General features: G+C 42.9%; 2 protein-coding genes across 4 annotated transcripts in view; one reads left to right on the top strand and one right to left on the bottom strand.

The window, feature by feature from the left end:
* PRPF18 (pre-mRNA processing factor 18) overlaps nucleotides 1-6,975 on the bottom strand; it is a 17,308-nt gene extending 10,333 nt beyond the window's left edge. The window contains exons 1-5 of one of the 2 annotated variants that reach the window (XM_042872494.1): nucleotides 6,876-6,975; nucleotides 5,451-5,528; nucleotides 5,299-5,325; nucleotides 2,615-2,719; nucleotides 1,010-1,123 (exon numbers count right to left, since the gene is read on the bottom strand). In XM_042872494.1, the coding sequence (XP_042728428.1) occupies nucleotides 1,010-1,123; nucleotides 2,615-2,719; nucleotides 5,299-5,325; nucleotides 5,451-5,528; nucleotides 6,876-6,941 (390 nt within the window). In that variant the 5' untranslated portion in view covers nucleotides 6,942-6,975. The remainder of the gene's footprint in view (nucleotides 1-1,009; nucleotides 1,124-2,614; nucleotides 2,720-5,298; nucleotides 5,326-5,450; nucleotides 5,529-6,875) is intronic. The other variant, XM_042872495.1, reaches the window with a different exon arrangement.
* Nucleotides 6,976-18,157: 11,182 nt separating this feature from the next.
* Nucleotides 18,158-64,433, top strand: BEND7 (BEN domain containing 7). 2 transcript variants are annotated; one of them, XM_042872338.1, is made up of 9 exons: nucleotides 18,158-18,442; nucleotides 22,145-22,228; nucleotides 32,830-33,129; nucleotides 38,672-38,794; nucleotides 41,256-41,521; nucleotides 46,259-46,484; nucleotides 51,090-51,209; nucleotides 59,341-59,388; nucleotides 64,146-64,433. In XM_042872338.1, the coding sequence occupies exons 1-9, from the start codon at nucleotides 18,382-18,384 to the stop codon at nucleotides 64,205-64,207; spliced, it is 1,290 nt and encodes a 429-aa protein (XP_042728272.1). In that variant the 5' UTR covers nucleotides 18,158-18,381; the 3' UTR covers nucleotides 64,208-64,433. The 2 variants fall into 2 exon arrangements, with proteins under 2 accessions (XP_042728272.1, XP_042728271.1); XM_042872337.1 differs by having other exon boundaries at nucleotides 59,338-59,388.
* The last annotated feature ends 6,966 nt before the right edge of the window (nucleotides 64,434-71,399 follow it).

Here is a 71,399-nt window from a genome sequence, read left to right as displayed (position 1 = left end):
TAAAGGAGAATGACATTTCTCACCCTAAGACCAATTCAGGCTCTCCTCCTGGAATACACACGCAGTTATTTCCACTCTTCCATTATCATCCATGACTTTCTGGCACATTTTTATCAATCACTTACTAGTTTAAAAATATCTGACCCACAAATTGGTTGTAACAATTACCCACGCTCTCAACTAACAGACAACAATGGCAGTGACTGCAGCACATCATGCAGAAATCCATCACAATCCTATTTATGACCTTGCTACTTCCTGAAACTTCTACAACTGCCATCAATAATTTTACCACACATAACAATGGGAGGGAGGAAACTTTTGTCAGCAAAATTATTTTTAGAAACTCCTATCTGTTTATCCTTCCTTAAAGGACTTGAAGAGGAAAAAGTGCTCTTTTTCTGGGCAGCCCCAGCAGCAATTTGTCAAATTATTCAGTTTGTTACAAACAATGGAAGAAAACTCACAGCTTTGTACTCTTAGCTGGGTTGCAAATTTGATCAATAGTAAATACAAAACAAATCCCCATTGCAAATCCCAACACATCCCAACAAATTCCCAATCTCCTCACTTAATCAACGTGAAGCCAGAAGGATTAGATCAGTAAACTGGAACATACATATTTTAGTCATTTCTGAAGTCAGTGACTACTTTAAAAGGAAGCAGTGGGAGTGAAGTTTCTGTAAGAAGTTACAGCTCTAGAATTGAGGGATTTGAAAATTCATTTCTGTACCAGAAATACAGGATGCATTCCCCCTCTTCCTTACCTATCCAAACAGGCTAGTTCTAACAGCAAATTACTGTCTTCTCTGCTGGTTACAAAGCAGACAACTGCATGTCTGGGGTTTCACTGCCACCTGGAGGCCCTCTTTTTCAATCAAATAGGCTTTAAGGGTTTCTGTGGTGGAACTGGCTGATTTACTGGGCTGTAATCATGCACAGAACATTAAAAGCACTCCTCCCAGGTTCCCCCACCATAAATTAGTAACCAGGAGCCAGCTGGTCTTACCTTGTTCACTTCAGGTGCCAAAATTTCTATCTTCCTCAGACGTTGAAATGCATCATAATCTGTTTCTCCAAACAGTCTGACCGGCTCGCCTCTCTCCCGTAACCTCCTGATAACCTGAAGAGAATCCAAATATTCCCTTACACAAACTCATAAAGGAAGGAAAATAAAATCCTGAAGGCTGGATTTATTTACTTAGCTTAAAATAACAAGCTGTGCTGGACTGGAGAGGAAATGGCAATATTTTAAGCAGCAGAAAAACGTTCTAGACGCTTTACAATCCAAATATAAAATTCCCACGGCGTTTCAATGAAAGGTCATCCCAAATATCACCAACCTAAATCTTGCACAAACCCCAAACTGTTTCGCATATCCCAACTTCTTCCTGCTCTCACTTGTTTAAACAAATACATCAAAATGATCCCCTTGGCAGAACTTAAATACCATTTCCAAAGTGACAGAAGAACTTGACAATCATCTCACTCGCTCTCATTTGTCGCGGGCAATAAAGTGCTCTGCTGACTGGGCTGCGTGTTGTCCCAGCACATCTGGGAGACTGGGTGAAATTCTCATCCTTACCATTTGGTAAACATTAAGTCCCATCATCTAATGTGATAATTACTTTAAGGCTAGCTACAACTGAGGTGTAACAGCCTCCCTTGGCTGATTTGCAAGGTTATGGGCAAAGCAGAAAAGCAAACTTTATTTTCCCAGTTTCTTCTTGCATGCATTGCCTGTTAAATCTGTTTACACTTACCACTGTTTTTTTGGTGTATCAAGCAATAAGCTTACTGATACAATCACCAGGAAACACTCTGGTGACAAAGAGAAGAGCTTGCACTTCATCTCACACCATCACATAACTAACTGTACTGACAGGACAAACCAATCAAATCTCAAACCAAACAAGGAACAAATCACCCACATTAAAACTTCTGTGCCCAAAGTGTTTTGTAAAAGCAAAGGGACAACAATAACATCATCCTGAATGATCTCAGCTGAGCACTGCAGTATTTCCAGGAGTAGATTTTATTCTGCACGTAAACTTTACTTCTGAACTTCCTACTTCTCTGCTGCTTCGTTGTCCAGATCTGTTTTATGAACTCACATTTACACCACTGTTCTTATCCTCAGAAAGAACAAAGAATGCACCAGTTGCTTCAGCTTCAGGACTTTCTTTCCCCTCACAGAAATCAAGACAAGTTTCCTAAACTCAGTTCTGAAAATTGGGTTCATATCAAAAAGCTATAAAGAAAAGAAGCTGAGAGAAATAAAGATTTGAGAAGCTCCCCGTGCCACTGTTAGCATTATCCAAGTAACAGGACGCTGTTCTAGGGGTCATCTGAAAAAGCTGTAACACATCACATCACCTATGTGCAAACCCACATGACAAAAAGGCTGCATCCATCTGCACCTCCAGATGCACTCACATGGACAGGAGATCCCTGATGGGTAAATACTGCCCCTAACTGCTGACTGCACAATGGAAATTTTTATTTGATACCACCAGACACAAAAAGCACAGATCACCAGAAAAAAGCCCTACCAGGAAATTCCAGATGCATGTTCTGCACAGTGAAGTAGTTTGCTCCTAGCTGTTGATTTTACCTCTTGTCTGGAAAGAGTCATTGGTAATTTTTCTTCTGCCAGTTCAAGTTCCAGCACTGGATTTGTTGAAGTCAAAGGCTTCTCCTCCTCTTCTTGCTGCTGCACCTACGTATAACAGACAGAGTTACTCATGAGCAAAATAAACCTACACATCCATGGCAGTGTAAATGTACAGGAACTGTGGAATACAGATTGTAATATGACTATAAATCTCTTTGTTTCAGAGTTTTTGTTGTCCATTTCACAGAGCAATGAAAGCTTTCAAAAGCATCAGTGTTTACCAGAAACTGACTTCTGTAGGTTGCAGGAAGCAACCTGCAACAGGAAAGGGCAATTGCTAAGGTTTGTCAATCACGTGTCAGCACTGGTGCCAAAAACAGCAAACTCACCCTCTCTGCCTGTTGGCTCCTGCCCCTGCCTTACCCTTTTTACCTATGCAAAAGTATTTGCATCACTATGTGATGAATTAGATGGGAGAAATGATTCAAATGGGAAATAACCCAGCAAACAAAACTAAAAACTCCTCTCAGCCCACTTACTCTCCTCATCCAGCTCACCAGGCAGTAACACACACACGGCTACAAGGGCAGAAATGAAAAGCTAAGAGCAGAGAGAGAAGGGAGCTGCTGCTACTTGCAGCCAGCCTGAGATCTTCTGTCACTGAGAACTTCAGTGAGCTCAGCACCATCAGCGAGGACGCAGCCTTTCTGCTGGGTTTTGAGAGATGCTGTCTAAAGTAACACACCTTCCTACCAAGATTGTGTACAGTTTCTTGCAGGTTAAAATAAATTAAAAAAAGAAAAAGAGAACTACACTTCCCCAAAAAGACAGCATCTCTTTAACAGCTTCTTTTAACCTAAAAGAAGGTGCTGGGATCAAGCAGGGCCCTGTTTGATTAAACTAACTTCAAGACAGCAGTCACATAACTATGGCTCCCTCACTTCTAATAGCAGGAGCAGATGCTGGCTAACATTCCCACAACAGGAAACATTCCCAGTGCCCAAACACATCACATTTTGTCCTAGACTCCAGACTAGAACTTATTTCCTTTCTGGTCTCACTAAAAGGGAATAATCCTATTTAATCCTACACAGATCTGCAGCATTCTCCCCACACGGGACAGGATGTTGTCATTTCCAGTGTGCATTCAGGTTGAAGAGTTTGGTGACTGTGCTAACCAGGTTTTTAAAACTAGTTTCTGCTCTTCCAAGCCAGCATGGTTCCATGTGCACACAGGGATCCCCCCGATGGCTGCAGATACAAGATTCAGCCACAGATCTCTATGCAACATCATGCTATCAAACACAGAACTCAATCCCACAGTCGCAGGTGTTTGGAGCAAGCAAGGAAAGGACAATCAATCAATGCTTTACACATAAAGGGAGGGCAAAAATAAACTTCCATCAGTGCAGGAGAGGGAACAGAAAATACAGAACACGGGATAGAAAATATGGAACTGTGCAAATATAAATACACTGATGGCAGAAGGATGTAATCAAATTTGAACTTACAAACTGCAGCATTAGGGAAAAAGATTTGGTCCGTTCTCTCAGTAGGATTCCAAGTTACAAGTGATATTTTTACCACAGTTATTTTGCTTTCAGTGCTTTCTTTTTCAAGCAAGTGAAATAATTATTAAATCTAACAAAGCAAAAGAGTACCTCAATTGAAAAAGAAATGAGTCTGTATTTTACATCTCATTAATGCAGTAAAGACCAAATGCAGAAATCTGGGAGGCTCTAAGACATACCAAACAAAGCAACTTACTTTAAAACCATTTTCAGGGTTACATTTTCAGTCAAAACCCATTTTGTAGCAGCACAGATATCCCATTTTAACAGCTGTGTATGGTTCTGAAGAATTCAGGCTAAAAAAGCACCAGGCAGTCACTTCCACTCAGAAGAGTGACCACATCCACAGACCACATTCCCATGACTCAATGACAGCATTCCAAAAATTGCTGTGGCATTGATGTTCAAATATTTCACACACAGATCAAGGTTTCAGAATAAGTCACTGAATGTGTGAAGTTCAATTGAAAACAAAGTTCCATTTTGTGCCCAGGGACAGTAAACAGGAATGTGAATCTCTGTCTTTCTCAAAAGAATGCATATCCCCCCACATACAATATACACATACAATAACCAGGCAGGCAGGCATACACACAAGTGGCAAAGAAAACTGCATTCTTTCCATTTCAGGAAACAATTTCCCTGATATGTTACAAGGCAGGCAAAGCCTTCCAGATCACTCATTTGTTTCCAAATGCACCTTCAGTTACCAATCGTTTTCAATTGTTCTGCCAGCAAGATAACAAACGCTGTGTTGCACCCTTTCAGTGCAAGGTTACTGATGGCCAAAAGAAGAAAGGCACACAGCATGACAGCTGGCAGAGCTTTATAATATCCACCACATTACACTGATTTCTTCTGGACATTTTGGCAAAATTTTGAATGGACAGTGCATCCATTCTTGGGAGGTGGCCATATTAGATCCAGTGTTCATGCCTAAAAGCACAATCTGAAAAGAAAGGAGACAAGCTTTGATCCCAAGCCACTTCATGCTTTCCACAAAATAAGTAAACAAACAAAGAAAAAGGAAAAGCCAAAGCATAACACAAACATAAGTAGCTGTATATCATGCATATCTTTTCCTGCATTGAAAATGGTTTGGGAAACTCATACCTCTCCAGGTGGCTTCTCATTTACAGGCTTATGTACAACATCAACAGATTGAACAAAGAACAACAATTATCATTAACAACATTTGTACTGTTGATAATAAAATGTAGACTTCAAAGCAAACATACAAGTTCCTGAAAGAAGAGTAACAATACCTTGTAGCCACATCTCTGGAAGTAGGCCTCCTCTTCTTTTTTAGCTAACTCACTGCGTTTGAAGTATTTCTTATTTCCCTAAGAGACAGGAAAACTGTTAACATTTTAAAGTTTTAAATACTTCTGCAGAAAAGGCTCACATCTCCTTACTTGACTTGTTGAATTCAGCTACATCTCTTCACAGACATGGCTACGGTGCCACATTCACAGCTGGGAGCACCTCTGAAAATCAGCAACACCAAGTGACTTTGCAACATGTAAGCCTGAAAGTACAGTGTGTTCAGCAGGCCTTTAAAATCAACATTCTCTTTGCCACATAAGATCATGGCACCAGTGAGTTAACAGAAAGCTTCCTTCAGATGTGAACAATGAGGCCCGGGCTGTTTAAACATATCGGACAAAACAAGCTTTTTCAAACTAAATAAAAGGTGCTTAACGAGACCCTTCAGGCACACAGCAGCTGGTAACTGTGCCATCCAAGCCTTTGCAAGCACGTTCTCACTGCCTATGATCTGTGCTGTCATACTGTGATGAGAAGCTACATCTTCAAACATATTGTTCTCAAACTGACAATAGAAGCAAAGTGAAGTAAATGTAGTCTCCCGCTCTGTGTCAATCAATACATTTTCGTTGCAGATCCCAAAACACCACCCTAAACCTTGCTCTAACACCACCCTTCCCTTGCTCTAACATCAAGGCCAAGTGGTAATAGTTTTAAACTTAAAAAAGGGTCGATTTAGACTACATATTAGGAAAAAGATCTTTCACTCTAAGGATGTTGAGGCCCTGGCACAGCTGCCCAGGGAAGCTGTGGATGCCTCATCTCTAGAGGTGCTCAAGGCCAGGTTGGATGGGGCCCTGTGCAGCCTGAGCTGGAATTTGGCAATCAGCTCATGGCAGGGGTTAGATCTGGATAATCCTTTCCCTTCCAACTCAAACAGTCATATAATTCTGTGAATTTATGAACATGGATTCCTGGTTCTCTCCCTATTTTTCACCTGTCTAACCCAAAACAACCATCAACGCTGAAATCCATGCTCAGACATCCTCAAAAGCACACACACACTCCTCTGCAGTCCCAGCAGTGCTCCCTGTAAGTAGCGAGGGAAGAGAATTGCAGACGGGCAAAGCGGGCACAGTCACAGAACCACAGAGTATCTCCAGATGGGAGCAGGATCACCGAGCCCAACTCCTGGCTCCACACAGCAGCGGCCTCAAGTCAAAGCTCACGTCTGAGAGCGTTCTCCAAACGCTTCCTGCACTCCAGCACCTTGGATCCAGTGCCCTGCAAAGCCCGTGTCAGGGCCCGACACCCTCTGGTGAGGATCGCTTTCCTACTGTCCACCTTCAGCCTTACTTCCGACCCTGAAATAACCCTAAGGACGCTGCAAGGCCTCGACGCGGTGTCCCCACAGCCCGCCTCACCCCCACCAGCTCCTTGTCCTCCAGCTGCTGCCGCTTGCGGCTGATCTCCCGCTTCAGGATATCCATGGCGCTGAGGCCTCCTCCGCCACCTCCGCGCCGGAAGTGGTGTAGGAAAACAAACCGTCACTTCCGCTGGCCGCCCAGGCCAAGCGCGCTCACAGCGCCCCCTAGTGGCTCGGAGTGGCAGCAGCGAGGGGGTGTATCGGGTGGCTGTGACCACGTGACGGGGGTGTGACAGCATGACGTTGTCAGCGGTGGCAGGGCCTGCGAGAGCAGCGCAGGGATGCTTCGAGCATTTCTTCCTTAGGTGCTCAAACTCACGCGAGGGGTGGGTGCGGTGTGGACTCCCTGCATGCGTACTAGAAGTAAATCCTGCTGCCCTCATTAGCCGGGGCCTTTATCACTGTGACATAGGCTGGGAAATAGCATAAAAAGATGCTGGTCTCTGAAGTTCCTCTCTTGTTTTCCTTATTGAGTGCTTTTCACAGAATCACAGAATGGCCAGGGTTGGAAGGAACCTCAAGGATCAGGAATCTCCAACCCCCCTGCCTCAGGCAGGGCCACCAACCTCCCCATTTAATACCAGACCAGGCTGCTCAGGGCCCCATCCAACCTGGCCTTGAACACCTCCAGGGATGGGGCATCCACAACCTCTCTGAGCAGCCTGTTCCAGCACCTCACCACTCTCTCTGTGAAGAACTTTTCCCTGACATCCAACCTAAATCTTCCCTCCTTCAACTTAAAACCATTTCCCCTTGTCCTGCTTTTATCCACCCTTTCAAAGAGTTGCCCTCCTATGCTTTTTCATAGTTCTCTTAATGGAAATTATCTCACAACTGATGGTGAAAGGATCCGAACAGATCTAAGCAGAACGGCCTGGGGAAGTGTGCCCACACTTGTGTCAGGACAGAACAGAGAGGCTGTGGAAATGCTCTGTGGTGGGTTCTATGGCAAACTAATCTGGATCAGCTGCAACGTGCACAAAGCCTCATGTCTTTCTTTATTTCCTGCCTCAATCTCTTGTTCGGGTTTGACATTGTATCTCCATTAGAGTCAGTACAAAAGGAAGGAAGAAAGATAAGTGACAGACAGTGTTGCCAATAATGCAATTAGTCTGAGATGGTACCTCATCCAGAGGCTTCTCTGGTTTGTAAAATTCAACGCAAACCAACAAAGTAATAGTCAAAGAAAACAAATGAACAGTTTAGATAGATCAACAGCTCTGGCTAGCTGTTTTAACACTCTACTTCTAAAAAATGTCTAAAAGTTTTCTAAAAGTGACACAAGCATCCACTTGATGCCCTTCTTCCACTACTCCTGACTCTATGCTCACTTGCCTTCAAGCCAAAGTGTCATTTAATGTATATCCTCTCTGTATCAGAACTGGCATCTTGTCCCATGGAAGATAAATGACTATCTGCAAAACACAGCATCTTCAAAAAGAACTGCTTTCTCTATATAAATGTGTACGTATGTTGGCCTCATGGAAAAGTTCTGTGAGGGCATTCACTAGTACTTCCCTGAAGGATGAAAGGAAAAATATGTACTAGTTGTCATCCATTTTCTCAAGACTTCTCTTCCTGAAGAGATAAGGAACTCTTCTGATGTCTAATAAGAAGTATTTCCTTCCTTTTCTTTCTTTAGCAACACAAGGAGATCCAGCCCAGCTTGCTCTCTGATTTCCAGAAGGGCAAATCTCTTTGACTCCTCTTTGCCTCAGGCTCAGGGCAGCATTTTCTGTGGGACACGAATCACTGAAACAGTTGGATCGAGCCTTGGCTGGAGTTGGCCCAAAGCTTCTGTTCCACAGAACATATTCCTGAGGGTGTATCTGTGCTCATAGTTTGTTACCGTCTCCGTCTGCTTCATTACCTATCTCTCGTTCTTTGCCTATCTCCATTCAGATGTGCTACCTTGTTGTGTACCTGAAAACTCCATCTTCAAAGTCATGGCACTAAGGCCAGTTCACTCCATGGGCTCTGCTCCTTAGACAAGGTGGCACGGACACGCTGTTCTTTCACTCCACGGGACCAAGACGCCAGGAGCACCTTTGCTCTGAAGAGCCCTGACCAAAGAAACTGCCTAGCAGCGTGCTATGAAAGCTCACGATTCCTTCACTGTGCTGGCCCCTCACCCCTGCAGTGATGCTTTAGATGACATCAGTGCATCAGGTATTTTTAGCATGTAAAATGGGTGCTTTTCCAAGATGTATTGCAAACCGTGTCTTTCTCATTTATCATACATGGCATTATTCTACTCATTAAATTCAATTAGATCACTGCTATAACATTTAGCTTGACTATTTTCTACCGCTCATGTTTTGCTTTTCAGGGCAGTGCTGCTGGTTTAGTACCACGATGCCTGTGTATTTCTATCTCACATGTGATTAATAAATGTTATATTTGCTGTCAGGCTGTAGCCAGGCCCTTAAGCTCTCCCAAAACCACTTGCAGAGTCTTGAGAGCTCACTGCAGCTGAGCTCAGTCTGGAAGCAATAGTATTACTAATGTTTTCTCTATATCCAGGTTTCCACAGACCTCTGGAACAACCCCACAGAGTTAACCACAAACCTACTTTGAAGTAATTCCCTTCACAACATTCCATATTAAGTCAAGACTGAAAAGGTAAATCTAGAAGCTACTCAAAATCTTGGAACATTCACAAGAGCCTTGTAAGTATTAGAAATACAAGCTTAAAACATACACGAGGTGTTTCATTCCAATTTCTTGATGGTTAACTGATTGCTCAGCTTTATCTGCTGCAAGCCAACTGTCAGCTTGCAGAGAGATTATTTGAAGGCAGCTCAGAAATACATCATTTCACTCAAACAACCCAGATGTCATCTGTTTGCCAAAGTGGTGAAGCCGATCAGAATGATTTTGGTTGTACTTAGTTGTTACATCCAGCTTATATTCAGCTTTATATTTGGTTTACATTCAGCTGCTTTCAGGTTGTATTCAGTATTTTATGGGTGTCCACTTTCCCTTTCCTATTTGATATTAATACAGGGAAAAAGCACAGCTCAGCCACACACAGGAGGCAGAATTAATGCCTTTTAGCTGACCAACTCTGCAAAAGAGTTCAGGTAACACTGGGAACCTCTTTCTGATAGGTATGTGGTTCCTTTTATTCATCTTCAAAATACAAAATACAAAGAAGACATTTTATCAAGTTGGTTTTATGCCATGACCAAGTATGTTTACCTTTGGCAATAGGACTCTGTGTCCAGTCTCACTCTTTTATTACTTATTAAAGTAGCCCTTAACATTTTGGAAGGGATGAACCCATCTAGTTCCCCGTGTTCAACTGGTTTGTTCACAGGTCACCTGCAGATATGTGACAGCTGGCAGCACCTTTGCAAGTGGCATATTCCTAAAATTCTTGCACTGAGGATGCAGCCTTTCCCTTCACAAAGGGAATTTAAGACACTCATAGGCTTGCTTTTCTTACCTTTCAGAAACCCCTACCCAGTAGCACATGATACCCCGGAGGTCATAGACTGAGAAACACCCAGCCGGGGGGATGAGGAAAAAGGATAGCACTCCACGGGTGTCCAAACACCACTTACAAAGGCAAGAAATGCTCAGAGAAGCAATGGCAAAAAAAAATCCCCAGCATTTCTAACAGAGGTCTTCAGAAGGATATGACAGCTGTGCATCATTAGGGCTAAAAGAAGCATTTTGATTTGCTTAGGTTTGCTTTTTAAAACTTCAGTTGGTTAGCTCTCATGGTAAATGAACCTCACCATTCCTCTCTGCCAGGACAGACTTCTGTCATGCCCCAGAAAATGCTTGGGAATGTGGGGACTCCACAATGTTACTAATTAGTTAGGCTAGCATGGCTTTTAGAGACGTGCTTGAAATAACTGTTTAAATGATAACTATCCTCTGGTTTTGATTAAGGAATATTTCTTGCTCAGGTTATCCAAAGGACACGTGTCAATTCCCATCCCAGCAATTTTATTTTCTGTGAAACTGAGGTCATGTAAAAACTCATTATTGTTTCTCAAAAGCATCACATTTAAGAACAGCTAATTATCACCAAACTGGCAGGTATGGGAGATATCTCAGGATAATTTTGTTGTTTTAAGAAACTGTGCCCATCGCTCAGTTTACAGCACAGTGCCATCAGAGCCCCTAGTGAATCTGTGTATCAGGATCACAGACTCATAGAGTCATAGAATGGAGTGGATTGGACCTCGCGGATCATCAAGTTTCAACCCCTCTGCCACAGGCAGGATATCACCAGGGAGACTGTGCTCATTTGACAGCAGTTGAACACAGACACTGACCATTTGTCAGTGAAATCAAAACATCGCAGGATAATGGTCATGCAATTTATTTATATATATATATATGTCTGTAAATCATCCTCATTGATGTCACTTCAGCAGTACAGGGCAAACCACATCAAGTGGGGAACAGTTACTCTCAGCATAAGTCTGCACGACAGATAACCTTGAGATTTTCCAGGAAAGCTGCAGTAACAGGACTAATCCCTGCTACTGCAGACTGGTTGAATTCCATGCCTTGAGCTCTAGATCCACGCCTCTGTCTCTCTCTTGCAACTTCCCCGAAGGAGGGTCTATGCACCGCAATTCCTGTTCATGAGACATTTTATCTGTATTCAAATTATAGGTGAACACACACAATGGAAAGCTTTAACTGCCAAACAGCTTTTGGTGGATGGTAGAAAATCTCATAAAACATCTGGTTTTCTTCTATTTTTGTGTGAATAGAAGATAGATCTTTGAGTGTATTATATTTTAAAGTTTGAGTCCTTTAGTTTCTATCCAAACCAGGTAAGACATCTCTGTGTTGTTACTAAATGATCAAACCTCAGTGCTGTCAGTTTGATCCCTGCAGGATTTGTCCATCTCTGACAAAATACCCAATCCAGTACACCAGCTGCCTCAGTAGAGAGGTCAAGGACTGAAAGGTGACGGAGTCTTCAATATTTACACATCTTTGAAGGTAAATCCAGGGGGAGCCATTCTAATGAAAATGCTGCTGCATACATCTCACTGATGAATAAAAGCATCATTCTCTGATGTTGTCAGTCTTCAGTCTGACACAGATATTAAATTCACATTAAAAAGTGCATGTGTGAGTAGATTTTGAACCACACTGTGCCTTGCAATAAAACTTGATTTTTTTGGACTGCTTTTCAGCAGGCAGGTAGTTATAAACACGTCTTCAACTATTTTCCCCACCTGAAAAGCAAGTACTATTTGAAAACATTTAGGGAAATTGAACACCTTAGTAGGAGCTGCAGCAAATTTTCTTGAATTTATTTTAGCTTACATCAGTATTCTGAGCTACAAGGATTAGAATGTAGCAGAGAGACTCTCGTTGGGAGCGGGGATTGAAGGAGCCGAGGCAGAAGCCTTGCAAGTTGACAGGGATGCTAATATAGCTGCTGCGGAAGTGTGGAGAGCAGATCAGAGCAGCTGGGTGGGCTGATAGAGGGGATCAGGGCAGCCCAGAGGAGCAGTAAGAGGATCCAAATAAGTGGATTAGTAGCATACCAAAGCCCACATTACTTTTAGTTTGCAAACTCCCATTGATTTCAGTGCATGTGCATTTAGTAATGTGTGTGTGGCAGGAGAAATGGAGGAGGATCAAGGCAAAATCAAGACACTGAGAGCATCTCTCCGTGGCAAGCTGAAAACAGTAAGAAGGCTGAGCTAGGGAGGCACAGCATGATGTCCCCACATCAGTCTCAGTCAGGACCTAGAGGAGGACAACTGTAGTCGGGGCTCCTGCAGCCTGCAGCCTCAAGGAGCTGACTAACATTTCTAAATGCTAGTGTTCCTTCAGCTGATTCTGCATTTGTTTTCTCTCTGTACCTCCAGTGTCTGTCTCTTTCCAGAGCTGCAGTCTTGCATCTGTCTTCAGCTGCAATGAGAGAAGCAAACAGGCGCATAAATGTAGGTATGATCAGCAGCACAGCTCTCTCTGAACTCTTTCTAGAAGATGACTTGTTGGGCTGCAGGACTCAGTTCTGAGCTTGCCACAGCTTGTGCCTGCAGTACTCTTCAGTGATGGGACCCTCAGCCTAGCTATGCTCAGCCTCTCACCATTAACACTGACTCTGAACTACCCAAGCTTAAATGTGCCCTTTCCTACAGTGCCAGCCGGAATCTATACTTCATAGACGGAGTCTCTTCATCTCTTCAGACAGAGTTGGTAGTGATGCAGAGAGACATCCAGACTTTGCCAAGATTTCTAAGCGCTTTTATTCTTTATATAGCACCAAAATTTCACAAAGTTCCTGGCAAAATAATGAGCCTTGCTCACACTGCCCTCAGTTATCTTGAAGCATCCTAGGATTTAAGTGACAAGTAGAGCAAAATTTGCACAGCTTATGATTTCTGCACGTTGTGGAGAAGCACAGAATTGCTATGGGCACATTTTTCCATTCTTCCACATTAGCTTTCATGAAAAGTTATTGAGACATTTTCCTCTTTGTTATCCATTCAAACATGGCTTGGATACCTTGGTCCCACTAATCCCAGAATTCCAATTTGAAAACAGACCTAGTCTACAGAAGAGTTAGTAGAGAATCATAGGATTACAGAATCATAGAGTGGCCGAGGTTGGAAGGGATCTTAAAGATCATCTGGTTCCAAACTCCTGCCATTGGCAGAGTTGCAATCTTAATATTAATTATTTTACAAGTATTCAGTCAAAATGGATGGCTGTCAGACTTTGACTTTTAGACTACAATGCCCTTCTTTGCAATTTTACACCAAGGTCCATGTAGAATGATGGAAGGAAAAGTCTAGCTTTACAGTAGAAATTGATTTTGCAGCCTGATACAGAAGTATACAGAGGGTTTGTAACACACACACAAAGAACACTTTGTACATAGGCTCAGTTATATTCCTTATTGTTGAACCAGTTCTGGAATGCTTTAGTCTGCCTGGGCTGGCAAACAAATAAAAATATTGCTCTGTCCTGTAGCTTTTTCTTTTAAATTTATGTGAGGAAGATTAATGAGCAAGAGAACAGACAAAAAATTGTTTCAAAATAGTGTCCCAAAGGAAAGCAGAGTGAGAATAGAGGCATGCTAAGATGTCAAATACTTGAAATGTTACAAGGGAACTTACTGGGGACCAGAAAACAAGTTAAACTACTCTTCTATGCATCAGACTTCATCACGGCATCCAGAAACCTACTTCTGTATTGACCCAGATATGCTGATACTGAAAGCCCCCCAGAAGGGAAGGTTAGCAGTAAGACAGTGTGACATCAAGATGAGTTAATTACTTTAGACTGGAAGGTGAGAAATAGTACTGCCTACACATTTTACATGACCACAAAAACATCACTGGAAACCTGCAAGGGAAAATTGCTACTGCAGTTCATAAAATCTTCAACAATATTCATTAAACATAACTAACTGGAATAGCTAACCTATTAACCTGTCACCTATGCAACTCCTGATCTCTAATTTGCCTCTTCACTCTCCTCCTGCTTTCTAATGCCACTTTGAATTTCCTCAAATTCCAAAAGGAGTAGAAATCACGTCAAAAATAGGACAGCCAGCAGATTCTTTCTGCTCCTCTTGACCTTACGTTGATTCCTTGACATGGAAAGTAAAACCTCAAATCAAATCATCAAGTTTTTAACAATTTTTTCTGTACAGTTTTTTCATCTGAAAAGTTGAAAGATCTCTTCAGAGGGCTGTAATGTTCTCCTCAGTTCTAGGATTCTTCAGTCATTTTTGTCCTATACAATCCCATTCTATGAGTAAAAGTCATTGCAACTGACTGCATGCACCTGTGCTGCAGAGGAGGCTGGAATCAAAGGAATAGTTTAGGACATCCTGATGCAAAGGAACACTGCTGTTGTGAAATATTGCTGAATAATTATGTTTAATTGGTTAGTTCTTGATCTACATGTAAAATAAATTAGTAATTACACAAAGCAGATTATTGTCAGAAAAAAACTAGGATCAGTCAGAATGAGGAGGGGATGTTTTGAAAGTAACAATAAAATCGTAACTAGGAAATTGCCAGGGATAATCAGGATGACTTGAAATATGTTGCAAGATAAAGCCTTTATTTAGTTAGCTAATTTCGTGGCATTTTGAAATACACATTACTCAATGGCTGATCTGATTGAGGAAATACTGTGTGACTATTCTTGAGCATGTGTAAAAGTGTGCTGAATTTTTCGTATTTTCTCCAGGAAAAAAAAGAACTATGGTTTCTTTACATAATGATAATAATCCAATATTAAGAGATTAAATGAAATAAAAGATGAACCTAACAGCTGACTGAACTGTCCTTTGGATCTGGTACGCTTTATCGTAAGTCTCTCTGCACCACAGAGGTGCAGCCAACTAGCTGGAGTGACACAAAGTAGCAAGGAATTAAGGCAACTTTGTTTCTCCAGCTACAATAATGTTAGAATCAGCTAGATCGGGTTGCTCAGAGCCCCGTCCAGCCTGACCTTGAATGTCCTCAGGGACAGAGAATCCATCTTCACTCTGGGCAATCTGTGCCAATGCTTCACTACCCTTACCATAAAAAAATACATTGGAACAGTGGCCCATAGCAAGCAGTCTCAGTCTAGTTGTAGATTACCAGCCCCAGAACACCCCCAAAAGAGGCTTGCAACTTACTGCAGATGGAGACTACAGGAGCTTTTGAGTCCTTGAAGTATTCTTTTCTACTTCATGGCTGAGCAACATTAGCAGTACAGGATGGAACAGTTGTTTTGCAGCTACTGGATCCTCCTACACATTCTGTGGATAACTAGAAGGCTTTGACCTAAAGTCACCTTGTCCTAGTTTCTAATTCACTTTTATGCAGATGTGATTGCAGGATCACAGCCTTGGTATCCAATCTGGCTAATACTTTCATAAATGAACACCACGAGATTTACTGATCCGAGTAATCTTAATTGGGCTTGTTTGCAGGAGAAGCTCATTCGGCATGCAGCAAAGAGGGAATCTCTCAACAGACACACAAGAAGCAAAATGAGAAATACTAAGGAAGAAGGGGGTGTGCTACCTTGTACAACGTTGCTTGAAACTCCAGCGTCAAGCATTCAGACTAAAACATCGTTTTGAGTTGTGGATGTTCCTTTAAGCAAAAAAATCTAATGCAGAAGAGGAAGAACTAAAAAGAAAAAAACAACAGTTGATAAAGTACTTTTTTTTTTTTTCATAGTTTACATCCCAAAATGCTTCACAAAATTGAATAAGGAAGGAAAAAAGAACTTTTTATTTTAGTAGCACATTCCAATGGTGAATGCAGGATAAGGCCCAGCACGTGAGCTGGACAGTTCATGAAGGCCTTACGTTCCATAAAATTCTCCTAATGTCCCAATACGGATGAGAGTCAAAAACCACGTTTCAGCAGTGCTTTAAGTCTGATAAATAAAGTTAGCAGTTAGCGGACAGGAATCAGCAGATTGTTTGAGACAAAATATATATATATATTTGTACACAAAATTCAGGCGCAGTGCTTCTTGATCTCCGATCTGACTTCACTGCGCTCTCCCAGAGATTAATTGGACCCATATAATTTAGCAAACAGCATCTGACATCCAACTACCTTTGCTGCTTCAGCATTCACCCAAAAATATGTAAGGCAGGATTTTAAATAGTACGTTAGCCCAGTTTCCTCTTACAAAGTCTTACAGCAAAGTTTAGGAAAATTCCAAAAGTAGCATATTGATTGCCTCTGGGATTTTCCACTTAGCAATTTAATAGAAAATTACACCCTTACCCAATCTGCGAGGTTTCCATAACCTCCCTCATGAATTTAATTTTCCAGAGTCTAATAAATTTTTACCATTAGGCATATTTTCTGATATTGCTTCACCATTAAGCCCATTTCCTGATCTTGCTTTTTTGGAACTGTGGATACTCTCCATGCGGTGTTTGGACAGCACCTTCCACAGGTGAGTTCAGGTCTGTGTTTACAAGCACTGCTACGATACAAATAATATTGCTAATGATCGTTATTGTTACTATTAACTAGTATTAACATTCACATTTGTTTTCCTCTGAGCAATTTTCTAACCCCAAGCGATGGGGTCAGTCAATACAACTGGAGCCAGTGGAATTCTCCTGGGCTCCCTGATTAGACCAAGAGATTGGCTTCTGCTCAAGTGTGCCCATGTAGCTATCTATCACTTACTCCTCTCCTTGTCACGACAGCCTGGCCGCATTTAAAACACAAGATGAAGACTGGAAGCTGTGTTTTGGTTAGCTGTAAGAGTCTGAGTGCTCTGTAGGCATGCTTTACTGTGAAAACTATAGCTGTACCAGAAATGCACATAGTGTAATGTAAGTGAAATAAGTGAGCCATAAGCATGGCTGGAAGCATCAGCTGGTGGATAAAGCACTAAGTTTGGCTGTGTCTGAATCATCCATATGGCTGCGCTGACCTACTGGGTGATGGTCTGAGGGCTGGCAGGTGCTTCTGCGGAGGACTGGGACTTCTGTTATGGGATGTCATGTTTAACTACTGAGTGTGAATGCCAGTGTCAGGGCTCAGCGCACTCCTCACCGCACTGCAATGCCAACAGGCACATAGCTGTAACGAGCTCGTGGGCTCCAGCCCAGCCCTGCTCCTGGGGTACATAAGCTGGATTTTGCCCAACTTGCACAGCAACAACTTCGACCACCACAGAGTTCACAGGCTGGGATCGCCTCCTATCACCCCGAAAGTTGCCCACCGGCCCTGAGCGAGCGGCGGGCCCGGGGCAGGCCCTCAGGGAGCCCCGAGGCGGCGCAGGCCGCGCCGAGGGCCGCCGCTCCGTCGCAGCAGCCGGGCACCTTTTGCCCGCGGGCAGCCGGGGCCGCGACGCCGAGCCGCGGCCCTCAGCTCGGAGGGAGCGGCGGGGCGAGAAGCGGCGGCGGCGGCAGAGGGAGCCAGCAAGCGGCTGTGTGCAGGGGCGGGCGGGAGGCGGGGGACACAAAATGGCGCTGCCCTCTCGGCCCCTCTCCCTCCGGCCACCCTCCGGCCCCACGGGGCCCGGCCAGCCGCGGGGCCAACAGCCTCCCCGGCCTGGCGCGAGGCGGCGGGCGGGCGGGCCGGCTCGGCGGCGGGCGGCGGCCTGCGGAAACCGGCGGGGCCCGCTCGGCGGGGCGCGCCGCCTTCCCCCAGCAGGTGGCAGCGGGGTCCCGGTGCCGGCGGCGGCAGAGCCATTGCGGGCCGCGCACCCGGCGGGGGAGGCGGCGGCGCCGCTGGCCGGCATCGCCCCGGGCTCCCCCCCGCCGCCGCACCCCGCTTCCCCTCAAAGTTTGGGGCGGCCTGGGCGGGCGGGCGGCGCCGCGGGGAGGCGGGGGGGCCGGAGCGAACTTGTCCCGAATCCCTTTATTTGCAGTTGGAGCCGAAAGCTTCCCGGGCTGCGTTTATTTTGCTGATTAAAAAGACGGACCTTGGTCCTGCGGCTCCCCGCCGCGCGGCCGCCCTCCTTGCTCCCCTCGTCCCCTTTTCCTCCCTCCTTTCTTCCTCCTCCTCCTCCTCCTTCCCGCCCGCACCATGGAGTTTACGGAGAGGAAGAGAAGCAGGAAATCCCAAAGCTTTAAACTGATCAACGAAGGTAAAGTGGCGGCGGGGAGGGGGCGGCTTTGTGCCGTCGGTCTGTCTGTTTGTTTGTGCCTGGAGAGGACTTTTGCATAAACGGGGCCGGGTTTGGGATCGGGCTGTTATGAAATGTGCGTGCTCCTTTCCCTTCAGCTCGGCTGTGTCTCCTCGTATTTATTATTTAACTCTGGAATCAACTCTCCCAAGCGTTGCAGCTCTGCTCTTCTTTATTTCGTCGTGTTTTTACCTCCCTTTTCTCTGGTAAAATACGTATGTGTGTGTGTGTGTGTGTTCTGCGTTCTTCAAAAGGGAGAAAATAACAACAACAAGAAAAAGCCACCCCCAAAGGTGGACGTGTTTTGTTTCTTTCCAAGGAGATCTACCGAATAAAGTTGGATCGCGTTTCATTGCAAATCTTCCTTGTAGGGGGGAAAGGTGAAATGGAGAATTTGGCGAAATGACACTTGGACAGCACCGGAGCTCTTTAGTATTCAACTCCTGTGGGTTTGTTGTATGTGTGTTTTCCTCCTCTACACACGTATTTCAAAGCGAAGCCCCACAGAGGTGGCTTGATTAAAATCCACGCAGCTAATTAATTGTCCGTGGGTGAGGAGGAATTGCTGGCATGCAACTTGTTCGCTTGGTGCGTCTTTGCTTTTCAGGGGGAAAAAAAAAAAAAAAAAAAAAAAAAAGACTATTTTAAAAGAGATCCCTGGGAAAATATTTTGGATTCATGTCGGGAAAGAAACGCAGCTCTCTCATTCAGTCCTCTGTGTGTTTTTGTGTGTTGTTTTTTTTTTTTCCTCTCAAAGCTACAGCTGCTGGAAGTCATTTTAACAGGTGGACTTCCAGCCCCAGGGTTGGTGTTGGCTGAGTATGCTGTGCTGCTCCAGCTGATTGCCTCTTTTGTCCTCATTGATTTGGTGGGAGAATTTTTATTTTTCCCCTATTTTTTTTTTCCCTTTCTTGAAGTCTTGAGCTGAAATATCTGGCAGAAATGCTGCTTGTGTGTGTCGTGCATGCCAAGTTCAGGGCAGGTGACTGCTTTGGGATAATGTCATGCTTAGGGATGAATGGGGGGTGACTTTTGGTACTTGCTGAACTGGGGGTGAGGTCTTTTAAAGGAGTGTGGCAAAATCAGATGAGAAGAAAGGAAATGTGAAGGTGGAAATGAGCTCGCTTGAAACAACTGCTTTAACTCTAGGAGGGTCTGGAGCACTGCACATGCTGCTGCTCAAAATAGAAGAACAATGACTGGTCAGACTTGTCTGAAATTCATTGGAGGTTCTGTAAACATCAGCAGAGCCACCGGAGGGGTTCATTTCTATCAGGAATAGGTTTGGTTTGTGGGCTTTCTCAGCATCAGATGTTCTGAGGCAGTTTGTGCAGTGCTGGAAAGTGAAACGCGCAGGCGAACAAAACTGAAATTGAAGCCTTGGTTTTATTTCTCTCCTGAAAGTGCTGTAAAAAGAACATGTGCTCTGTCACAAATGTATTAATAGCGTGCAAATTCTCTGTTCTAGCAGGATTAAATATTCCTCAATGTGTAAGGTGATCTGTTTAACTTTGTTTTAATTGGATAAATTCATTTACGGTGGTTAATTATTAGCAGTTCTTACTTTATCTGGGGTCTGGTTTTGGATGTAGAAATTCAAGTAGAAAGGCATGCTGAAAAAAGCACATCCTGGAGAAATGTGTTCACACTTTGAGGGTGGAGGGCATAAACATCACATTTTGTATGTGAGTCTGTTCTCACATACCCTTCTTCTATCACAGTTGATTATGAAGATAATTATGGATAAATAGTTGTCTCTTGTAATTGGCCTTTGCCTCTTGCTGGAGTCGCTCAGTAATGTCACAGTTTAGTGTTTACTGTTGTGAAATTGATGTGGATTTCACAGCGCCTGGACTGTGACACGAGGCATAAGAAGGAAACCAAAGAGAAAATGGGATGCTGGAGCGGTCTGTTTGTAACACAGTCTGTTAATAACCCTTGCATATGAGGTGCTTAGTCTGTCCCCAGAAGCTTCAGAGCACCTGATCAGTGTGATGAGCAGTGAGCAGCTTGAGAGGGAGTGCACCTCTGGGGTGCAAAGCAGTGACTTCCAGGCTGCAGCTGCAGGGCAGAAGAGGACGGTGCCCAGCTGGACACACAGGGAAGTGCTAGAGGAGAAACCACGTGTAAGCTGTATGTCTGAGGTGTACAGATGTGTAAGTCATCTAATTCTGAGTTCCTATGTGTGTGCTCTGAGCAGAACTTGCAAATAAGAAAATTTGAAGAAAAGCTAGCGGGCTCTGAGTGCAGTCTGCATAAATTCTATACTTACAGCCTTTACTTCCTCAATACTGCAGCTCTTTTTTCACCTTTACCCCATACATGTCAGACAGCCCATACACTTTTCTCCCTCTGCGTGGTTCAGAAAACCCCAACACTACTTACTTGGTTAGCACCTCACTGCTGACTTCAGTATGTTCCTTTCTTTACCTTTTTTTTCCCCCAAACTTGCTGACATGTCTTTCTTTTGTGGTGCTGCATTATACTTGATTCTGGTTTACTTACTGGGCTGTTCCTCCTTTTGAGCCATCAAGACAGTCACACTATGCAAACAAACAGCATGTAACAAAAAAATGTTTGACTTGTTGGAGACCTTTAGAATTCTGTAGCTGATTGTTTCACCAGAAAGGCAGGTGTGTTCCTCTTCAGAGGAGGAGCTGCTGGTTCTGCCCTTCCTTTTTCTCGTGCCTTTTAATTGAATCCCTCCAAATGCTCTTCCAGGAGTTAATCCCCACCTCACTTTTTGTGAGGCAGGTAAACGTAAGAGCTGGTTTTCAGAGGGGCTAACAGAGTGTTGGGAGGGCTTCAGCTCTACAGGGCTTGGTGATGAGGCAGCTATTTCAAGACACTGAATATATTGTTCAGTCTTGAGTGACTTGCCTAAGGACAAAGTGCGTGCGGGTAGCAGTCAGAAATAGAATCCAGGAGAGTTGCCCTTAGATAGATAGATAGATAGATAGATAGATAGACATATGTTTTTTGCTTGTAATTACGATTCTTTCTGTATACACATGTAAACAAAGCTGTTTTTACTGCACGCATGCTGATGATTACAATGGAGACCCTCACAGCAAAATATTCCTTTGAAATACATTTAATTTTTTTGTGTGTGTATCCTGTAACACCTCTGAATATAAGATGCTAATATGCATTTTTTAGGGTCGTAGTGGACATTAGTTTCTGAGCCTCCTTTCCTCAGAATTCAGAGGCTGTTGACATCGGGATATGGCTGAAAGGTGCACCTCTGATGTATATTGCTGATTTTCTTATTGAGGTGAAGTTTGGAAGTTTTCCTGGTTTCTAGGAAGGTGGAGTTTTCACTGTATATCTCCTTTCTGTCTGTAAAGCAAGAAGCTAGATAATTGGCATCTGGTGGGATAATTTGCTGTGAAAATGAACACAGTAATTTAGGACAGGCATAGCTGTTCCCTGAAATCTGTGAAATATTTTATCTGAGCTCTCCAGTGCGAACAAAGTTGTTTTTATTTTTATTTTTTTTAGGAGGTGCTGATACAAAGTACATTTTCTGTGGTTAATTTGATGTACACGAAATAAACTGTAGATATATTGATAAATTATGCAGTAAAACTGTAGCAATGTGTTCAGTGTTCATTTTTTCCAGATCACTTGAGTTCTAATTTTTTTTATTGTTTTTCATTCCAGATTACCATCATGAGATATATAAGATCTCTGACTACAGCAATGATGTTAATGGGGAGACCAAAGAAACACAACCCATTTCTTTAGGTATGTGCTCGTGTTGATTAATTTCAGAGCAACGTAGTGTGGCCATTTGCAATTAGGGAGGAAAAAAAAATCTCTGTGCAAGCACAGGAAGTGCCTGCCATTGTTTAATATGACATTCTTTTCAAGACCCTTTTATTCTCCGAATTGCCAATATATCCTTTATTAATGCTGCTAAAAGTTGTAATTTCAGACGTAAATGTTTATTAGTGTCTACACACAGTGCTAATTATCACTCAGTCAGAGAGCCAGATGCTGACTCTGCAGTTTTGCAGCTCTGTGCTCACCCCATTTACATTGCATATTCGCTGGCATGCTTCACTGGCAGTAGTTTGTGTAATTGGGGTATTACATCTTTGACATCTGGATAACAGAAATTCAATTTCCAGGAAGCTGCTATTTGTTTGGTTTTGCTTCTGCCTTGGGTGGGATAGAGGATTAATGTGCTGTCTTAATGTAATGTCCTTTCACCTCTGTAGGCTGCTTGCTAATCCTGCCATGGGAAAATTAAATTAAATCAACAGTTAAAAATGTGTAAAGAAAACTGAGAAGTAATATATAGTCTGCAGCAAGATGTATAGTACAGCATGATAGGACTAGTTATCTGTGAGCCTTTATTTTTCCTGCCTGTGTGCTTCTTATCCTCCATAACTCTTCTGCTGTAGAAGGTGTCTTCCTGCTTCCAGACCCCCTCTATCCCATCAGGACCTCTTCTGGATGCTGAACCTCTTTGTGAAAGGACAGTGAGCAAAATTCAGAGGAATCAGAGCAAAGCTTTGAACTGCAATAATTACTCTTACCATACAAAGGAAACTCTTGGTCGCTGTGCTCAGGCTTTGGACAAAGCAGACGCCTTCAGAGCAAGAAATTTGGGGCTGTCTGACTCTCCTTAGCTGCAATGCAAGCCTGAACATTTTTTTAGGGTGATTTAAGGTTTCTGCAGTCTGTGTGTGTTGCCCCCTAGAGTCAGTGAGAAGCGCTGGTCCTGAGCATGTGAAGCAGCACCTGAAGTTGAGCTGCGGCTAGAATGCCTTTGTCTCCTTAATTCACTGTGCCATCTGCTCTTCTAGAGGTCAGCAGCAAACAGAGAAAAGAGGGACATCCTGGACAGTGTGGAATCTTGTGATGGTTAGAATATTTACTCAGGGATGAGAGCAGTGTTAAATTTCCTTCTTAGCTTCTCACCATTTGAATTTTGAGCAAATATTACTTCCCTACACTCACTTCCAGGGAGAAGTGTGAAGATGGCCACTAAACTTTGTTTGGATTCTGTGCTGTGTGTTTTCGGTGTGGTCTTATTTACTTTGAATGCTTTTTCTTCAACCGTAAGCCATGAAGAAGCTTTGGCAGGAGTTAGGCATCTAGCTGTTAAAGCCAGCAGACTTCTAAGAATGTACAGGAGTTGGTGCTGACATTGGTGCCACAAGTCAGACCAAGTGATTTGGTTTAGTTGCATCCTCTCCTGAGTATTTGTTAATCTTCTCAGGACAGTCTTGTTTGGTTGAAGGTGTTGAAGCCCAGAATAGCAGTTCTGGAGCCTACCTTCAGCTGCTATGAAAAGAAGGTACTTATTTTCTAGAGATGTCCTGAGTTTTCACTTTCCATTGATTTGACACAACTTATAGCTGTGCAGGATTTGTGAACTGAGAGCTCACTTGGCTTTCTCTGCTTTGTCCTCAGTAGCTTACATTGGCGTCCACTTTTATCTGGATTCTTAATGACAAAGGCAGTGTCATGAGATGCGGACAAAGCAGTGGCAGGAACTGAACTCAGCTGAAAGTGCTTAAATTCTGAGCTCCCACCTTTACAGAGGAGAACTGAGGTGGCTGGATGTGGCATTCCAGTTTTTCTTCCAAAAATTCTGCGTTGCATGGGATAATTTTTCATTCTCTTCCAGGGAAGATGGGAGAATGATGCCTTCCCAAGCTTGGTGTGCAGCCTAATAACCACTAAGGTTGGAAAGACCACTAAGGTCATCCAGTCCAGCCATTGGCCCACCATGCCCACTAAACCATGTCTCTCAGTGCCACATCTTCCCTTTCTTTGAACACCTCCAGGGATTGTGACTCTACCACCTCCCTGGGCAGCCTGTTGCAGTACCTTACCACTCTTTCTGAGAATAAATAAAGACAAGTCTCAAGTTATAATCCCTGCTTCACTTAATTTTGAAGATTTATGCCAAAAATCAACCTGGAAGTGTATCCACACAAGTGCTCTGCTGTTGCTTTACAGTCAAGTTTGTTCTCTGGTGGAGGTGTTTTAACTGATCCATGAGATGACTACAGCTGTTGAGGCCTCAATATGATGCAGCCTTTAGTATGTAAATGGCTGTTAAAATATGTCACTGAAACTATTCACTGCAGAAAAGGGGAAATGTTAATGTCATTTTACAAATGAAGCAGTGAAGCTTTCTGGGATGTAATGTGCATGTTTCAGTTGTGTGCTCAAGAGATGTGCCCATGAGAAGAGGGGAGATTCTAAGGTAAATCACAGAATTGTAAGGGTTGGAAGGGAGCTGGAGATATCACTGAGTCCAACTCCCTGCAAAGCAAGCTCCTACAGCAGGCTGCACAGGTGGGCATCCAGATGGGCCTTGAGTATCTCCAGGGAAAGAGACTCCACAACCTCCCTGAGCAGCCTGTTCCAGTGCTCCATCGCCCTTACTGTGAAGAAGTTCCTTTACATACTGGTGTGGAACTTCCTTTGTTCCAGTTTATGGCCATTTCCCCTTGTCCTGTCCCCACAGGCTGCTGAAAAGAGGTTAGCTTTTTCCTTTTGACTCCCATACGGATGAGTAAGTTGAAGAATTCTGTTTGTCTGGAAAGCTGCATTGAACCTAGATGGTACTTTTTTTTGCACACACGTGGAAAAGATGGCTTTGTGTAAATGGGGCTGTGAATTAGAGGGAGCTTGGGCTCAAGAGCAGAGTGGAGCTCGAAGCAACTTCTGTTGGCTACATGAGTGTTAAGCTCAACTACTTTTAAATGGAGCCTGGTTAGCTTATGAAGTTTAAGCTTCCATGCGTGATGCAGAAGCTGTTTGTGGGTGATGTGGTAACCTGTCATCTTTTCTGATCCCTTGCTCTGTTAAGATGATAAATGAGAATTTGCATCGTTCTGAGCAAAGGATGCACAGCCTCTGCAAAATTTGGGATCAATATATTGCTACTGTGTTTTGTAGACAAGGACTGCCATCTTTTATGTTTTGAAGGGAGGGTTTATTTGTCTGAAATCAGGAGAGTGCTCGGTCTGAAAAGAAGGAGGCAGCCCAGAGTGAAGTGCTTAAACCTTGGATATGATGGAGATTTAAGACAGACCTGTTTTCAGCTTTAACCAGTGATCAGCATCAGCGTTCTATCAGACTTGGAGATACTGACCCATGAGGGGACATGTTCTATGGACAGCCCTGGTTAAAGGTGGCTTGTCTGTGATTATCTTTTGCATATACCACATTGGATAGGGTTTTTGTTGTTGGTTTGTTGGTTGTTTTTTTTTTTTTTTCTTTTCAGTCATAATATTTTATTATCAACACAAAAAGAAACGGAAATATAATATACCTCCAGGCTGAATGTTTTTACAATGCTTTCAACTTGAAATTCAGGCTCTATGTTTGAAAGGTTAATGTAGAAAACTAATTATATTATCCTGGTAACCAAATGTGTGATGAGACATTTGTCTGTGTAATTAACAGTGAAGAACTTTTATAGTTTCATAAAATTGAATGCTACACACAGTGTGCTTGGAGCATTTGTTTTGGAGAGATGTCCAAAGCAGAGATGTTTATGACTGATATAAAGTGAAACTGAAATGTGCTGTAATGCAGGTGTCTGTGCATTTTACAGCATTTCACATTGTTGAAATGGAAGGCAGCAGATTAATAACTTGACTGTGTCATGATAAAATAAAGAATGTGTTCTTGGAGCAGGGAAATGATGCATAAGTTACTCACTAATTCCAAGAATTTATTCTGTCCTAGAAATAATATTCTTTGCAATTTATTCGTAGAGGAAGAAGTTGACTTCACTGTGAAGTTCCTTGGTACTTTTAATAGAATTATATCCCAAGTATGATTGTTGCAATAATTGCTTCTGTAATTAAGACTGCACAAAAGATCATTTGAACATATATAAAATAAACTAACCTTACAGAGCATTTCCCTTTGGGGTTGAAGTGTGATCTTGACCTAGGATATTTCCAAGAAGAAGTTGGTGCACGTCTGTTATTATTATTTTTAATTATACAACCCCAGTGGTATATAAATGCTCACTTGTAGCTTCATGAGATCTGATCTACCTGATACAGCTTGGCATGGAGTTTGCAACTTCTGCTTTGGATCTTGCTGGGCACTGCTGAAACAGTTGGACCAAACAACTGTTCAGAAGAGTTATTTTGTTGAGGTACTTCTTGGGTCACTCCTGATTCATCCCCCAGCAGAGCATAATGCCCGAAATTCTGAATGGTCCCGGGCTCTGACCCTTGGCTTTGATTCCGTGGATCAGTTTGCATATACTGATGTTTGGGATGTTTACTGGGGGGATGTTTATTAACCCCCTGGGCCTTTCAGCAGGTGCAGGTATCAGTAAACCCCCGTGTTTCATGCTTAGGTTTGGAGTGGGGTGAGGTCTAATTTCAGGGTGCTTCCCTTTACCTGAAGATACAGTGCGGTGCTTTGTGTGATGGCATGAAGAGAAGTGCTTCTAAATGACATTTTAGAGCAGTGGTAAGATGCCTTAACTAGGATTTCTTAACTATCTCTCTGTCTGCTAGGGGTAGTGAAAGTCTCCATCTCATAACTCACATTCCTTGCCTGTCCCCTGACTGCATTTGTGACAGCTGCTCTCCCTGTTGACTTGGGTCTTAAGATTTTAATTTAAAAAGCGTGTTGTTGCCTGTGCTGCTTCACTGTAGGCTCTTACATGCCAGCTTACATGGGGATCACTTCTTTGACAAGTGTGCACTTCTCCAATCAGGTTGGCTACCATTGCCCAATTCACGTTATCCACAGAGCAGTCACAACAACTTTCCATTTGATTTTGGAAACCTTTGATCTGATAAGGAAGCATGCACGTGGCTCCTCTGTTTTCTCTGTGCTGAACATCACCATTTTCAGTTTCAGGAGTAAGATAATTGCAGCAAAAAGAGCTGTTTGAAAGCTGGAATTTGATACGGATGTAGTTTTGCTGAGAAGGGCTGCCTAACTTTCTCCTAGGCTAAGTGTTGTTCTCTAAGGAGCCATTTGAATACCATGTGATACTCACAGCAGTGCTTTGGTCACTGCAGGCTGTGCACCGAAGGCGTGTGCCTCCCCCATTCCCTGCAGGGCTCTGAATTAGCCCTCACAAGTTCTTCAGATGCGGGCAGCTGAATTTTGCTGGCCCTGCTCCAGGCAGAGCGGCATTCAAGCGGTGCCTAACAAACTGGCATTTAATATGTTTGATTATATAACCTGCATGCTCTGTTGCAATTAGTTCTGAGCTCTTGAAACTTCCATATGCGCCGCCTTGTTCTTTTCCCTCACCTCTGAAGCCCTGTTTCATTACAAGCCAGGCACATACTGTCAGCTCACATGTGTTTGTCTAGCAGCCTCTTGCTGCTTTTCTTACCCTCAGTGATTTCTGGACTCGTTCACAGTTTGACACGAGGGTGGCGGTCTCTGAGCTACAACATTCCTTCCGTGGGCAGCCTGATATGTAGCCAAGGAAGGAAGTTTTCCTTAGGAGTTGTTTGCCAGAATACAGGATAAAATCTGACTTTTTATGAGGTCGACCAGTCATGAATATTTCCCAAAACATTTATCATAAGTGCTAAAAAAAAAAAAAAGAAAGAAAGAAATGAACTTCAAAATATTGAAATCCTCGAGCCAAGAGTGTTTGTTGTTTGTGTATGTCAGAGGGGAAAAAAGATGTTATACAGCCTATCGGCCAACCTTCGCTCCACTCATTCATACATCCAGTTCAGAAGATGTACATTAATTACATATTTGGTTACCACTGTTTTTTTGCTGGAATATAATTAATGTTTTAACATATGGGTGTGCTTGCATGCCATTTTGTCACTGTAGGTTGCACTTTGATAGTATTTGGCAAGTTATTTGGAAAACTGTGATCTGTTTGTAGGCATTTAGCCATATTTGTGTATTAAGTTTAATATGCGTAATAGTGGAAAATGTTCAGAAATATAGGAGCAAGAACTGAATTAATGAATTATCAATGATACTTTACTAACTAAGGTTGTTAACAGTTCTGTTAACGGATGTCAGTCATTACTAGGACACTTGTTTCAGATTTGTGCATTTGAAATCTGGAGCTTTCAAAGCAGTACGCTTTAGCATTGCGCGTACTTTCAGTAAGGCAAGTGATTGAATTTAATTTAGGGGAAGATTACTTTTTATGAATAATTGATTTGGAATTTATGAAAAGATTTTTGTCTTTTGTTGTTTTATAAAATCAGAATCAGGCCATCTGAAAAAAAGTTTGTATTTAGAGGGCCATCAGAGAAATGACTATAATAGTAACTTCTTACAGAAATTGCTAATTCATTTCTGTTACTAATATGTTCACCTGTAAGTTCCTAAACAGGGCTGTAATTTGCCACACTTATCTATTTTGAGCAATACTTAGCAAATGAACTCATTGCTTTGAAATAAAACCAAAGGGATTATTATGGACAATCTAAATAGCAAAACCTTGGCCTTCAGTCTCCTGGTAGGAGGCCTTCCCACCTCCCCAGGAGTGCTGAGGAATCCTCAGTGTGCCCCCATGTGGCTTCCAGAAGAAGGCTGGAAAACACACCAGCATGATGGAAAAGTCCCAAAGAAGGAAGAGACATGGAATTTTGGCTTATGGGCTGGGCTGCATACTCCAAACACTGTTCCTCCCAGTCCTTGCTGCAGTCTCAGGAGGCTTTTGCAGATGGGTGATACAATTATTTTTTTTTTCAGTGCTTTGGTATCCTGATCAGCATTTGGAAAGGAGGGCTGGCTTTTAGAGTCATAGAATAGCTTGGGTTGGAAGGGACCTTAAACCCCACCCAGCTCCAGCCCATGCTGTGGGCTGGCTGCCCCTCACCATCTCAGGCTGTCCAGGGCCCATCCAACCTGGCCTTGAACATCTCCGTGGATGGAGCATCCACAACTTCTCTGGGCAGCAGCACCAGTGCCTCCACTCTGAGTAAAGAATTTTCTTCTAATATCTAATCTAAATCTCTCTGCTTTTAGTTTAAAACCTCTTCCCTAGGATGTAGCAGTTTGAGCTTTGTTTTTTTCTTGGCACCTGAGGTTCCTTTTTTTTTTATTATTTTTTAAACTTATGTTGTTGTTATCTGTGAATATGATTAGCAGTGGAATTGCTGGTAGCAGAATGCTGTCATTGGGCTCAAGCTAGCAGGCAGGTGAGATAGAATCATAGAATCCTTAGAGGTGGATGGGACATCTGAGAGCCATTTAGTCCAACTGTCCTGCAGTGAACAGGGACACCACAGCTAGATCAGGTTGCCCAGGGCCTGATCCAGCCTGGCCTTGGAAGTCTCCAGGGACAGGGCATCAACCACATCTCTGAGCAACCTGAGTGCCTCACCACCCTCACTGTAAAAGACTTTTAACTTACATCCAACCTGAATCTCCTCTCTTTGAGCTTGAAGCCATTTCCCCTTGTTCTGTCACAACAGACCCTGCTAAAGAGTCTGTCCCCTTCTTTCATGTCGGTCCCCTTTAGATACTTGAAAGGCCACTCTTAGGTCACCTCACAGCCTTCTCTTCTCCAGGCTGAACAGCCCCAGCTCTCTCAGCCTGTCCTCATAGGAGAGGTGTTCCATTCAGTGGATCATTTTTGGCTCTCCTCTGGTTGCACTCCAACAGGTCCACATCCCTCCTGTACTGAGGACTCCCCATCTGAACGCAGTACTCCAGGTGAAGCTTCACCAGCACAGAGCAGAGGGGCAGGATCATCTCTCTCACGCTGCTGGCCACACTTCTTGTGATGCATCCCAGGATACAGTTGGCTTTCTGGGCTGTGAGGGCACATTGCTGGCTCATGTCCAGCTTCCTATCCACCAGTACCCCCAAGTCCTTTTCAGCAGGGCTGTGCTCAATTCTTTCATCTCCCAGCTTGTATTGGTAATGGGAGAGTGAGAAGTTAAATCTGTTTCAATGACAGCATGTGCACTGAGGCAGATGGTTTTGGGAAGGCTGCTGCAGTAGCTGGGCAGTTACAAAATAAAAACCACAAAAAGATGGAGAAGTCATAACTGGGTGGCATGAGTGAATGGGTTGTTGTAAACTTGAGTGCTACAGGCTTTGCCTAATATTCAATATTATGTTTTCAAGGACCTTCCTTCCAGTGAGAAGACATTTTTGGGAGGAGAAAATGCAGTTCATAAATGGGAAGTCTCCCCATTTAAAGTAGGGATCCAAGAGATCTAAATGCAAAGATATACTTAACCTGAGCTTCCAGCAAGTTCTTTGTTTGTTGTGATATGTATGCAGGTTTTTTTCTGTTTGGAGACAAATGGCATGTGTTCATGTCATTATAGAGGAAGACCTCTATAAAAAGAAACATGTGACCTGAATCAAGGCAGAATAGGCTCAATTAATATTTTATGTAATTGGGTAAGGGAAATTTAATCTTTCAGACAATGAGTCACCTGACCAGCAATGGTGCATACAGTCACTAAACCCAATAGAAGAAAGTGAGTGGGAATTCTTTTTGATCCTACCTACATGTTGCCATTGAAGGCCAGTGGGGATTGCTAACATAAAGCTCTGGGAGAGCTTTAAAGAAGGGAGTGATGGTAAGGGATTTTATGGGAGCATTTGGAACTCGGAGTGGCTGGGAAGGGCAGCCCTCAGCTTAGAGCCAGGAGTGAACTGTAACTGTGATCCCATGGTGCTCCGTGGCCTCTCATTTCCCATTGAGGCTGGGAAGTGAAACAGTGAACCCCTGGCTGGCTTGAGTCCAACGAGTGTCATTTGTTAATTGAATCATACACACACATAAATCTGCAGACAAAACAGCAAAATACACGTCCTGTGGAACTTCCCTGCAGATGGCTTTTTCTCAGTGCTTCAGCTGGAGCAAAGACAGCATTCTAGTATCTCTGCATGGGGCTGACAGCTATTTTCGAAGTTCAGACCAGAAGCTTTCCTGAAAGCCACCCACTTTTCCTGCTGTGGTTGGGGTGGGTTAGAGCCAGCTGGTTCTGTGCCAAGCGGAACCAGGGTGTCGGGTCAAGTGGGAGCTGCACTGATTCAGCACAGGCGAGCTCTGACCGTACGGCTCGCTTAGAGGCCCTGTCAGCAGCTCCCTCTCTGGGTGCTACGTGTCCCTGGGCATGCTGAGCTTGGCCAAAGTGTGCTGCTGCTTTTTTGACCCCTAACCGGCTTAGCCAGCTATCTGAGCATATGCCTAAGTTTAGGCAAGCGAATGGCACTGTTGAACTGATGAAATAGTTGACGTGCCAGGCATTAGCACGCTTTCATGTGTTTTGTTGTTGTACTGGAGCCGGTGCATGCTGTGGTTTGGATTTTGGAGAGTTTTGTTTTTATTTCTCCTGAAATTTTCTATTTTTCCTAAAAATCAGTTTATCTGGGGAAGTGGGAATGCAGATTGGTTTGGGGATACCAAGTATTACTGTACCAAGTACACTGTGTAGGAAGAGTCGATCCATCAGTTTCTTGATCTTTGTTATTCCATTTGCTTAAGATGTTTGATTTTTCTATTACCATTAAAAAAGAGAAGCTTCCTATTTCAGCAGTGGTTATGAACACCTCCTTATTACTAGTGAAATGTAATGTATGCTTTTATGAGCAAAATAGCTACTATCTACTCAAAACATGTATATTCATTGTGCGATCAGCAGTTTCCTACATAAAACTAATACTTAAATGGAGCCAGGCGTATTAAAGTATGTAATTGTTATTATTTAAATGTCCTGGATTTATTTGAAACAGACACATTTTTCTTGTATGCGTTTTCATTTTGTGCCCATAATCTACATTTTGAAGACATCCAGCAGTTAGGCTGTGTACAGTTATACGTTATTAGCTGCTTTTTAATTTATTCCTGTATAATCTGGCAATATTCTGTGAAGTAAGGAACTGATCCTGTTTATTAAGATCAATAGATGCAGTGTTACACTCTGTGTATGTGTGTTGCGATTACTTTGTGTTTTTTTCTTTGTAGGATCTATTCTTAAGCATATAGCAAACTGATACATAAAGGTCTGATTCCTTAGGCTGTACTCAGAAAATATTCAGTGATGTCAATGCCTGAATAGGATCAGTCTCTTAAAAGGATAGAGTATTTGAAACTGCTCTAGCTATTATTATTTCCTTCTGCAGAAAAATAATCTTGCTCATCAAAGCTTTAGAAATGGCATGAAGAAAGCCAAGTTCAGCAGGTCTTTTAACCGTGCAAGATCTCAACCATTGCTGTGTTAAAGCGTAGCCCAGGACGTACCCACTGCTGTTCAACCGTGTCTTTCTCTTTTTTTATTTATTTACTTTTGTACTCCAGCAGCTAGAAACGTACTGGCATCTAAAATCACTAATCTCAACCCATTACCGTTTTTGCTAATTTACAGTGATAACTGTGGCTCTGTTTTCATTAGGAGATGAAAGCCGGGAAATTAAAAAACAAATTACAGGGATGAGAAGATTACTGAATGACAGCGCTGGAAGAATCTATCAGCGAGTTGGCAAAGAAGGAGAAAAACTGAAGGAGGAGCCCCAGGATTTAGACTTAGCCTGGGCCCAGCGCCTGGATCCCCCTGAGGAGTCTGAGGAGAGCCTTCATCCTTGTGAGAGCGACGCATGGAATGAATTATCACCCCAAGATAATCATTTTTCAGGGCAATATGGAACTCGATCCAAAACGTTCCAAAATCAGACACGAACCATGGCATCCAATGGTATGATCTAAACTAGATACTAAGAATAGTGCTTTTTTTTTTTCTTTTCCCTTGTGCTGCACTAAGTTTCTGCCTTTGTTCCGATGATTTATGATACCGCTGCACTGAAATCAGTTGTAGTTCAGAGTCAACAAAATGGGCACATAGTTATCACTTTGAAAAGGTGTGAAAGTGGGCATAGTGCTTTTTGCTACCATCTGTCTTAGGTTTTAAAACGGATTCCTGGTGATAGGACAAAATTACTCAATTCTGTTATATAGGCTTAATTTCTTTACAGTACTTCTTAAAACAGCTTTGGCCATTGTTATTATATTCATACCTAATTAAATGTCAAATTCTACCACTCCTCTTTGCAATGAGTAATGTAGCATTGTTGTGACACTTCTCGTGGAGCAGGATTCTAGTTCACTGTCATAAGCTGATGGAATCAGGCTTACAACTCTTTGCTGAATTTAAGGTACAAAATCCCAGTGTAGCTACAGGGTCTTATTCTGATAGCATCACTGGAGACGAGAGAGGATGGAGCGTACCTATGAATAGCATGTACAGGACAGTGGTCCATCTTGTTCTGGCAGAGAATTCTATATTAAAGTAAGGGGGGGGGAGGAGGTGTCCTTTGAATTCATTTCTCTTACTGTCATCAGTACCAGAAAGAACAAAGGTTTTTCTACCAGAATCTTGAAGGTCTTCTTTAACAATCCAAGTTAAGGTTTTTCCTCCAGATATTCAGCCTTGCACTTAGAAGGGTTTTCGTATTAAAGGAGCACCTCAGTTCTGTCATCTGGTAGGCAAAAAAAGTATATTATATAGATTGCACTTTCTGTAGATTGCAGTTTCTAGTTGACTCTGAAGGTATTCAGACTTCCTGTACAGTTATGTGTCCTTATCTAAAGGCAAACATGCTCCCATTGCTTGTATCATACAAAAAAAAGTTCTGTTGTTATTCTCAGTACTGCCCTATAGGAAGTGTCATCCCTGCACTGAAAGATACACAGACTTAAGTTTCACAGGACTGAGTGTTTCTCCATATAGACAGTGATTCACTCAGCTGTACCAGGTGATGTGGAGAAAGGTTGCAGTAAGTCATGCTAGGTTTGTTTGTTTTGTAACACTTACTTTAAAAAAAAAAAAAAAGGGGAAAGAAAAAAAAAGACAGCTGCTATTTAAAGATACAGTGTAACTTAGAGTCAGATGTAGGGGCAAAGAAGGACCTAATGCTTGTTTTAGACTTGAATGCAAAATCCAATCTATGCATACTGTAGTGGGATTTTAAGTGTGGAAGGACCTGGCTCCCTCTTTGGCCTGAGAGTTTGTGGGCACCTGCAGGGACAGTTCTCAGCATGCATAGAAGTGCCTGAGCCTGCACAGCTTAGGTGCCTGTTCCTGGATCCAGAAATTAGGTGGAGCAGCACCTATTTCCCCCTCAGGGGCCTGATTCAGCATGTGAACTAAACCATGTTGATGGGATTTGGCCCCATCTGCAAGAAAATGTCAGCTCTTTAGTATTCTATATTTTCTGTATGAGGAGAAGAGAATTTTGGCTGACTGTTGATTTCCCTCAGTAATCTCTGAGAAAGTCAGTTGGGGTTGAGTGGTCTCACTGTCCCTGCAGAATGGATGCCCACATCTCCCATCTGTTGGGGAAGTGCACTGAAGGAGCCCAGGTGGAGACACCTTTCACCCCTCCCTTTGCAGCTCTTCTGCTGCAGAAAGGAATGTAATCTTTAGGCTATTACATAAAGCTGGGTGTGGGCCCTCTCCCCTGGCCACCTTTGAGAGGCGGCTTGCCCAGTTCTTTGAGGGCAGATTACAGGTTCTGCCTCCAGCTGGGTGTTGTGGATCTTGCTGGGCAGTCTCTCTGCTTGGGTTGTGGTGCCCAGTCTGTCAAAAGAAAGCAAATGACATGGGCTGCAAGTGATCTCTGTGAGTGCTCCTCATCTAGCACAGTTTTCTGGGGACAGAAGAGCACTGTTCAGGGCACAGGATTACAACCTAGGCTTGTCAGGCTTAGGTGATGACTGGGGAGATATCCAGGCCCCTATAGCTGGTGATATGAGTAAAGAAACCAGTTCTGTCCATTGGATAGATACTGGATGGGAAGCTAGGGTTTATATTCACTGTAGGCTGCCTGAATTACTCAAATTTGAATGTAATGGGCATCTCAGATGATCTAGTATTTACTTGCATGGTGAAGATGGTTCAGGAAAAGGCTGGAATTAATGTTCAATAAATTCTGGTGTAGAAGGCAGTTGTGAAAAAGATATTGGCAAAGAACAGACAAAAAAGAGGGAAGGAGGAATGAGCAACAGAAGGAAGAAAAAGCAAAGCAAAGTGATTTGTTCCAAACTGGACTTAAGGCAGCAGTTCTGCAAGTCAGGATGTCAGGTCGATGTCTGTGACCCGCTGATTTTAGCAGAAGCATCTTAGGGCTATAAAGAGTGATAAGCATGCCTATCCAATTACAGCCACCAGACTCGAGTCTGTCTGAAATAGTTTCACTTCTTCTGTCCTGTAGGTAATCTGGCAGTGATGTAGCAGCTGGATTTCTTTTTTTGGTTACGCCAAGACTGTTTGCAATGGATTTCACTTGTGTGCTTTTCAAATATAAACTTGCATAGCAATATTACACTAAATGAATTTACTCTCAGCAGATCCAGCTGTAAGAACCACTGTCCTGGGCTACTTGCTGCACACACAGGGGAAGCAGTGTAGTTCTGTGATGTATTTCTGTCTTCTCTCAATCATATGAGCCAGTATCAAATTCACATGCTGGCTAGCTTCCAGAAGAGAAGGAGATGGCTCTTTAAAGACTCCTTCATAAAAATAAAAAGTCTGTTCTCTTTTTGAAATTAAAAATTGATTTATAACAAGTTGAAAAGGGTTGCTTTTGTCCTCTAAAAATGATAAAGGTAGTGCTTGGAACAATGACTGAGAACACTCTACAAGATGTTTCTTACAAAACAGAAGCTGATCAGAAGAGGGAGGGTAGAAATAAAATAAAAAACCCTCATGAATATGTATGAAGTCAGTAGAACCCTGCTTTGATTTGAAATACTGGTGGTCTCTTTTCCCGTTTCCAGTATCTATGGTAGATTTACATGGGTAATTTCTATCAATGCTAATGGGGATTATAATGTAAATCCCCCATGCCTCAGTGGGAAAATAGACCTTTTGGTTTTCCATCGGGAGCCTCGGTGCTTGTGTGCTTTCATTAGGATTGTGTTACATTGCAACAAGGAGGATGTACAGGTATTTAGTGGTGGAATTGGCGTTGTCCAATTTTTGTGAGTAATCAACCACAATGTAGAGTTTTTGTTAAGAGGAAAACAAAAGCCAGGAGCCCTGTCTCCCTCTGTAGTCTCCCAGATACTATTTCCAGAGTCCCAGTTTGAATACTTGATTCTGATGAAGCCGTAAGTCTTATCCTAAGGAACATATTAATCTAAAACAACAGAGAAGCGAGAAAGGTATAGCCTGGAGGAAGGGATGAGTAGGATTTTCTTACTGTGCATTTCTCTAATTAATAAACTTTCCTAATTTTCTGGGACTCTTATGTTTCTGGGAAACATGCTCCATTTCTGCCATGCCTGCTTGTCTTAATGGAAAGCACAGAGTTACGCTGATGCTATTAAATTTGAAAGTAGTCTTGACCTTCACATCTGCTTTAAAAAGTCTACATCAACAAATAGGCAGAAGGGTGTCGGAGCCAAATTCAAGGGTTCTGAGTTACCTGTTGCAAAGCTTAACAAGTACAGAAAGAAAAAAAAAAATGTTACAGAGGGCTAAAAACACTTCATGAGCCACTCAAAGGAGGAAAATCCAATCTATGCCCGAAGGAGCTTTCAGTGTGAAAGTATAGGATACAAAGGAAGGATGAGTTCAAACTAAGCAGGGTTGTGCTGAGTCAATAATCCAGTTTTGTTTTAGCAGGAGTCTTTCAGATGTAGTTTCACACGTAACCCATTTCTGGGAGAAAAATCACCACTCTTCTCAGGTATGATGGATTTTGCATAACGCCTAACAGGCTGAATGGAAGTGGACAAAGAACAAGAACCTCGGAAAGGGAGTTTTGAGAAGCACAGGGCGCACTGAAAGACCTAAGAAAGGGTTGGATCAGTTCAGCTGGGGCTAGGTTGCCATTAGCCATTGCAAATGAAAATTGAAGTCAGAGAATGTGTACAGGTCTGACATCAGTGGAGCTCTGATGAAAAGAATGCAAACCAAACCTAAAAAGGTATTAATAACTGGTTTGGCTTCAGAGGAAAGCAAAAGTAATAATGAAAAAATGGAAGGATTTATGAGCAAAGATAAAATGAGTTGCTTGTGTTCACTTTAGTTAAGAAATGATTAAAGGGCACCTGATAACTGTCAGGATATAGGAAAAAAAAAAAGGGAAATACACCCTCTGAAGTCCACCACATGTGACACCAAGTGAGATGATTTTTGTTCCATCCATTCATGTATATCTTCATAAAGTGATCATCCCTCCTCTTGCATGCTTTGACGAGCAGTAAAATAGCCATCAATTTAAATGATGCTAAGCACATTCTGAAACAAAGGGAGGTACGGTCCATCTGGCCTCAGTTTCAAGCAGGTATTGCTAGGAGTTTTATTGTATTTTGGATTTGTTTGTTTGTTTATTGCAATATTAAAGCCATGCTGTTATTTCAAACTAAAGCGCAGGATACAACTGTTCAGGTAAAGCTTGAAAACTTTGAGCTGTTACAGCCTGCCCTAATTGAGGACCTACTGTGCCAAACATCTGGAAGCCAAGGCAGTAACAATATCATTGCAAAGAGGTAGAATTGTGTAAATTCAGTTAAACACTGGTAAGAGCTACTACAAAAGGAGAATCTGTTCAAATACAATGTGAATCATCAGAGAAACTTCAGAAAACCCATCTTGTAGGCTGCAGTATTGGAAAACATGCCATTAGAAACAATTCCACATTTGGTGACAGAGGAGCAAATCTGAAAGATTTCCTTGCTGATGGTTCATTTCTAGTCTGCTTTTTTATTTTTTTTCTTTTTATTTTTCTCTGAATAGAAGATTTTATTTTCATTCTCAATTCATGTGGTAAAGAATCACATGCAACATTCAGGCAGTTTAGAAGTTCTAAGGCCCCCATTGAATGTGCAGTATAAACCTTTATTACGCAGCCTGTCTTCATTCTTTGTAGGACTGCTCTGAGAGATGGGCTTTTTTGTGCGTGATAAAGTGAGTATGTTTATAATGAGGTTTGGTGCTATTGTTATTCAGGATGAACTAGCCTGACAATAGAGAGCCCTGCTGTGAAGAGTGCATTGTATTCAGGCTCTGAGCCATCCCCTACTGTATATAATTGCACATACTAGCAATTGGATAAAACCTAGCAGCCTCTTCCTCTTAAAGGACCACATAGAAAATTATTTGCTTTTTTGCTTTGGATCTAATTTCATGATCAAGTGTATTGATAACAGCTTCAAGTGCTTGTGGGTCATTTTTATTTTTATTATATTTGTGGATTACATAATCTCTCCCCTATTTCTTTCCTCTCTTTCAGGAGAAATCCCAATGGTGAATTCATCAATTGGACCAAACTGCTGTACATGTAATTGCCAGTCAACTCTACAGGCTATTCTTCAGGAGCTCAAGACCATGAGGAAACTGATCCAGATTCAGTCAGGTACAGTGACCAGTCCCATGCGTGTCCATGACTGGCATCTCCTTGTTGGAGAAATGGTCTGGTAGAAAGAAGTCTGCCTGTAGGTAGAAAGAAGCAGAACCTGAGTTGTTTTCTGCTTTAATGACACATTGTTCAAAGTGAAATTTGCACAGGCTCTGTGGAAATGTGATTTTTATTTCTCAGGGCCAGATCCTTACCCATAACAGGAGACATTAACTTTTAAGAATCTTTCGTGGCTAAATTTGAGAAGACTAATGTGTGTCTAGATGCTGTAGTAATGGAGGCTGAATGGTAGGCCTGGTATGCTTAGATGCCATAACTGCCCCCAGTTTGTGTGTATTTGTTCAGAACTGGGAGATGCTTCTTTACCTGCCACTACCTAGTTCACTAACATTAGGGAAAACAAAACTAAAACAAATTTGGAAGGCAACTTGAGGTTATTGTATAACATTTCATTTAAAGATCTTTCAAGTTCCAGCTTCACGATAGCCTAAGCTGAGCTAGCTGCTGTACATTGTGGGCTCTCCTGTTCTTCAGGCTGGCTTATCAGCTCCTCTGTTGAGCTATGTTCAGCTTCCAATGGGGCTAGCAGGAATCTGTTTGTTGGGGAACACTCTGAGGGCTGGGTTTCTGCTGGGTTAAGAGCTGTGCAGTGCCAGAAAAGCATTAGAACCAGATGTTCAAGAAATGTTTAGATGTTGTGCTAAGGGACTTGGTTTTGTGGGGAGATATTGGTGGTGGGTGGACAGTTGGACTAGATGATCTTTTCCAACATGGGAGGTTCTATGATTCTAAGATAATGGGCAGCTGGGAATTAAGTGGTTCATTGTAGGCTGCAGTGAAGCTGCAGCCTCCATACTTCATAAAAATTAGTGTAGATATTAATGAAGAGTTAGATTGGGGGTTTTGTCAGTTGAGTTCCCCATCTGTTGTGAATGATAGGGAGTGGAGCTATGGAGATTTTTCTCTTATGGTAGCTGTACAGTACCAGCTCTTAAGAATAGGGAGTGTGGAGTAATTACACAAGTATGGGTGGAGTGAAGGGCTTATCAGTGAGCCAAGAGAAGGATCAGACAGATTTTGTAATCTGTATTGGACTGGAAATGCTTTTCAAAAAGTCACCCATTTACAACAAAGGACACGAAGGCCCAGTTTTAAAGTCCTGGCTGGGACAGGGGATTCTTTGCACAGTTAAACTGGTTGCATTATGTGCCTGATTAAAAATGACTTGTGAGTGAGAGGTACAGACTGGAGTTTACGCCTGAAGAGCTGGTTCCTCAATAGCAAGAACAGTTCTAATGTATTGTGTATCTACCATATAAAAAGTTTGGGAATCTCTTAATGCTTCATATTTCCTGATATGTGTGGAAAATGCTTTTGTAGAGAAAAGAAAATGTTTGGTCTTTTTTGTTGCTAATAGGAAAAAAAACCCAACAATGTAAACACGTATGTGAAGGTGTGGTAACTTCTTTTGGTATTCAGATGGCCTTCTGTCCAAATGCTAAACCAAAAATCAGAGCACTGTAAATTCTGATCGGGAATGAAGTGCCCTGGGAGTTGTGTAATAAGCAGTGTAATAAGGTTCCTTTTTTCCTTAGTCTTTGCAGATGAGGACCGTTTGTATTTCACTTGTAGTTCGGAACGAATTTGATTTGCGTGTGGTAAAACAAAGATGTATGGCACTTCAGATTTCTTTTTCGTTTTGCTCTTGATCTTATTAACTGATCCATGGAGACAAGTCATTGTGTCTGCAGTGTTCTGTCACGTTGGTGTGGGTTCAGGACTGGTGCCATTTGTACAAATGACTTTGAATAGTGGGTACTGAAAAACGCGAAACATTGATAAATATAAAATATGATATCTTAGGTTTCAAAAGTAAGACATGAACTGTCAGTTTCTGTGTATGAGCAAGAAAAACAACCTGATATATCTGTGTGACTTCTTTCCTAAAAATTAAAGTACTGAATAGTGTTTTCACTCATTCTTGACATAATAATATTTGAAATGTTCTTGCTGAGCTAATTAACTTGGTGACTACGCTCAGAAAAATAACTGTAATTGCATTAGCACTTGTGCTGTTTTATAAAAGATGCTCAAAGACAGTGAGATTTTCAGTCATTCAAGAGAGTATACAAATTAATCATTACTTACGTCCTTCATGCCACTGGCCGCCCGGTGGTCAGTAGGAAGAAGAGCCATATATTTCTAATTTTCTTACAATACTATTCATCAGTATGTCTTCAAATACCTCATCCTGGAGCTCGGTGTCATTATCTCCATTGTACATACTGGAAAATTATGCGAAGGAGATAAAAACTGTTCCACATGCACAAACAGCACTGAAAACTGAACCATTTATCCAGAAGATGAGTTCAGCGTGCCTGTAGTTTAATGGTGTGTCTGTGTGGTTATACAAGTTTCTTTGTCTATAAATTTAATTCATTACTTTTCTCTCATTCAGTTGGGACTCAAAACAGACAACAACCTCCTGTTCCTCTGATTTGTGCACAAAAGTCAACAATATCAAGAAAGAGAAATAAAAAGAAAAAACTACCCCTCAAAACTGTTGAGCCATTTACTATGAATAAGAAAACCAGTGCTGCAGAGAATGATAAGAAGCTGTCAGCAAACCCTGAAAGTTCCAATCTGCAAGCAGTTGAACCCCCTCTCAACGTAGAAACCCCTCTTTCAGGATTTGGAATTATCCTTGAATCAGCTTCATCAGATGTAAGTTATATTTCAATACATTGAATCGCAGGTTTCTAAAGCGCTGGTCTGGGAAAACATGTACATATCAGCTTGAAATGTATTCCCTCTGTGCTGAATAAACAAGAAAACCTTGGGTAGTTTTGAATGGAGACAAATGCTGCAGTTTGGATAGATTTCTGTTTTTGTTTTCCAAGTTTCACAAACATGAAGTTCAGTCTTGAATTTAAGGCTTTCTGTTGTCTGAGCTTGCAGTGGAAATTTGTTCTTCATCTTTCCTGGTCCCAGGAGCCACCATGAGATCAGGAAAGTGCTACATTTATAAACAGTTCCAAAACTCTGTCATTTATTGACTATTTCAGGTTGTTCTCTTATATGCCCTTATCCTACCAGGATGTAGTCATGCACTTTATTTTATGACTGGCTGGTTCTGCTGGCTTCAGAAGTCTTCTCACATCCATAAAGCTCATACCTGAGTCTGCTGAACTGGGTCCTTTAGTTTTCAACATTGTAGTTGCTAGATAAGTGCCTTGGCACTACTGATAATTTGACTGTAACTAAAGAAGCCAAAATTGCTTGCTCTTAAAACATGTTCTTGTCACATGTAAAATGGCACAAAGCCTGCTTTCTTGATTCACATAACATGTATGCATCAATAGAAACTTCACGTATTTGGAGGCTGATTTGCTTTGTTTAATGACCAAACAGATGTTGTCTGAGTAGTTCACTGATGAGTAAACTGATCATTAATTTCTCTAATACATTTTTAATTTTGAGAAGGTAATTTCCAATTTTGTAAATATTGTGAGATAGAAAAGCATAATTAAATTCAGCATCAATAAGCAGAAATGAAAACAATACTGCAGATAACGTTCTACCTTTCTGAAAGTGGGAACTACTAACATAAGAGAGCAGTGGTGGTAATTCAGTTATATAGATGCAAGCCACACCACTAATTAGGTTGCAGTCTCATGCCATAGGGTCTGTAGTGATATGAGGTAACTAGTTCCATGCTTTCTCTGAGGTTTCTCAGAGGTCCTTTTGTACTATGATATTTCCTAATGTTTGAGGGAATGTTTTAGGGTGAGGCCAGTAATTTATCGCCAGTGTGTTTTTCCTGCTTACAGTTTGTCTTTGCTTGTGGCACACTTTTCAGCTTGAAACATAGTTTTGAAAACAGTGCTTTTGTTTTGTGCTTGCAATGGAATTTAATTTGACTTTATGAATGTGTTTCATTGCTGGGCACAGTCCTTTGCAGATGCCAGTTTGAGCTTAAGAAAGAACAGCAAACGTGTGGTTCATAAATCAGATCTTCATCTGCTCTCTCATGCTTTGGACAGTGTTTACCACAGCAGTTGTTTGAATATAGTTACAGAGCTCTAAGACAAACAAATTGATTTTTGTTTTGCCTTTGGAAATAAAACTGTTGAGTTCTGAAAGGAGATATATTTAACAGTGGAAATAAAATGTGACCTTAAACATTTTGAGAAAGCTAAATAAAGTCATTTCTTTCTGAATGAATGGTAGTATTATCTTTTTCTGTTTAGTCATAAGGATCTCTAGCGTGCTCACTACCAGCATGTCTGAGTGCCTGAGGAACCTGGAAGATGTTTTGCATAGCACTGTAATTTATTGTTCTCTTTACAATACTGAGTGAGTTGTGGGGTCATACACAGTACTGCTGCCACTGTAGCTTTCCCCATGTTCATTGAACTTTAAGGTCGTAGAACCATCTGAGTTGGAAGGGATCATGAGTTTGAAGTATCATGGAGTTCCAGCTCCTAGCTCCACACAGACCACCCCAAATCCAAACCCAGTATCTGAGAGCATTGGCCAAACACCCCTTGAACTCGGCAGCTCGGTGCCGTGCCCACTGCCCTGGGCCGGCTGTTCCATGCCCACCGCCCTCTGGTGCAGACCTTTCCCTAGCACCCCCTGCCCCTCCCCTGGCGCAGCTCCACGCCGTTCCCTCGGTCCCTGTCGCTGAAAGCAGAGCTCAGAGCTGCCCCATGAGACCTCCCTTCTGTCTCCTCTTCTTTGGGCTGAACAAACCAAGAGACCTCAACCACTTCTGATACGTCTTATCCTCCGGACCCTTTGCCATCTTTGTAGCCCTCTAACAGTTTGCTGTCCTTTTTGTGCTGTGGCACCCAAACAGCACCCGCTGCTGGAGGTGAGGCCACGCAGCACAGAGCAGGGTGGGACAATCCCTTCCCTTACCCAGTGGCAGTGCTGGGCCTGGTGCACCCCGGGGTACAGTCGGCCTTTTTGGCTCCAGGGCACACTGCTGACAGATTCAACTCGCCGTTGACATCTCTGCTGAAGATCTCAGTTTCTTTTACAGAAAATTAGAGCTACATAACCAAAACCAACGCAATTAGTTCAGATCTGCTAAGATGAAATAGTGCTGCTTATGAACGTGGAAGAAGCCTTTGTTCAGCTCAGTGAGACCAACTCTTAATCTGGACCTTGGGTCAGATAACCCACTTTTTTATTGCAATGATCTGTTACTTTTGGTTAAACCTTCATGTGTTTGTTTTACTGTTGTAATGTTTCATTTATAATCTAATCATTTCTAATCTAAGCAGGGAGCCTATTGAAATGTTTAGGATTAATTCACTTCCTGTTAATTTTAGCACTGCACAAGCCTTTGGCATTCAGGTCTTATTTATTTTATTGTAAAGGAGTAGTTTACTCACTGGTTCCTTATGCCAGGATCATTACCTGTTAATAAATGCTTTTCCTTTTGAGAAATCACATTTAAATTGATCATAAAGTTTAATTAGGTACTGATTGTCTTTGATGGAAGAATAATTTTCAGCTAAAGGAGAGCAAGTATAAATCAGTATTTTTCCTTCAGCCAATATAGAAATTGATTAAAATATTTAATATGAGGAATTCAAAACTAAAATAATATTGACTTCTCCGTGCTGATGCACAGGTGAGGTTTCAACTGCATTTTACAGCTGTGTTAGTGAGAATGACTTGTCTAGCCTGCTGGTATCATTGAGGTCATCTTAGATTACTATCTTAAGACCAAAGAAGCAAAATAGGGTAGGATGCTTTTGACACCATGGCAGCTACATTCTGGTTTTTGAGTAACATGAAGTGGAATTTTTCCCAAGTAGTAAACCCAGCTCATATTTATTTACATTTGAAAATCTTGCTGTCACCAGAAACTTAGAAGTAAAATATTAAAAGCCCACCTACATCAGAAGTTTGTCAAATGTCAAATAGAGTAACTCTGTTTTGCTGGATCCAGCATTTTTACAGTTCTCACGGTAAAAAAAAAAAAAAAAACACAACTTTTTATCCAGGAGAAACTGAAGAAAATGTGTTTTTTGGTTTATTGCTTTTTTATTACTATCTGCATATTTTACGAATCTTCATTCTGGCTTCCAGAAGCATCGTGGTCTTCACTTTCTGTGTACCTGTCACCCAGTAAGCATGCATGGTCAGTGATAGTGTGTGCTTTGAAGATACTTCTTGCTGTAACTCTCTTGGTATTGATTTTAAAAATCCATGGAAAAAGAGTTATGCAGCCAAATCCTTCTACAGTTGGCAGCCCTTTACTCCAGCTAGACTCAATAAATTTGCAGGTGATTTGATGTAGGCTGGCATTTGCTCTTGCTCTGTAAACATTTTCAAAAATGCACCATCACTGGTGAATGTATTTTCATACAGGGAAAAAAAAAAAAGAAAAGAGCAAGTTGTTAGGAATGAGGCTGTAACTTTATTTTCTCATATCACAACCACAGATTTGTTGTTTTTACCCCTTTCCAACTTCCAGATATTATCTTAAATACGGTCTTTGCTTGATGCATCTTCAAGCTATATAAATAATTATTCCATGCAGATGCCTTGTGTAAGCATTTTGTGGTGATGGACATAGGAAGAAGACAATGCTGTAAATATTGTTCATGTAATTTCTGATTTGTACAGACAGGGGCAACAAAAAAACTCAGAAAGTGGACTTCTTTGAAGGCCTTTGTCTGCTTTGGCCCATAGTGTACTTGAGACAAGTCTGATGAAATACAAGATCATTTTTTCCCTCTTCTGCTCCTCCATCTCCCTTTCTGGAAGTGATTTGCCACTGAGATTTTCTGTGCTGAAATAAGCCACGTGCATAACATCATCCTGTTCTCAGGATGCATTTAGGGGATATGAAACCAAGGGAAAAGTAGCTGATCAGCAAGCCCTGGCGAAGAGACAACCTCCAAGTCATCCTCTACTTCATTTCATATAGATGGCATTTGCACTGAGAGCCCTCTTGGGAAGTTGCATGGAATGGGGCTGTTGGCCCTGCAGTTGTCCTTCCTGGAAGTACCTGGCTGTCCCACAGCATGCTAATCAGCATCGTTTGCCAAGGAAACAGGTCCATAAAAATGATTAGCTAAATGGCTCAAAAGCTTTGTGTAGGAATGTCGCTCTAGGATGATCATCTGCTTTGTAATTATTATCAATATTGAAAGGTATCTCTTTTCTTTTTTGTTAGCTGTATGCCTTGAAATAATGTCAGTGATTGTTAACTATTACAGTGGCTAGACGTAAGTGTGATTATTTGATTTGCCTTTTGAAGTTCTTATTCACTGATGGAGTTTGATTTCAATGAAGTAGGCTGCTGTGGTATTGAATAGTTGGAAAAAGATTTGTGGCTTGATTATTTAAGTGATTGAGAAATCTCACCAGATGCATGACTGAAGTAAAATAATGTGTTTGAATGCCATTTTAATTAAAACATTTGTGTTCTTTTGGTAGCCAGAAGTGCAACTTGCAGAAGGCTTTGATGTCTTCATGCCGAAATCTCAGCTGGACTCTATATTATCAAACTATACTCGCTCAGGAAGTCTGCTATTTAGGAAGCTGGTTTGTGCATTTTTTGATGACCAGACTTTGGCTAACTCTTTACCAAATGGCAAAAGGAAAAGAGGGCTCAATGACAACCGGAAAGGACTAGACCAAAATATTGTGGGTGCAATAAAAGGTATGCTTTTACTTTCTTTCATACGTGTAACTAGAACATATTCTCAGCTGAGGAGGACGTAAAGGGATTAGAATTTCTGACGTGCATTAGGTCTATTAAAATATGCAGTCTTATTTTTATTCTCTTTCGTTCACTTGTTAAAAATAGATTCTACAGGGACAGCTTGTGTTAAGTTTAAGCCAATGATTCCGGTTTCTGAAGTCAGGCTCCAAGGTTAGAATCTCAATGTTCTTTTAAGTTTTTGGTTTTTGTTTTTTTTTTTTTTCTGGATATCAGAGGCATAAAGAAATCTTGAAAACATAATGAGATCACAACTGTTCCTCTTTAATCAAAATTCTGAGGCGTGCTGTATATCCGACTGTGTCTGCTCTGTAAATAGTTCAGTAGTTGGTGGCTGAATGGGGGAGAAGTGGTGGAAGATTATGTTGGGACCAGGAGATGAGCTTGTTGCTCATAAAAACTGTGAAGGTTTACCTTTTGTGGAAACAAGTTTCTTAGTTGAGTGTTTCGTATGTTGCGTCTTTTTTGCTAGTGATCACTGCTTTCCAGGTTCCAGAATAACACATCTACCATCAAACACTGTGATCACAACATATAAAGAGCTAGCTAGCATTACATGGGAGATTCTGAATTGGATTCTGCAGTTTTGAAATCGCATAAAGCAGAAAAACTACGCAAGTTATAAAAAGACAGGCTGCACTGCAAAGCAGAGCTGACCAAGCACAAATACAGGCTGACAAAGATCAAATACAGGCTGGGTGGAGAATGGCTTGAGAGAAGCCCGCAGAAGGATCTGGGGGTGTCCACTGATAAAAGACTCAACAGGAGCCAGCAGTGTCTGCTTGCAGCCCAGAAGGCCAGCTGTATTCTGGGTTGCTTCAAGAGAAGTGTGACCAGGAGGTCAAGGGAGGTGATTCTGCCCCTCTATTCTGCTCTCGTGAGATCACATCTGGAGTATTGCTTCCAGTTCTAGAGCTCCCAACACAAGATATCAGGCTGTTGGAATGGGTCCAGAGGAGGGCCATGAAGATGATCAGAGAGCTGGAGCAGCACCCCTATGAGGCTGAGAGAGTTGGGGCCCTTCAGCCTGGAGAAGAGAAGGCTTTGGGAAGACCTTATAGCTGCCTTCTTCCAGTGTCTGAAGGGTGACTACAGAAAAGCTGAGAAGGGACTTTTTATAAGGGCATGTAGAGACAGAATGAGGGAAAATAGCTCTAAACTGAAAGAGGGTAGAGTTAGACTAGATATTAGAAAGAAATTCTTTACTGTGAGGGTGGTGAGACGTTGGAACAGGCTGCCCAGATAGGTTATGGATGCCCCATCCCTGGAAGCATTCAAGGCCAGGGTGGATGGGCTTTTGAACAGCATGGTCCTGTGGGAGGTGGTCCTTGTGGTTTAGAAATAGATGATCTTAAGGGTCCAACCCAAACCATTCTATGGTTCTATGATTATTGTAGGGCCCCTGACTTGTCCTGAGGTACAGGACAAGGTAACCTAGGTGACATAAAGCAATGAGAAGAATTCCTGTAAGCACATTGGCAGCTAAAAGAGGAAGGGAAACCTTTTGCAGGCACTGGTGTGCGTAGTTTTACCCCCACCCTCATGCAAGAAAACCACTGACATGTAAGGAGTGAATCCAGTGGATGGCCACCAAGATTGTTGCAGGACCGAAGTAGGTAAGTGATGACATAAGTGTGTGAATTGGCTTGCGAGAAAAGGATGAGAGAACTGGGGTCAGTCAGCCTGGAGAAGAGAGTGCTCAGGAGAAACCATATTGCTGTCCATTACTGCATAGTGGAGTGGCATGGAGAAGGTGGAGCCAGATTGAAGAGGCACAAGAAGTGTTGGATGCATGGAGAATTTCAACCTGATACAGGAAGCTTTTTTAACATGAGGGTGATCAGACAGTGGACCAGGAGCTCAGAGGGGCTGCAGGATCTCTGTTCCCAAAGGTATTCAGAATTTCACTGGACATGGTCCAGAGCATCATGATCTAGTTGACTGTGCTTTGAGTAGGAGGTTGGACCTCCAGAGGTCCCTTTTAACCCGTGTGATTCTTTAGTAAGGTGTCTGTGTCATAGTCTTAATACGCTACCTTTTTTTTTCCTTGAGCTCAATCCTCTGTGAAGATCTGAAGTTGAGTTCCCTTCATCTGTATCTTGGTCTTCCCAAAAAGCTTTAAATGGAAGAGAAATGAATCAAAATTATTTAAAAAAATCCTCTACTTGGACCAGCACTGTAGTAAAAAATTGCTTTTCAGTGGATGCAGTAGCACTATTAAAAGAGCAGTCATCACCCACTATGGAGAGCAGTGTTTCTCAGTAGCTAAGTTTGTATTACCAGAGCAAATTCTGAAGTCTGCTTCAGCCTCTTCCCGTGGTGACAGTGGGGAAGAAAGGAAGGAGTTGTAGTTTCACAGATAAAAATTGTGGTGGTACTGCTGGACACCACTGTAATAATAATCTTCACTGCTACTTAAAGTATTGCCCAAACTCTAGTTCATGATCTGTGTTAGGGGAGCCTGTTCCTAGAAGCTGTGATGGAATACAATGCTAAGGGCTGATGTACTGTGGATCTTTACTCAGCCTGGCTCCAGCAGCACCCTTTTTCCTTGGGCTGTCGGACACTGTGGTTTCATTTGTTCCAAGAAATGACTGAGTCAGTATGAAATCTCCATGAGGACAACAACATGTTGTTTGCATTATTTCGTTAGGACGTTCCTCTGCCACGTGTTCAAGACATCCTTTAGTGGCACTTCAGTCCTTCCCCATGTCAGAGATACAAAAGTGGAGACAAGGCTGTATTCATGACAGACATGAGCAGAGAACTCGAAGGAGAGACTGCTGGCTTGAAAATTCTCCTTGTCTGGAAGCATTTTAACTACCATCTTTATGATAGTTTAATACTGCTGCAACAGAATGATTAGCCAGCGAGAAATTCTTCTGTCTGACTTTGGATATTCAGTGGCACTTGTTGAATCACTTGCAGCATTTCTCCTGAACAACCAGTTTCTCTTGTGAGCTGCGTCAATTTTCACCTACAACTCAGAGGAATGGGGAGAGAGAGAACAAAGATCAGAGGTAGTTGTTTTTTCATTATGTTCTTGACAAAAAATCCAGCCCTGCATGAAGGTCCATTCCTGCAGAAGTCAATGAGCTATCTTCAGATCTGCTGGGGATTTGATCTGATTTATGGCACGGGTGGTTACCACAGTACAGCTCAGATGAACTGGAATGATGAGCTCCCACTTCTGCCTTCTTCCTACTACATTCCCACTTATTTTTTTTTTTCAGTCCTCGTGCTTTCATAACCACGCACTGAGCAACCTAAGCTATTTTGAATTTCACTGAAGAGAAGAACTAGCAAGGCAATGTACAGGCTCTCCAAGGCTGCCATGATTTAGTTTCCCATGCAGACCACAGCAAGCAAGGTCGTAATTCCACCTTAGGAACTTGCAATAGACAACCTGGCTACAGCCTGTTGTCACAGGATGACCCCCAGGCCGTGGTCACCAACTCAATCTGCAGTCACATGTTTGAAGTGCAAGACTTAGGACATCAGTCAGGCTCCCATTGTGTTAAGGACCACATGGATTCAGAAGGGAAAGATGATTTCTGCCTTCAAAGAGCCTCTAAGGTTGAATGCTGGCACCATGTGAGACTGTGCTGACTTCTCTGAGCTCCTTGAGTGATTGTTCATCTTTGCTGAACAGACTACAGAGAAAAGTATTGTTAATGCTTTTCATGCAGTGTTTTTGTCAAATTGTGAATGTGAAAAGAATTTGGAGAGTGCAGTTGCTTTGGACTCCTTTGGAATTACCAGCCAGCACTGTGTCAAAACTCTGTGTACAAAAATACCAAATGGTCAACTTTTGCTACATGTTCCCTCTTCTCATTTGTGCAACATTTATTCCCAAGGATTACAAATTCCTTCATCTGGAACCAGTTTTCTTTATCTGTTGGTCATAATAGACAGTTGGTTCTGAGAACCATGACCAAGCCTACAATAGCAATACTAGCAGTAATAATATTTTTTGTATTTTTGCCCTTTTCACACACCTCTCAGTTGTATGATGAACAGTATTTTTCACAAGGAAGTCTTTTAGTGGCTTTATAAGAATGCTATTCCATCTAATTTGGTGGTCTGAGAGCAACAACTGCAGGGATTTCTGCCATAGTGGGAACTGTGTCTTCCATCAGTTTGCTTGTAGACTTAGAAATGAGTCCGAGAGCCCAGCAGGTGACCAGATGTTCAGTTCTCTTCTTACACCATATGGAAAGCAGCAGTTAGAAGTGCCTGCCACATCTGGAGACTCAGTTCAAAGTACGGTGTTATTTTTTGGTGATATTCTAGTGTGAAATTCATGGATGTCACATGGATGGTATAAACTGTTTCTTTAGGATAGGCTTTTGTAAGTAATAGCTATGATAGTTATATAGACAAATGACTTCTGAATGATAAAATCATGAAACACTGAGTTTGACCAGATTTGGCAATTCAGTTTTGTGCTCTTGATGTTTTGGTACATTTTTGGTACATTTTCTTTGCCTCCTTTATTTCAATTGTGGTGGCACTTTTAAAAAAGATGGTATCTTTTTATTTCAGTCTTCACAGAAAGATACTGCACTGCCAACCATGTGGATAAACTTCCTGGTCCTAGGGACTGGGTCCAAATTCTTCAGGATCAAATTAAACTGGCAAGAAGGCGATTAAAAAGAGGCTCAGGTATGTATAAAAATATTAGGAAAAACATATGAGAGTAAAATTAAAATCGTACAGCCTTTCTGTCCACAGAATTGTCTTTCTTGTTAAATGTAACTGTTGTATGTGTTCACTCTATGAAAATTTGATCTCTCAGGTTTAGCAGGTTTCTGTGTCAAGTACACGGTAACGAGTTGAGCTGTTTTTGCAGCCAAGTTAGCTTAGAGTCTTCCTCAAATGTCTCCAAGCTCCTTCCATTAGCAACTGTAACTTCTTAGAATCACAGAATATCCTGCAGTGGAAGGGACCCATGAAGGTCATCGAGTTCAATGCCTGATTCTCAGGGCAACCTAAAAGTTAAGAGCATTCTTCCTAGTGTTCTATGAAATCTGAGTTATAAACTATCTCATCCAGCCAGGTTGCAGGTAGAAGGTTTTAAGTTCTGTGTTACTTGGCCTGACAAGCCACTTCTGTACTGTTAGGACATAACCTAAATTACCTTTCCTTCCAAACTGTGTGTGTCTGGAAGGTCACATTCCTCGTGAAAGAATTGATGTGACTGTAGCAAAAAACAAAAAGAATGACCCACACTGATTGTGCTGATGAGGACCTACCAAAGCATAGGAGTGAGCTTGCCTGTGGTGACTAACAAGTAATTTCAGTAGGGATTTGCAGCAGTTACTTAGCTCTGTAGGACAGCATACGTGCTTGATTGTGGGACTGGCCCAGCACAGTTAGCTCAGCAGTGATGCAGTTCCAGCACTTGGCCCATGAGCTCTCAGTTGAGTTGACAGACAGCAGTGTGCAGTCTCCAAATCCCTTGTGGAATTCATAGGAACCTGAAAGCAATAGCACTGACTAAGAGATGTGTAATTGCTTCGTAAAGCTTAACTAGCCTCATTCTCATCTTCATGCCACCTATCCTGCAAGGGGCTTCGCTTACTTTTCATAGAATCATAGAATGGCTTGGGTTGAAGGGGAACTCAGAGATCATCTAGTTCCAATCCCTGTGCCATGGGCAGGATTGCTAACTACTGAATCAGGCAGTAGATCACTTCACCCTTCTAGTGTTTCTTAAGGCTCTCCTGTGGTCATATTTCCTGCCCATCTCTCCCTTGGAGCATCTGACACCTGTTAGCATCTGTGAGCTTAAGGAATGGAAAACCAAGTGGCTAAGACAGGGATGGTGAGTCAGACCACAGGAAAACAGAAGAATGTTTCTCTCCTGCTCCATGTGTCAGTCAGCATTTTCAGAATTGACACAGGACTGGGAGGGAAATGCAGATTATTCAGTAGCATAAGCTTCCCTGAGTAGAACAGCAAACCATCACTGGCTTTAATAAGGGTTTCTTGTGCATGTTGGGGGAGGGAAGAGAGAGGGATACAAGATAATCTTGTTAACGATAGTGTCAGATTACTGATACTGTACAACATGACTGCTTTCTGCCCCTTTCAAAGGCTGGCTGGGCAGGACAGGAGCCCAGTATTAGGCTCTGTAGGTGAAGAGCACAGTGTGGGATGTGGGAAATAGAGGGCCTTTGGGTTGTCTGCAGAAGACCCTCAGGAAAGAGGATTGACCTAATTTTGTTTAGATTTTTATTTTCTTTTCATCCTTTTTTTAAGGACTTTTTGATGCCTCTGCAGGGTATTAATTAAAATGACAGTGGTGTTCTGCTTTTACCTTTTAAATGGCACTTTCGTCTCTGGTCCTTTCCTGGGATGGAAGCATCTAAGTAGAGGATATTGTCTCCAAGTTAGCAAGACTGGAAAGAAAAATAAATGAAGCTGAGTTTAGTGAAACTGAATTAGATAAGTTCCAATCCCTGCAGAGGGAAGCTAACACAGCCATTATGGGAATGAGAAGTAAACAGAAATGTACCTAGCAGAAGCATACCTTGTTTACTAAAAGAAGTGCGTGCTAACTGGATTGCTAGAAAAGCTCTATTTTTTTTCTGATGTTTAGTGTATTGATTGTTCCCTGTTTTCTTTCTGCCATTTGGACACAGGCAGACGTGTTCTTTTTTATCTAGCAGGAGTGATTGAATGTGCTGCTGTTGTTCCTGTCCACTGCTTAGAGGTTCCCCTTTTGAGATGGAGCTGCCAGAGCTGATCATGCCAGCACTCTGCATTCTGCTTCCAGTGCAAGCTCATCCACACTGTTCCAGTGATGGCTCAGATTAACCCAACCTGACCTTGCACTGAAGCAAATGAGAAGTGTTCACATTTGCTTTGCTGGCCTTTGTGGCGGAAAAGCAGTAGGTAGCAGCAAAGAGGAGCAAACGGGTTGCAATAACATCTTCATCTTGTTGAAACAAATTTTTTTAGTACTTGTGCATTGTAATCATGAGCTTCTGATATGAGAGATGTAGATCTGATGGGACAACAGATCTGTCCAGTCCCGTGTTTTGTTTCCAGCAATGGCAATTAGCAGGTGCATAGGTGGGTCTACAAGGGTAAACCTGTCTATTTGGTCTGCAAACTGCAAATTTTAACTGTTAATTGTGAAGGCTTTCTGAAACTGTGAAAGCTGTATGTAACTTACAGCAGCCAAGATGCAAGAGGAGGGCAGGGATGGAGAGAGGTTTGATCTGCTGAGGGGAGATGATGTTCTCTGGCTCCATGTTGCAAAATGTTGCTTTTGAGAACCTGAAGACTAGTGGAGTCACAGCCATTGAGCTGAATACTTGTAGTCCCCTGGAAATCCGTATGGAGAGCAATCACTGAGGGCCAGACCCATAAAGTTGGGAAATACTGAGGGGTGAAGTAGGAAATTCAGTCCTACAAGAGAGTGAGATAGAAGCTGACACCGGAGGCCAAGCAAGTGTCCTACTCCCAAATCATCCTCTCTGTTCTGCCTGCACTTACTGAAACCTACCATCTAAACTTGATGTGGGCTGAGGTGCCTGAAGAACAATTCTGAGCCAGCGTTAATCTGAGACCTTCTAAGCCAACTCAAAATCTGTTTCTGGTTTGTTCTGATGCACAAGCTTTACTTGGAAAAGTTCAATTTTGTCTATTTATTTCCCAGAATCCACAAAACAACTTTTTAGTCACCACTGAGTTGTGCTAAATTTGAGCAGCAGAAGAGATGAGAGGCAGGTTTTCCATTCTGTTTGCCTTCCCCTGAGCCATTTAGTCCATCCTCTGATTAGTTTTTCATTTCAAACCACATAGTAAGACACTGCATTCATGAATAGCCCTCTCTGCTTTATCCTGTGAAACATTATTTCAGTCTGATAACATGAATCCTGCTCTAGCTTTCAGTGATATTAATAATTTCAAAGAATTCTAGTGACGAGTGTGTTGGATCTGCTTTTTGTACCTCTTTCTCTGGGGTATATTCTCTTGAGTATTCCCAAATTAAATGAAATCATGATCACTGGATGATAGATGCTGTCCAGCTTCAACCTTATTTATCCTGTTTTGCTCATCTCCTAGAATTAGGTACAGAAAAGCTCTCCACTTGGAAAGCTAATAATAAAAAAAAAACACTTAAAATTGTGCTTTCTAGAAAACAGTTCCCCAGTGTAAATTCTGAAAGGTTGTTATCTTAAGGCAAATAAAAATTCATTTAAGTTCTAAATCAGTGTCAGTATTCATAGCTGGAAATACTATTTTTTAATTTATTTATTTTGCTTTGGCTTTTTCTCAGTTCTTTTAGATTATTGCCTGAGATCTGAGACTTGGGTAGGTTGTTTTTTTTTTTTTTTTATTTGTTAGATCTGAGAATAAAGCTGTCACTGCCATTAAATTTTTATTGGCCTTGTTCAGTCTGTTCAAAATTGCACAAGTTGGCTGTCACAGAGGGGAGAAGAGACTGTGAGGTTAATGTTACAAACAGATGTTATAATTAAAATTAAATAGTATGATAATATTCTCCAGCCCTGACTGTTGGGCCCATATCATGCCAACAGCACAGCCTACTGGGGCACAGCTTCGTAGTGCCAGATCTGTCTCCTCCCAGCACAGAACCTGAGCCTGCTTGGCTTCTGGGATCAGATGCAAAGTGGCCTGGAAGGGAAGAAGTCAAAGGGAGCCACGTGTGTAATATTTCCTCTTTGAAAGCGGTGTGAGTGACTGTGCAAATTGCCTTGTAATTTACGCATTGTGTTTCCCATTGTGTGGTCTTTCCACCTACAGAGAGAATTGGGGTAGGGGACTGGTGGCCTTGCCAGTGTCAGTGCAGAGACAGACGACCATTAGCATAAAGATCTGAGGGCAAAATAAGAGGGAACTGACTTGCTGTTCATGTCGCTCCGTGCCAGACATAGCATCCAAGCCTTTTGATTACTAAACTCTTCATCCATTAATAAGCAGTAGGTCAGGGGCAGCACATCTCTTACAGTCAGTTCTTCCTCCCTTTTTATGTTCTGAAGAGTGTAAGCCATTATGCTGTAATGTCTGTCCATTGCATAGCCAGGAAAGCTGACGTTGTATGACTAACGCTCCTGAAACTGAGGGTAAGAGCTGTTCATGCAAAGTGATTACATTGTGCTTAACCTGGAAGCTTTTGATTGCCATAGCCAATAAAGGAAAACATAGCACTGTTGGAAAACATGCTGAAACTTTTCAGGCAGAATTAATTTAAATAAATTGCATTCCATGACATTTCATCCTTGAATTGTTTAAAATCAACGTTACCTTGTTGCAATGTAAAATAGTAGGAACAAAGGGAGAAAAAAAATGCTTACACTCAAGAAGTGTGTCTTTTCTCCCCAGTCCTTGTTCAAATTGCTGCTTCCATTGCCTTGTATGAGGATTTTTTGTTTTGTTTTGTTTGCTATCTATTTCTCTTCATCCTTCTGATTTCCCTGGTCTGTGGTTTTGATGTAACATCTCTGTGTTGTGGGAGATGGCATTGATTTTTTGCTTAGCAATGCACGCATCACCAGGAAGGATGTAAGATGCGAGTCCAAGATGTGGTACAGTGCTTTTGTGGCCAGTATCTGAGTAAAGATAGCAATATCAAAATAAATGACTGCACTGATAATCTTTCCAGTCCTAGGCATGCATGTACTTCAGTACAAGGAGCAAAACAGCAAGTGTACAATTAATGAACATGTACATCTAAACAATTCTGGGGAAGAAAAGACCTCTGAGGAAATGACTACTGTGATTGTTTTGCAAGAGCTACTGAGCTCTAGCCATGCAGCCAGAGGACAGAAAGGAGTCTCAGAATTACCTCAGCAGGGTCTATTCCTGTTTGCCTCGTTTTGCAAGCTGACTCAAGACACTTGAATTTTGGCTGGCAGTCTCAGGGTGTGGTTGTTGAAGGCAAACCTTTCCTGCTTGGAATCCAATGTGAGAAGATGCTGGTTTACATCCATGTTAGGAGGTCAGGGTGTTTGTCATGCGTTTGTGAGCAGGAGCTTTACTGATCATACTTCGCTTGAAGCTGTGGTTACGTATCCAGTTTCATAAAACAAATGCAGACAGCTACTGAGAAGAGTAAGTAGGTTCTCAGTGTTTCTGTCTTGTTTCCACTCCCTTTTTGGCGCTGGAAAAAGCATTCATTCAACTGTACTGTCAGTTTTTAACTAGTTCTGACCTCTGTGACTGCATGAATATTTGTGCTGGCATGAGGAACGAGCCTGGAACAATTGGTGACGAGCTTTATCTCCTCTTCAGTGCCATCAGTACTGTGGTATTGTGCCAGATTAAAATGGCCAGGTAATTACTTTTGTCATCATCACTGTTGGTTCTGCAAATTTGGAGACTCAAGTCCTTACCTTCTGAAAGGCAGGGACTTCCTGGCCTCCACTTGTTACTGTGTTACTTCATTCTCCTGGATTTAAGCTTCAAGTTCAGCCAGGTGTGAGAAGGGCAATGAGGCAGAGGGATAGCCACATCTCCAAGAGTTTCTGCTGAGACTTCCAGCAAATTCTACCACTTGAGTGCACAGCATATTTGGCACAGACTCTGATATGGATAGATGGAAGATTTTCAGACCATTCCCAATGCTCACCTCTTGCTTCCTCCATTTTCATAGCTTGAGTCCCACGGGGCCATTTACTGTTTTTCATCTCTTGTATGCTGAATAACCGTGCTGCAGAACTGCTTGGTGCAGGTGCTTCTTCATAACACAGCAAGAAGTTGGGCTCAGAATGCCACTGCAGTAGGATATATCCTGTCTGTTTTTCTCAGCTGCTCACTGCACCACACTTGCTCATCCATCACTGTTAGTCCAATCCAAACAAATGCAGAGACAGAGAATCATGTAATCTCTTAGATGTGGCACTGAAGGACATGATTTAGTGGGCATGTTGGTGATGATGGGTTGATGGTTGGACTAAATGATCTTAGTGATCTTTTCCAACCTTAATGATTCTGTGATTCTTTTCTCATTCATTCAGCTCCGTGTTCTTTCCAAAATCAATGATTTTAATACATCCAGGCACTTAATTTCTTTCTGTTCAGTGTATCACCTTCTCATAGGAAGTCAAGGCAGAATCAGGGTAACTTGTAGGTCCATGTCATGTACTTGTCAAGGCTCTCCACTTAAACCTTCCAGGGGATGAAAGCTGTTTAGTACTAGGGGTTTCTTGTTTGTTTCCTCTCTCTACAACTGCCTGCAAGGAGGTTGTAGTGAGGAGGCTGTTGATCTCTTTTCTAAGGGGGCAATTGATAGGACATGAGGAAATGGTCTCAAGGTGCTGCTGGATATTAAGAAGAATTTATTCACTGAGAGTTTGGCTAAGAATTGGACTAAGCTGCCCAGAGACATAATGAAGTCCCCATCCCTGGGTGTATTTAAGAGACACATAGATGTGGCAATGAGGGATGTGGTTTAGCATTGAGATCTGGGAGGTCATGTTGGTGCTGAAGGTCTTTTCCAACGCAGATGGTGCTGTGATTCTTTAATGCAACTTATTTTGTGGAACCGAGTAAAGAGCATATAACTAAAAACTAAACTGGCATCCAGCAAGTGAGAAAGGGTAGCAAGGGGTAGCAGAAGGAAGGGAACTCTAATGTAGCTCAGCAGCTAGATGAGTTTGTCTTATGATATCCTCGTAACGGCAACAACTTGATATCCTTTTGTGTAGCTATAATAAACAGTCCAGGACAGTTAGCTTAGTTTCAAGTGGAAGCTAAATGAAGTTGCTCAGTGCATCTATAGCCTCGGTTGAAACTTGATGTCAATGAACAATGTGCAGTGAATGGATGTGATAAGATGTATATCCACCGCAGTGATCATGTACAATGTCAAGGACTTCTTCTCTATGACTATAGCTAGTTTGCTGAAGTGCTCTCGAATATCTCATTGTGTTTTAAAGGCCTAAAATATGCTGAGTTGTCAAAAGACAAAGGTAGTAGGATTTTGAATAGGACTTGTGTACATTTCACTCCTAATTCCAGGTGGGTGCCTGTAATGTGCTCTAGGTTCAAACACACACACTAGAATACGGAGGTCTAACAAGTTGCTGCACATCTGCTGAGCCATTTGAACTATCTTTCTATACCTTTGGTTGGTGACAAATATGAGATGAACAAATTAAGCTTTACAAATTAAGCTTTCAGCCTTCTTTTCTGTGGGCTAAATTAAGTCAAATTTTGCATAAGCTATGAATTAAAAGCATGTGTGTGTATCTACATTGTAATTGATTGTGTACCTGCATGGCTATATGTTTGTGTAAGCATGCTGGGTGCCCACTTCCAAGTCATTCTGCCCTGGCACATCTGTTCCTCCCAAAACAAGCTTGCCTGCGGTCACAGGAAGTTTGGCTGCAGAAATGAGAATATTCACACTTTTCCCTTAGGAATCTGATGATGGCAGCTGCAGGAGGATCAAGCATCAGCCTTGGGGGTTCCTCTTCCAAGGGCTGCTGGGGCTAGCTTAACAAACAAACTTCTCTTCTGTGATTTTATGAAATGGTTGCAATTCCCCTCGTGTCTTGAAACCTTAAAATGAGCCAGTGTCACTCCAGCCTGTTTCTGGCACAGCCGTTTATTAATACCAAACTCCCTCTTCTAAGTTTGCATTTTTATTTTATGACCTTTTTCTCCGAGCAGTGAGTTTTTAACTGAGCAATAGCAAATTGAAGCTGAGGAAAGTAGATAGAAAATGCAAAATCACTCTACACTATGTAGCTTTTTAATCGCATGCCTGTATTCAGTAAAAGTAATGAGATTTCTTGTTTATATTTGTAATCAGCAGAGCCAACTGACTATGATGAGAAGCCGGACATTTCTTTACTACAAACAGGTAAAATGCATTAAAATTTTTATCAGCTTCCAATGTGTGTATTTGCTTATTGCACAGCAGCATTTTTCAATAATCCTGGCGTGCCGTATACCGTCGGGTAATTGTACAGAGGACCCAGCTATCTGACTTTTCAATGCTCTGCATTAAAAAACAAATGCACCAGAATCTTACAATTTCCCCCTCTATTTCACATTTGTAAAACCTCAAGGTTCGTGATAGCAGCTAAGCTATTATGTCTGGTAAGTTACCGTGTTTATTCTAAACAGGGACTTCTGCTCACCCCCAATATTTCTGGGAGTTTTTTGAATTCCTAACACTGTTATTGGTAGGGACAGACACAGTGATTTCTGTTGAAGCTTCCATTCAGTTGTGCATGGTATTAGCAATATCTTACGTGTACAGAAGGATTGCGAAGACAGTTTTATGGTGGGTAAGTGTTGTTTTACTTCTTGAAGAGCATTCACACCATCTCAAAGCCTGACAGTTATTAAAAGCAGTGGCCTTGGGAGTAAATATTTTTGCACTGAGGGTGAAATCTGAACCACTCTCTCATTAAGAGTCAGTTCATTAATAAGTGCCCTGATGGTAGGAGACGAGCTCCCACAGCTGATTGGAGGCAGTGTCTTAAGGAGATGATCGTTTCCCTGTCATTTCACCAGGTTGCAGCTTAATGCTGACAAAGCCAAGGGAAAAGGGAGGGATGCTACAGATGCTGCGAGACTTTTAGCAGATGAATAGGGTCAAGGATTGCAGTTCATTATAATCAGATTCCAAAGGTGTAGCAACAAAGGGTGGCTGGAGATCAGCTGTGCCATTTGTGTGACGATCAGAACGTGACTGGCATTGGGCTGCTGGGCGCAGGACGTAGGACCTGGAGGCTCAGGGTGGTTGGGAGAGCAGCAGTGCAGCATCTGCCTCAGCAGGATCACTTCCTAATCTCTCTTACATAAGGGCTGGAGAAGGAGCTTTCATCCACCACTGCTGCACGCTGGGGCCAGAGCAGCAGCTGCCAGCCGCCCAGCGCGGCCGCTTGAAATCCTGCTGTCAGAGCACGTGCAGTTACTAAGGAATAGGACCAGCGAAGCAGCGGTGAGGACAAGCAGCTATAGTCTTGTGCTGGCAGAGACCCAGTGGGGGCTGGGAGCACACGCTTGCTGTGAGCCGCCGTGCTGCTTTCTTGGCCAGCCACTGAATATTTCAGGGTACTATTGTGATAATAGACACAGGAAGCTCTAGTTTGAAAGATCTCTTCCAAGTGACATCCTGTTTGTTTCTTTTATCAGGGAGGGAAGCAATTCCATTGAAAGAGCACCCTAATAAAGCCTGCTAATGCTACGTGGTGTTATCTTTTCATTGCTGGTGTAATCGTGTTAAGGAGCAGAATTATCGGATTGCTGTGCTTTTCTTTGGAGGCAGCTTCTGTAGCTACTACTTGCATCTGATGTTATCGATGGAATGGGCATGATGAGATGGTTGGGGCAGAGAAGATGGCTCTCTTTCCACTCTGCTATCAGTCTGATTGCTCATACACCTGTGAGCATCTGTGCACGCACAGTTCTTGAGCTGCAGGGTCCCTCTGTATGCGTATGTCTCCATACTATCTGTGGAAGCATGCCTAAATAAACCACGCTACGATTTGCTTTGGTGGGGGAGGTGATGCTCACAGGCTGCACGCCAGGCATTTGACTCACACCCATTATTATATGTGTGCAAGTGTCTCTTTATAGTACATATCGATGTAATACAATACTGTTCTTGGAAGCAAGTGATTTAAAGTGATATGCAGACAGCCTAATGACAATAATTACAATGGAGAGCCAAAATACAGATGCTTTCTATCTAGGAGTGTCACATAAGAGGTGAAATGCAACTTTTACAGAGGTCTTTCCCTGTCTTAGTACAGCTGGTTTTATAGAGGATGTTACTGGCAGGGCATTAAAAGAGACCGTTAACGTGAGGTATTCAAGCTGTCTTCTCTGTTTGGCTTGAAAACTCTTTGGGGAAGAGTTTGTGTGTTTGTGCAGTGGCTGCCCTGATAGCTGACATCTCCAGAAGCTATTTTGAGAAAAATTAGGAACAAGCAGTGGTTAACGTGGTGTGGTGGTAGGGTGAAAGCAGACTGAATCAGATTGCATAAAGAGAGTCTTGCACAAGGATGGACTGGGAGAAATGGTGGGGTGTTGGAGCTGCTTGTGACGGACATCAGGTGGTCTTGAATCGTAGAATTGTGTGAGTTGGAAGGAACCTTTAAAGGTCATCTAGCCCAACTTCCCTGCAGTGAACAGGGACACCTACAGCTAGATCAGGTTGCTCAGAGCCCCGTCCAGCCTGACCTTGAGTTTCTCCAGGGACAGGACATCCAACACCTCTCTGGGCAACCTGTTTCAGTGCCTCACCACCCTTACTGAAAGAAACTATTTCATGTAAGTGACTCTTTGGCACAGGGAGAACTATGCTCTGAGTGCAGTTAATTTATCCAGATGCCTATAGCCAGGTTTGAATGTGTTCCCTCTGGGCCCACAGGTAGCAAAGTTGTGGGCTTTGGGGAGAGGAGGAGTGTTTTGTTTGCAAAACTGTCCTTTGGAACTTGAAATCCTTGTAAAAAACATAGCTGGTACATTCTCACCAAACTGGGGAAGGTGTTTGTGCCCAATTATATTTTAGCACTTCAGAACAGGAATCATGCTCCCCTTTTAAAATCACTGGAGATGCTAAGAGTGCCTTTGCTTTGAAGGCTGATGATTGAAGGGTGTTTAAAGAGAATTGGAAGAACTGTGGCAGGGAAACTTGCTAGGAACTTTGGTGGAATAATAGATGAATCTCAAGAAAATACCAGAAGAATTTGTCTCTAGCAAACCTTAGAAAGCTCAGGTTTCCCACAGCTCCAGCTTTTGCACGTACTGACACAGCTGTTGCTTAAGCTGAAGTCTGTGTCCAAACCTGAGCTGAGATGGATCAGACAGCTCCCAGGCTAATCGCTGTGTGGAACTGGAAGACTGATCAGTTTCTGAGTGATGTGGGAACCTGAAAGCTGTGAGATATCTCTTTATCAGGCTGAAGACATGGCAGCTTTTAGAATCGGTCCGTATCAGCTGGCATTGCAAAAACAAAGCTCATCTTATTTTGGTCTGTGATTTACACTGAGCATCTGGATTTCATGTTTAAAAAAAAAGGCATAACCATGAGTTCTGCAAGTGGGAACCAATTTAAGGTGGCTGTAGCACCCTTTTCATCAACTCTCATCTTGAAAATCACATTTGGAATAGATATGCACCCAAGACCACGTGCCCTCCTTACACCCGTGTTCTGGGCTGCAGCTGTGCCGAAGGTTTTGGGTGGATTCTCCACATTGGGGTTAATTTCAAGATGAGAAATATTTTTTATATCCCTAAAAGAATCAGAGACAGTGACATCCCAATCCTCAGGTCCAGAGGTGATACAGCTTTGTGAAAAGATGATAACAATCTCTTGGTAAAGAAACCAATGATAAGAAAATAGCAGCAATCCAATTCTATGTAGGTTGTCTCCTTTTCTCTCGAAATACAATATCAAGAAAACCAAGCTTCAAAAAAAAAAAAAAAAAACCCACCTTTTTGAAACCTTAAATATAAATCCTTTATTGTAATATAAATCTTTATCCTTTCAATGCATGATTGTGTGAGTCTTTCCTTTTTCATTGGGTCGTATTTGCCTCTTACAATGATTGATGTCTGTCTCCTGTTTGCCCTGTGTTCTCAGCACTGTAGTTGTAATTCTTCTGTCCATCTTTCATTGTTCTGTTTAGAAAGAAAAACACATTCTTAAAGTGGTATCAAAAAGATGGGTTATAATCATAGAGCACACCTGCTTTTTTTCATTCTGCCATATGCATTGAGACTGCTGTGGTGCAGGAATTTTTTTTCCTCATTTTTTTCCCAAAGAACATCCAAAAATATGCACTCCGGGCTTAAAATTCATGTGGTGCTTTTTTCACTCCTTCAGAAACGTAACTTCAAAGTGGGAAACATTGCAGTGCAGTTTGCGTCGTGGCCTCATGCAGCACTTCACATCTCAAGTGGGGTGTGCTTTATTTTCAGTGGAGAAACGTTGCTCAGTATTAAAGGAAATCCGTTCAGTTTGCTTTCTTTAGGTGGTTGGTTCTACTCTAGGAGGAATGAAGCAGTCGCTGTCTGTTCATTCTGATGGGTGATTGTCCCCCTCTACTCAGCTCTTGTGAGGCCCCATCTGCAGTACTGCATCCAGGCCTGGGGTCCCCAGCACAGGAAGGACGTGAAGCTCTTGGAGCAGGTCCAGAGGAGGGCACTAAGATGATCAGAGGGCTGGAGCACCTCTCCTATGGGGAAAGGCTGAGGGAACTGGGCTTGTTTAGCTTGGAGAAGAGAAGGCTCCAGGGAGACCTCATTGTGGCCTTCCAGTACTTGAAGGGAGCACATAAACAGGAGGGGGAAATAAACAGATGCTGTTTATGAGGGTGGAGAGTGATAGGACAAGGGTCCAAACTGGTCTTAAACTGAGACAGGGAGGTTTGGGTTAGATATCAGGAGGAAGTTTTTCACACAGAGGGTGGTGACACACTGGAACAGGTTGCCCAAGGAGGTTGTGGATGCCCCATCCCTGCAGGCATTGTATGAAATTGAGATTAGAATTCATATATGTCATTTCTATCTTTCGCTTTGCTTTTAAATGAACGACTGAACTGATTTCTTAAACGTGTTTTTACTTTTAAGCTAATGGCTTCAAACCCTTCCTTCCTTCAGGTAACCTGTTTGACACCACAACAGATAGCCTGATAGATGCAAGCCTCGATTTTCCTGTTTAAATTTTACATCCTGCGCCAGTGGTTTTAGCAGATACGAACCTCCTCTCGTTTAAGTAATGTCCATGTGAGGTCAACGTTGGGATGTTGGATCCTGCAGCACGTGGATGTCCACACCGTTCTCCCTTCACGTTTGTGTTGTCTCACACGTTTTCCCAGTCACTTCAAATAACAAAACCAACAGATTGTTTCGCTGTTTTTCATCTTAATTAAAGATGATTTCTCTCCATATCGTGCATTAGTTAATTGGTGTGGTATCCTCTGTAACTGAAGTCATTCTCTTGCTTTTGTTTTCCCTTTGCCATTGTACCGTTCCACATGGCTGTATGCTTGCCAGCAGTGTTTCATCTTAAGCTATGCAGAGGTGAATAAACACAGTTGGATGACTCTTCCCCTCCCTTGGGACCGTGGTGGCATTTCTCTCCTTCCCAAACCCAAGGGGCTTGATGAGCACTTAAGAGGTGAAGCACTTTGTTCTTGTGCGTATGCAGACCCACCTTTCCTGTCTGGCTGCTATTTCTCTGTTTGAAGACCTGTGGTACAAATGGCCAGTTATATATACCTGTAATTCAGAGGGCACGGTTGGATTGGATTTAGGACTAAAAAGAGCAGGATCTGTCTCATTGGCATCCATTTCTGGGTGATAACAGGGATAAGTTGCAGATCAAGCACGCTGGAGTTCCCCTGTGTGGTCCCAGTGTGATGGCTCTTGAGTGGTTTTGTAGTGCAGATTACAGGAGGAGACCATTCTCTCCTCCTTTGTCCACCATCTTTTCCTACCGCCTCAATCTCAAGATGTTCTACTTTGCTATTCCAGAAAAGGAGTCTGCGCACTGTGATTTTTCAACTACTGCCCTTGGGGACACTATTTACCCATTTCAGAGCAGATAAATCCTAGTCACAGCCTGGCACTCTGTTGCTATCTCAGTAGTCAAGATCACTGAACTGATCAAGAAATTGCACTGCCCTCTTAGACGTGGAAACTGTTCATCCTTTCAGGTCGGGGCGAAGCTAAAATCTTACACAGCCCTCCATGCAAACTGCTGCTTCTGCACCTTTCAACAGCACTAAATTCACTTTAAAATCGTAGGGAAAAAGTCGAGAAGGTCTTCGACCAGCAGAGAATTCCAGTGCGTTCCCTGCGATTTGAGGGAGAGATTGCTATAGCCTTCACCATTGTGTTTCATTTTCCTTTGTGTATTTTAGGCGCATCTTTTCTTTCCTCCTTTGAAACTACTTGGCCTTTGAGTGTTTCAACTGAAGTGCTATTACAGAGTTGTTTGTTTGTTTTTTTAAGTATTTAAAGATTTATTTCTCTCGTAACAACCCTTAAGTCTGTTTCTCCAAAGCTGCTGAACGCCCACAAACAACACTGTGATGCGTTCACCCAGCACCCGAGAAGCCAGGCACCCAGCCCTCCCCACCCGCAATGATGTACTTTTAGGAATGGCCGTGTCTTCTCTAAAACTGTGGAATATATTGAATGTGCACTGCAAACCTTAACAGAGTCTTTCCTTCATCATGGCTTGGAGTTGTGTGCATTGGGCAGGGGCGGCGGCGCCCCGTCGTGTCCGTATCGTAACACTTGGGCGATGGAATCTGCGTTTTGTACATTTTGGAGATTGCGTTTGTGTTTACTTAACTGTGACTACTGTGCAGACTTTCTTCAGAAATCTTTTTATAGGGTTTATTAGAAAGAAAAAAAAAAATCATTCCATATTTAGGTAAAAATGTCTCAATCTTCTGTATATAAGTTTTATTAATATGTAAATATTTAGATATTTTTAAATTACTATGTTCTTAATAAAGCAACAAGGGACTAGTTGTGAGCTGGTGTATAACATTGTGTTGTGTTATCGATCTCTGGGAAACCCTCTTTCTGTCAATCCAGAAAAAAAAACAAAAAAACAACCCTACAATAAATGACTTTAATTGAATGTGCCTTTCTGTGTTCTGTGCTGGATTCCCTGTTTCATCGAAACGTAGGATCACAGAATCATTTGAGTTGGAAAGGACCCTTAAAGGCCATCTGATCCAACTGTCCTGCAATGAACCTACAGCTCCATCAGGTGCTCAGAGCCTGTGCAGCAGACCTTGAGCATCTCTGGGAACGGGGCATCCACTCTTTGGGCAACCTCCTGTTGCCTCCTCGCCCTTGCTGTAAAAAACTTCTTCCTTATATCCAGTCTAAATCTCTCCTCTTTTAGTTTGAAACCATTTCCCCTTGTCCTGTCACAAAGGAATGAGCTAGCAAGTCATGGGCTGTACACGAAAACATGGAAAACCCCAGAGGTTGCCACCACAGTGCTGTTTTTCTGCTTCTGATGGAAACAACTGCCTGTCAGTCAGAACAATGGCTATGTCCAATCACATAAGCATTAAGTGCTGATATGCTTGAAGCCTAATTTTAATTGAATTAGGTGCCTTTACAATCTTCATTTAAAAGGTTAAGCTCTGCTTCTATGGAAACAACACATAGGAAGGACGAACCACTACTCATAATTTGGAGTATCTGCAAAGATATACACTTGATCATTTATTATCCCACCCTCATCAAATGCTGTGTAGCCTCAGGAAGTATTTCCTGAAGATACACGTTCCTGGTAATCCTCAATCCATTACAAGGAGCTGGTGGAGCAGAAGAGTGCCTTGCTGCTCCTCTTCTGGCTTCTGCATGGAGCACTCGGGAGCACTTGCTAGGGAAAAGTCCAGTGATAATTTCATTTGCACTTCGCCAGGAACCACAGCGCAGCAGATCTTGCCTATGGCTGGGATGCAGCAGCGCTGCTCCATCTGTTAAAGCAGCTCCAGGACCGAAGCTGCAGCAGCCTGTCCTATTTACAGGGCACCAGAGATTAATGCTTTGGGTGAAAAAAATCCTTCTGAAGCTTAACAGGAAAAGGATATCCTCCTGGTGACATGAAAGGAAACTGAAGCCTGGGCTTTATAAAAAATGCATTAATTGCAAGACAAGAAGAAAGGCATCTGAAGTGCCTGTGACATGTCGGTTGAGAAGCGGCTGGCAGGGAAGCACACGCCGTTGCACCATCTCTGTTTGGAGAATGGTGGCCCTGATGGATGCAGCCTTCGAGAGGAGGCACTGCGGGTGGGGGGACAGCTGCTGCCCCAAGGAAACCGAGCTCTGCTCAGGTTGGCAACAGGCTGGCAGCACTGCTCTGCTTCATAGGGTCAGAGAATCAATAAGGTTGGAAAAGACCCTTAGGATCATCCAGTCCAACCGTCAGCCCACCCCCACCATGCCCATTAACCACGTCCCTCAGTGCCACATCTGCCCTTTCCTTGAACACCTCCAGGGATGGTGACTCCTGTGCCAATGCCTCATCACTCTTCCTGAGAAGAAACTTTTCCTGACATCCAACCTGAGCAGGGACACGGTCCCAGGACAACCCCAGGGCTGCTGGTAAGCAAGCAGGGTGTAGGGTGTCCTACTCCACTGCCGTGTCCTCCTGAATGGACAGGCGTAGCTGCCATCTCATGAGACTTTGCAAAACAATGCATCTATACACATTCTCCCCCATGTCACAGAATCACAGAATGCCCAGGGTTGGAAGGAACCTCAAGGACCATGAATCTCCAACCCCCCTGCCTCAGGCAGGGCCACCAACCTCCCCATTTAATACCAGACCAGGCTGCCCAGGGCCCCATCCAACCTGGCCTTGAACACCTCCATGGGCTGGCATCCACAACCTCTCTGGGCAGCCTGTTCCAGCACCTCACCACTCTCTGTAAAGAACTTCTCCTTGACATCCAACCTGAATCTTCCCTCCTTCAACTTAAAACCATTTCCCCTTGTCCTGCAGTTATTTACCCTTTCAAAGAGTTGATTCCCCTCCGGTTTGTGGGCTCCCTTTAGGTTTCTAACATAAGGCACCTTCAACCCTTCCCCACCACCCGCTGCACCATGGAGAGGCACAAGAGGAGTTTCTACAAGTAGGTCAGGTATGACTTCTCATCCTCTGAATGCTAATAAAAGCCACTGATGTGAAACCTGTAACGTTATGTGTATAAATAATTTAGCTCAGTTGTGTAAACATTGATACTGGGTTTAAAAAAAAAAAAAAAAAAAAAAAAAAGAATTTCATCAGCTCTTTCCCTGCATGAATAAAGTGCTAGGTATGACATAACAGGGGCAAAGAATAGTTGGGGAGTTTGGAAATGGATGGATGGAAAATGGTGGCCCCAGGGACCCTCTGCGTTGCAAGGGTGGTCACCACACACACAGTGCCTGTGTGTTAAAGTGCTCCAGCAAGGGGCAGCCATCTGGGAGACTTCCCAAGAACACCTCATCTGCAGCAATGCTCCTGCCCTGCAGCGTCTCTGGAGGCAGCAGGCAAAGCGAGCAGGGACAGAATGGGGACAGGGGGGGCTTTGCATTTCCACTTGCCTGTGGAGTGTGAAGTCCCCAGCCAGGCACAGTGAAGTCAGCAGAGGGATCTGGGCTGGCACCAGCGTGTGGCTATTGCTGTTACCGCAGTTTAGAGAAAGCAAAGATTAATGTAATCATTTAATCCCAGGAGATTTCAGGATTCACTGACTGTATCTCATGTCTCCATTCACTGTGGCAGAGGGGCTGTGTGTGAACTGCTCTGTTCTGATCCAGGAGTACCTCTGCTCCTGACTTATTTCCCTTTTCCTGATAAATTGCACAAGCATTTCGATCCTAGCTTGACCTGATGCTTCCATTCCTCCTCCTGCTGCTGCAGTGAGGTGGTGCTGGGCCTGCCCACAGCATCCCACCTGCTTTTAGGCCGTTGAGAATGAAAATAGACCTCACTGATGTCCAGCAAAACCCATCTCAACACCCCAAATCCAGACCTTTTGCATCCACTGGGATGGAGGCGGCAGAGTGGGATTCCCAGCCAGAATCACGTCCTGGTGCCAGCAGTTGCAGAGGCTGCAGCCAAGTTGCTGCAAGATTAAAAAAACAGAGGCAGTGATGACCCAGCTGAGACATCAAAATATGACCAGGATCAGAGCGAAGATGCTGAGCCCAATTAATTTAGCTCTAAGCCAAGTCACTTGCAAGATACAGATCATAAAATTTGTTCAGAGCATCGCGTAGCTCCAAAGGCCAGTAAGAACCAGCACTTCTGAAGGCACCAAGTCGTCATGAGCTGAACTAACACCTCCCTGGTGGTCAGTTCTCAGCAGCCTCCAATAATTGAGAACCCAGAGCCAGGTCACAGACTGTTCCTGAGTTAGCATGGCCTGGTGCCTGGTGCCCCACATCAGAACTCTGCACTTCTTTCTCTCGTTTGAACTTCACAATGTTCTTACCAGCCTATTTCTGTTGCGGACCCCCTGGATGGCAGCATGGCCCTGTGGTGAGTTCCACTCCTGAGCATGCCACATTCTCATTTACACCTATTTTTAGGACATCCTGAGGTCAGGACTCCCTACAGCTGTACCCTTGGACTGACCAACACTGAGCATGGTGGTGGAGGAGGAGCACTGGTGACAGCTGGTGACTCCCAGTACCTCCATCCCTTCATAAAAACAAACAGTAAGTTGGAAGAGATCCACAGGGATCCTCGAGCCCAACTCCCAGCTCCACACAGGACCACTCAAAATCCAGATGTCTGAGAGCATTGTCCAATGCTCCTCGAACTCTGCCAGCCTGGGGCCCTGCCCACTGCCCTGGGCATCCTGCTCCACCCCCTCTGCCCTCTGCAGAATCTTTTCCGTTCTGCCCTTAAGGGAGACAACAACTCCTCCCTTTCTTTGCCTTTCTATGGACTATGGTACTTCGTAAGATCAAAACACTGCTGAGTCCCACTGAGCTCATCGATGCCGTTTGTTCCTTCCCCTGGTGCCAAAAAACCAGCAGCAGCCTTAGGGCAGAATTTGGGCAAGCTGGTTCTGCTGCAAGAACTTCTTCATGCTGTGGTTCCTCTTCCCCTAAGGGCATCGCCTTCCCAGCTCCATCGCCTGCAAAACAGAAAGCGTGCCAAAACCCAGAGTATTAACATAGATTTTGCACTTAACATTTATTACAGTAATGAGCTTCAGTGCAGCTCCTTCATTGCCCTTTGCTGAGTGTGATCAATCACCCCCATTTCTCAATGAATGCCCTCCAAGCCCCTTGGGGGATTGGCTGGGCTGGTGCCTGGAGCAGCAAAGGTACCAAGACTGGGATCTGTTGGGGTAGAGGAGGAATGGGCAGGGATGATGGAGGCCTTCAGCCTCCCCTGTTCTCCCATCCCCAGCTGAGACAGGGAAGCCACCAACCTCCTCCCAGGCTGCAGGATTTTCCATGAAAACCAGCATCCATGCTAACTGTAATCCAACACAGTTGGATGCTTTCCCCAAAATAAAATCTCTTAAAGCTGCTGACTGCTTTTGGAGAGTTCTGATGACTTTGCTTGATGATATTCAAGTGTAAAGTCCCAGTTTATGGCCAGGGTTTTCGCCCTTCCTGTTCTGAGTCAAACCACCGCATTTCTTTCTCCAGTCATCAGAAAATCAAACAGGACAGCCAGGGGAGATGTGAGTGGCTGCACTTGCAGAGTGATGTGGCAGGAACCTCACCTGTCCAGCAGAATCTGGTTACACCCATCACTGGGGAGCTGGAGATGCTCAGGAGGAAATCAGTGAAACCTGGAGGACATAAGGATGTATAAACTGGATAAAGAATTGGTTGAACTGGTAGCCAGAGAGTTATTGTCAATGGCTCTACATTCAGGTGGAGACCAGTCATCAGCAGCGTCCCCCAGGGGTCTGTCTTGGGACCTTCAACATCTTTATCAACGTCATAGTCAGCGGGATTGAGTGCACCCTCAGCAAATTTACTGATGACATCAAGCTGAGTGACACAACAGAAGGAAGGGATGCCAACCAGAGGGACCTGGACAGGCTCAGAAAGTGGGCACATGAGAACCAAATGAGGTTTAACAAGGCTAAGTGCAAGGTGTTGCACTTGGGTTAGAACAGTCTCAGATTTGCATACAGGCTGATAGAAGATCTCCTAGAGAGCAGCCCTGCAGAGAAGGACTTGGGGTTCTGGTGGATGAAAAGCAGGACATGAGCCAGCTGTGTGCTCTTACAGCCTGGAAGGCCAACTGTATCCTGGGCTGCATCAACAGAGGAGTGGCCAGCAGGGAGAGGGAGGGGGTTGTCCCCCCTGTTCTGCCCTCAGGAGTCCCCATCTGGAGTACTTGGTCCAGGTCTGAGCCCC

This window comes from Lagopus leucura, unplaced genomic scaffold (assembly GCF_019238085.1).
Source record: "Lagopus leucura isolate 7727_CA_CO unplaced genomic scaffold, USGS_WTPT01 Super-Scaffold_100008, whole genome shotgun sequence".
NCBI lineage: Eukaryota > Metazoa > Chordata > Aves > Galliformes > Phasianidae > Lagopus > Lagopus leucura.
Note: the sequence above shows the minus strand (reverse complement) of the source record. Positions and strands in the feature narration are given on the sequence as shown.

What these genes read in the sequence shown, in the direction of transcription:
- BEND7 (XM_042872337.1), top strand. Translation starts at nt 18,382, where the DNA reads ATGGAGTTTACGGAGAGGAAGAGAAGCAGGAAATCCCAAAGCTTTAAA. An exon ending in AACACAACCCATTTCTTTAG is followed by an intron (nt 22,229 to 32,829) that starts GTATGTGCTCGT and finishes TGTTTTCATTAG; the next exon opens with GAGATGAAAGCCGGGAAATT. An exon ending in TTGAATCAGCTTCATCAGAT is followed by an intron (nt 41,522 to 46,258) that starts GTAAGTTATATT and finishes TTCTTTTGGTAG; the next exon opens with CCAGAAGTGCAACTTGCAGA.